Below are 71564 nucleotides of genomic sequence, written 5' to 3'. Positions count from 1 at the left end.
TGAATTTTCTGTAATTATGCTTTTTCAACATTTGAAGCTAATGTTGCATGCTAGATAACGATTTTTCCATGTGCAAAATGTTTAAGTGACTGTTGAGTATCTGAAACTCTTACACTGAGAGATAATTTGCAGAACTCTCTTTGTAATTAGTCCACAGAAGAGAAACTTGCTCTGGCTCAAGAAGAATTAGTTTCCAGCAGAAATCGAATTGCTAGCAATAATCAGCAGATTCAGGAACTGAAGAAGGTAAAGTCTACGCTGGAGCAGGATGCATCAAAGAAGGAGCAGCAGCTGGGCGAGAAGACCAAAATGTTACAGGATCTTCAGAACGACAGGGTAAGTCTCTCTGTCTTTTGAAATCTTCACACATCCATCCTGCACAAGCACCCATTACTACTTTATGTTACATCTCTAAACAAGGGGTATTTTGAGGGCTTTGCACTGTTGTAGTGCATAGTAATGGCAGCTTTGCTGAGTCTGTGGTGCAAAGACTTTTAACAGACAATTGAAATTAATTTGGTTCCAAATAGGCTGTTAATTTGTTCTCAGTGGCTAGACAGGTGTAAAAATGTTATTCGTTTTAAATCTAAAACTGCAAACGTGCTGCTAATTGTTTGCACTGCGAACTGTGGATAGAGATATATGGCAGTTGTTTCCCCTTAATCACAAAGCCTCCAAGTAGGTTTTGGGCCCTGGATGGTTTTTATTTGGTTGGGTTTTTTATTTTGTGAACTTGGAAGAAGTAACTTTTCTAGCACTTTTTATTTCTCTTCAAGATTTTGAAAGAAAAAGACTTGGCTAATGAAAAATGTAAAACAACAGAGCTCCAGGAAATAAGGAGTAGACTTGAAAAAGAAAGTGCCAAGCTGGGTGAAGAGCTTAGAGCCTGCAAGCAAGAATTTGAGAAGGTATATTGAGACAAACTGAGTCTTCATGTAGTTGGTTATCTGATAAGAAATATGTGCCTACTCAGTAGATGTTATCTGTAATGGCTTTGCAAAGATGGTTGCTGTAAGTATCAGTATTACAGGTAAGGGAATCAAAGCACACGTTTCGTTGAGGTTCCTGAGCAAGGCTGACTTGATTGGTGATAATCCTGGAGCACCGGTGCCCAGTGTTCGTGGCCAGGTGGACCACATAACTTAGGTTCAGGATGGGTTGTATGTCCTGGCTTTTCTTCTGTTCCACTGTAGATTCGCTGTGCGTACCCTTGCTTGACTATTCTGAAGCACAGAAAAGATATCTAAAAGTGTCAGAAATGTGAAGTTTCCCAGATATTCTAGGCACATCTGGTACTTCTCAAGGATGTGTGGTAGAGTTGAAACTCCCTTGATGTGCTGTGGTTTCTTAAAATGTCTGAAAAAGTCACAGTCGGGAAGAAGCAATGTCAGGAGCCTCATAAAATACTAACGCTCTTCCAAAATCATAACAATCAAATGAGCTCTCTAAAGAGTAAAAGTTTGGAGGCTTTAATGAAATAATTTTTAGTCTTCAGTAAAACAAACTATTTCTCGCCACATCCTATGTATTTCATTTTTTAGTCTCTGTAGAAACAAACACTCCTAAAAGGCCATAGTTTGTGTTTTCCACATTATGCTATTAGTAGTTATATTTGCATCTGTTAAGCACACAGCATTTAAGTTGCTGCACAAATATAAATGAAGGTACAGTCCCTATATGCTAATAAAAAGAAGTAACGTGATATTTTGAGTTTCAGATGTTCTTTTGTTCTCCAGTGTCTAGAAAATGGTCTCTTATTTTTAGATAGAAGCCTGTACTTTGTTTCTGTCAAGCAATGTATGCCTAGTACTTTCTTGCGTTTTGGGGAAAAGTTATTATAATTCTTGTCGTTCCTGAAATCTCTATTCTAAAGAAGGAACTTTATGAACATGCATACAAAATGCGTGCACACCAATGGCAGCTTAATATTCAACTCTTGATCTCCCTACAAGCAAACAGACTGAACCAGAAATTGTCTCCTAAAGGCCTATACTCTGTTTCCCATCTCCTACTGTGGAATGGGTAGATAGGCATCTACAGGGCATCCCCTCTCCTCCGTATGTGTTCTCTCGCTGTCTTTGGTTTGGTTTTAATTTGTGATGCAAATAGGCAACTAATAGGCAACCCCTATTAGTTCCTGCATGCTTGACTATGTAATTTTAAGGAAAATGGTTACTATAAATTTAACTAACATTTCTACTTCGAGATTTTTTATGTTTTGTTATGAAGAACAAGTAAAACTGATTTTTAGAACCAAATGTATCATCCTACTTGCTTAAAACATAGGGTAATTATTTATACATTTAAGACTAATAGAAATTAACTTTCTTCTGTTGGTGTTGGTTTTTACATTTTCGCTATGACGCTTTTAACCTCAGTATTGTAACCAGAGAAGAGTGTGAAGTAAATTTTAGAACAGACTCTAGAAGATGGTAATGGACCTATCTTTTCAAAGAACTGTAGAAAATAATCCAACAGAACTTACACTACTTTGCTAGAAACATATATTACATTTATTTTAAAAATCAAATGTTGTTCATAATATAGGTATAAGTTTAAAATCTTTGATTATGAAAATCACTGATACTTTGTGCTATAAAGTCATCCTTTCTTCTGGTGATAAAACTAAAAATTATTGCTGTCCTTTCCTTAGAAACAATTACAGTAGTTTTGAATTTAAATCATTTACACTTTCAATGTTGCTACTTTAACTTTGAGCTCTGTATCCTAACAGGAGGTGGCAAATCTCAAGGATGCAAAACAGCTATTGATTCAACAGAAATTAGAGCTGCAGGGCAAAATAGATAAGATAAATTCAGCTCTGGAACAGGAGAAGAAAAACCATCAAGCTGTCAAAGATCAGCTGAAAAAGAGAGAAGAGGAGCTGAAGAAAGAATGTGCTGAAATTGAAGCTAAACTGGTTAGTATGCTAGAGAGTATACTACTGTTATTTTGTGAACATGCCTCTGGATTCTTTCAGAGACAGAGAGGAAGCAGAGTTGACTTCAGTTTCACATTACATTAATTTTTAAATGACAAAGTCAGAAATCTTTGAGGCATTTAATGGTGTAGGAAAATTCAGTGGGATGACAGCCTTGTCTAATATAGTTTGTTGATTAAAAGTGGTGATTCTAGTACAGTAAGATTCTTTGTCTCAATTACATGTAGGGAATAGGGAAAGAATACTTGGAAGGTTGTTTTTCATTGTTGCATTGTTTTCTTAGCACACAGAGAAAAAAGAGAAAGAAGAAGAAAACCGGAAGCACGAGGAGAAGGAGACCAAGCTCAACATGCAGGTCACAGCTCTGAATGAAAACCTGGCTACCATGAAGAAAGAGTGGCAAAGCAGTCAGAGGCGAGTGAGCGAGCTGGAGAAACAGACGGATGATTTACGTGGGGACATTGCCGTCTTGGAAGCAACAGTGCAGAATAATCAGGATGAGAGAAGAGCGTTGCTGGAGAGGTAAGCTGTGGTCATGACAATGTGGAAGTGTAGTTTGGGAAATAGCCTCACACTGAAAACTTGTTTCAGTTGATTCAGGATTCTCTATGCCTGCTTTGTTTAAATCCCTGTTTGTTGATAGTGCCTGGGCTGTGGGTGCAGTTTCCAGAGTGAAACCTTCTGTCATCCCTGCCAAAGCACAGCAAGGGGTGTTGAGAATAAACTGTGCTTTTTTGAGATGGGGGTGACCATTTTGTAGAAAATCAGGCAGGCTTATCAGGATGTCACTTATCACCAAAGCCACAGCTCTGCGCTTGTGCTCAAGGATTTATGCCCATCCATAAAACCATCTTCTAAATCCATTGGGCTTCTGTGAACTTTGAGGTGTGTAGGTTGTAGCTTCTCATGTGTTGTGTGAACGTTGCAAGGCCTGGCAGAGAGGGCTTCTCTTACCTGAGTTAACTATCCTTCTCCATCACTGTGAGGCTCCCCTGCCTTGACTCAAGCAGAGTGGATTCACTACTCTTCCAGAAGCCTGGAAGAGGCTCCTTGGTGCTTCCAATAACGTAGAATTTGCTTAGGGACTTCTGCGTATGCCCACTGTTCGGTGTTAGGAGATTGAATGCGTAATTGGGTTAGATAGGCTAAAGTTCACACAAGAGGCATTTTCTTCCTCCTGAAAACCTACAGTCTTCTTTTCTCCAGTCTCTACAATATATTTAAATCTTATCTAAGCGGAGCGCCTTTTCTTCGGGCAGCAGGAGGCATGCAAGGCAGTGGGAATTACCTGAGCACAGTGATTACAAGGGTAGAAGAAACACCTGTGAGACAGCAAACTTTCTTGGTCCTTATTTCCTGACATGTCTGGTAAAGGCAGAGTGGAAAACGTTTTTCGATATGTCAAGCCTGCTGATTTGGTTTTTGAGCAGTAGACCTTGGCAAAGGATGGTGTCAGTTTAAGAGAGATCCTCTTTCTTTGGCAGTCCCTTGCCAAACTCATCCAATAGCCATTTACAGCTTGGTAGAAAAACACCCTTTCAAATTTGGCTTTCAACAGTTAACTGAATTTCAGCTGATGGGAGGTGGCCTTGCTAAAAGAAAAAGGGTTCTTTTCTGCTCCATTGTGTGACCTGGTCTGCTGCAACTGGTTTATGAGAGTCTCCTGTTGCACAGGGGTACTACTTATCGGGGCTTGCAGTTGATGGATGGCATTCAATACTGTCCCCAGTTTTGCGAGTAGCTCCAGGTGTTAATAAGCTGCAGATATCTGGGGGCAGTGCCAGATAATCTTAAATTGATTGTTACAACAGAAAACTTTTTTCCAGTCAAGTCGTCCAAGAACTCTTCACAGCAAGGATATTTTGGGCTGGATTTTATGAGAGTAACTTCTCAGATATGACAGCCTGCCCAAAGGAGGCAGTCTACGTTGCCTTATATGCTTTGAGATGACTACTTGCCATTTTTTCTCAGGTGTATAAAAAGTGAAGGAGAAATTGAAAAGCTTCAAGCCAAACTTGTAGAAATGAAGAAAAAGCTGGACAACACTACTGCTGCGATGCAGGAACTTGGGCGAGAAAACCAGTCGTTACAGGTACAATTTGATTTGAAGCAATTAAACCTGTCGATTCTCTGTGTGGGAAACTTATTTCAAGTTTGTGTCAGAGTGGTGGTGGGTTGCTACCAATCCAGAGTGATTAAGATGTTATACTTGTGGTGTACGAGGGCCGTATTGCTGTCTGGGGGTTCTTAAATCTGCTCATAGTTTTGAAACTTGGAAGATTTTCTCTCTGAACCAATGTAAGCTCTCAGTATCATGGCAGAATTGGTGCTTTTATACTGCACTGGGTAGCACGTGCAGTGAAAATAGAGGAAATTAGTAGGAATTAGACATGCACTGAAATAAAAACCTGCTTTTTTTGTATCTTCTATATAGATCAAACAAACACAAGCTCTCAACAGGAAATGGGCAGAAGACAATGATGTACAGAATTGTATGGCCTGTGGAAAAGGCTTTTCGGTGACAGTGAGAAGGGTAGGTGTGTTTTACTGTGTGTCTGGGGGGATTTTCTTTTTCTGTTGTTTTCAAACTCTTAGATGGGATACAAACTTCAGAAAATGGCCTTAATAGTGCTATGATACTCAGGACATCTCAGAATACAGTTGTTGCTTGCGGTGCCTTAAATATTAAAAATAAAGTTTATGGAGCTTACTATATTCATGATTCTTTCGCCATTGTAACAGCATCCGTTTCTAAACAGTGTTAAAATAGTTCCATCCCCTAAGCAAGCAAGCAAAATTACACTGTTGTAAGTGTATTTGCAGTAAACTTATTTATAACCAGTCTGAACTGGATTTACAGGTATAAAAGGAATGTAATAGAAATTATGTGAAATATGTGAATGTGAAGTATATGTGAAAATATGAGGCATCACCATGATCTGGTGCTTTGTGACTATATATTTCTAAATACTAACTAAACATGGAACAGAAGAAACAACTGGATGTGTTTTAGGTCTGTAGTCAGACCTTCTTTGTAAAAGCAGCTGTGGTCAGCCAAGACGTTAGCATCCCTCAACTTGGCAGGGTCTGCCCTTCATCCAGAGATTACCGTCCCTCCAACAAGTGACTTGGCAATGAAGTACTTGAGGGATATTCATGAATTTCATTCTGTAGTGCTTCCTGACTTGGTCTTCGGTGTCTCTCCCTGTCCTGCATTATTTCAGTGATGTTCTGTGGGTAGTCTTTGAACAAAGGCTGGTGGATCCTTTGATTCAATGATACTTCTCAATGTGAAAGCAGGTAGTTACATGTAGAAAGAACATGTTTTATAAGACCAGAACAAGTTCAAGCGGAGAAATTCAAAAGGAGGATGAACTTGAACCAGTTCATTTCCAAAACTAGTATAGTCTTCCGATTCAGTGAAGCACTTCTGAGTATTTTACTCCTATATACACCCCTTTAGAAAGGATTTATTGCTATGTCCTTCTGTGTGCTATGTAACCACTAATTAAAAATTCAGACTTCTGAAACATGAGAGTTGGCTTGACATGATAGTGATCTCTGTTAGTGATCGATGCCCTGTCATTGATGTTCAGCATAAATGTTTCTTCTCTTTCACAGCATCACTGTAGACAGTGTGGAAATATCTTTTGTGCCGAGTGCTCAGCAAAGAATGCCTTAACTCCTTCTTCTAAGAAGCCTGTCCGAGTCTGTGATACTTGCTTTAATGACTTGCAAGGATAACTGGCTATCGTGAGTGACAAAGAAATGTTACACTAAAACTTATAATTTGTGTTGATGCACTTCGTTCAGCACTCAGACTACTATTCAGTTTGGACAATGATTGTAACACTTGGCAAAATTTAGTATATTTTAAAATGTTTATTGATACCAAGTAAAACTATTGTATTTTTTGTGAGACATGGGCTCAGATCATCCATAGCTTATTGCCATTTATCCTGGAAAGAGCTTCTATGTCTAGTTTAGAAATACCCAGTTATTTGTAAATAAAGTTTAAACAGAGGAGTAACAATGTATTTTTTTATCTTTTATTTTTTTGTTCAAGAGAAACAGCGTTTATGTGATATTGCAGTTTATTCTTGTTTCCTTCAAAGAAAAAGGAAGATGCAAAAACTTGTGAGGATTTTATGTATCAAAAGTTGCTGTAAAAGCATAACTAATTGTTGCATTTGATTGCATATCTGATGTTCTTTATAACGCCCTGTGATTTTGTTTTCTTTCTGTCTCTCTGGTTCTTGGACTTTTCTCTCTAAATTTCAAACTCCACAGTGAAGGTAATGGCTGGAGTCGACTCCAACTCGGTTCTATTTGCCCACTTAGAGCTTGTTGTAGTATCAGCACCCGAGTCCTTATCCAGCTACAGCACTTGGATACTGGAACATCTTTACACATACTGTATTGCATAGTTTGCGTGTGTGTATGTGTGTCTGAGAGAGAGCATGCGTGAACAAAGGTGAGACAAAGTTTAGCTGGCATTGTAGAAATATGACGTGATACGTTACAATATTCCATCCCATATTGATTTATTTCACTTTTACGTATTTGGTTGATGGATTTTAATATTCCAGAAACCCTTATATGTGGGTTTTAAAAAGCAAACAAACAATAGTGGTCGTAGCCTGTAGCACATCTCTCCACCTGCCCATACTCTGGAAGCCCTGAGAAGTCCTTATGGTTCTAAGGGACATCCAGACCTTCTACACTAGGTGTCCTACTAAGAAAAAGTCTTTTTTTGAGACTGCTGCAGTTTATCTGACCTTTTCTTCTGTCCCTTCCCTCAGCTTTTGGTGGAAGAAGCTAAACTCCTGCTACACCTAAAACCCCTCAGTTTTCCATTGCTCCATCTGACCCTCGTTACTGGAGGGTGTTAAAAGTTACGTTAGTTATATGATTTAGTCTGCTCAGAACGGTGGTGTGAATCTCCTGCTACTGGATTAGTTATAAGCCAAACAGCTCCAAATAAGAGGCCAATACATATGTCTTCAGATATTTATTCATATTTTCTTTTCTGTACTTGCAACAGAGGTTTCTTGTAGAGTTCATGTAGGCTCCAAACTTCTTTTTTGTTGTGATTTTATTTATACCCATTTGTTCTTGGCTGCCTCTCTCTTACCTTTTCTTCCCTTTGTATCTGATGTCTCAAAACTGTTCAGGTTATTTCTTCTGAGTGGGGGTTATGCCTTCTGATATCTAGGGACCCTTTGTCTTAAACACCCTAATAAATTCCCCACACCCCAAGCTCTTCTGCGTCTTACAAAATTTTGCCAGCTGTTCAGAGAAAAGGACTGTGTCCTGAATTCCTCTGCTTCTTGCCCGAGGTAAGGAATCAAATTCTGTCACAACGATGGAAGCTTAGCCATCATTACACAGGTTTGTTTGCTTTTATCTGTTGACAGCTCTATATGTGAATGAAGAAGAGTCTCTTTTATGAAAAATGTCTAGTCCTGATGAACTCTCAAGTGAAAAAACTTCTTAATCCTTCTTCTCCAGAAGCCGTGATCTATATGTTTCATATCCCTTCTTAGCTTACCTGTCTAGTTCTACATTTGCAGCCTCAAGGAGTCTTCCTCAAGGAGTTTCCTTAAAATTAAATTATGTCCCAAAAGCCAGCTGAATTATGGAATTCATTCTCCTCGCTATGAAAGGGTTTGGGATGCAACCGTGCTTTGTGTGAAATACTGACCTGCTTTTCTGGTTCAAACTCAAGAGTTTCTTGCTCAAAAGAAACAATTGCTGCAACAGTTCCATATGAACAGAGCCTCTGGACTCGCTGTTTCTCCTTGTCAGTGTAACTGTTTGGCATAAGAATATTTTGAATAGAAAATACGAACAGAATCTCTGCCTCTGGGAATTATTTTTTTTTTTCCCTACTGATTTATTTATTGAGAGAATCTGAAGAGTTTGCTTTCGAGCCTTTCTTTCTTTGACATGTGGCTTCAGCAATGTGGGAAAGGTAAAGATGTGACAGTCCTGCTCCAGCCTTGATGTGCTCTGCCCTGTTGTGTGACACATGGAGCCTCGTGCTGCTCTTGGGATGAAGGACGACCATGTGGAGAGAGGGAAGAGAGAAGCTTCCTGTGACTGCACAAGGACAAAACGCATGAGGCAGAGGAAGATGGAAATCTCTCAGGGGGAGCTAGGAAAATGGTTAAAAGACTCACTTGTGGTCAGGCGTTTTGCTTTTGAATGGCAACGTGTGGAAGTTGAAGAGAGAGCTCTGCAGTAAAGAAGTGGTAGAATCACACAGAATCACAGAATGGTAGGGGTTGGAAGGGACCTCTGGAGATCATCTAGTCCAACCCCCCTGCCAGAGCAGGGTCACCTTAGAGCAGGTTGCACAGGAATGCGTCCAGGTGGGTTTTGAATGTCTCCGGAGATGGAGACTCCACCACCTCTCTGGGCAGCCTGCTCCAGTGCTCTGCCACCCTCAAAGTAAAGAAGTTCCTCCTCATGTTTAGGTGGAACTTCCTATGCTCAAGTTTGTGCCTGTTACCACTTGTCCTGTCCCCAGGCACCACTGAAAAGAGCCTGGCCCCATGCTCCTGACACCCACCCTTTTAGTATTTATAAGCATTGATAAGATCCACTATCAGCCATCTTTTTTCCAGACTGAAGAGACCCAAATCCCTCAGCCTTTGTTCATGAGAGAGCTATTCCAGTCCCCTAGTCATCTTCGTAGCCCTAGAAGCTCTAGTATGGTTCTTAATTGTTCTTAATTCAGCCTTTTGGGATGCCTTTGTGTAAAGACGAGCAGCGTCGCCTCACTCAGCTGGCTGCTGAAGCAGTGCGGTTGGTTGACTGCAGATCAGACCTTGCTCTGGAGCTCCTCGGCTTCAGGGGCAAAACCAGCTCTATTTCTGAAGACTGCTTTTTGCTGAACAGTTTATATGACCAACTTTTTGAGGGGATGGAAATGCTTTTCAAATGCGCATTTGTAGAAAGAGGGATTTTTAAAATCTGGAGGAACAGTGGTGTGGTAGAAGCTTTCATGCTTGAGCCTTGGGTTTGCAGCAATAGGTCAGGATTTCTACAGCTTTTCACTAAAGTAAATTTATTACTCCATTGCTAAATCTTATGCTCCTTCTTTTGTGCTTATGATTCTTGGTACTGGTCTGTATTTGTTGACGACTTGATGGTATAATAGACCGTATAATGCTCTTGGCCTCACTGCCAGGTTGGAAGTTGTGCTCAAGCTCAGTAAAATGAGCCATGAGACACATAATAAGGGAAACTGAAAGGTGAAAAGCTTTGTATTTCTAAATCTTGCAGAGTCTGACTGTTTTGATGGGCATGTTTCAGTAGGAATGTGGGATTTTTGTTGCACTGCTTTAAAATATAAATAATAGGAAAAACGTAGTAAAAAGCCTGGTAACTTCTACCACACTGAGTTAAAGGATTCCAGACAAAATAGTTTAATGCACTGATTTTTCAGACTGCAAACACAGGAACAGAGGGAAGAAGTAATAAAATGGCAAAAAAGACCAGAGCCTTGGAACCGGAGGACACACGGTGATGTGTTTTAGCAGCCTCTAGCAAGAACCAGATAGCTCTGATTCACTGGGGAGAGGCCATTATAGATCAAGAGGTGGAAATAACAGTAAAACCAGCTCTCGAACCAGTAGGTGTGTGAGATCCTCAAGCTGCCTTTGATTACTGGCCATTACCATGGCATCAGGAATGGGACAATGAACTGTGGGGTTTGTTCCTAAAACTGTCCCCTCTGCAGGATGCTCCATCCACATTCAGAATTGCTTGGGGAGCAGAATATGAGAGACCAGCTGCTAAATGGGTTGAAACAAGCTACGGAGGCAATCGGGGAAAGTGTAAAGGGGATAGTCTTGTTAAGGGTGGGGAGAGCTTCCTGGAGACCACCTCTCTTCCTAGTCAAAGAGCCACAATCCCTTGCGTTGTTGCCTCCAAAATGCCAAATCCTACCGTTCTACTCCAGCCTCATGTCAGCGATAGATACTTCATACTTCGTCCCTGCAAGCCCTCTGGAGGCAGGTAGCGTTGCAGGGGTCAGTGGCAGGCTTTTTTGACCTTAGCTGGCTGTGCTTCGCTGTTATTTCTTCTCCCCATGTATTCCTTCCCTCCAGTTTTCTTCCCCTTTCTGCAAAGGTTGAACAGAGAATAAAATTAATGAGTCACAGTAGGAAAAGCTGCTGTCTGCAGATGAAGAGACAAAAGGAATTTTCTGCTGCAGCTTCCAACAGAGGCAAGAGGTTTAGAGGGATCTCGTTTTTCAGCTGGCTTCATTCTCTGGCGCAAGAGTCCGAGGCTCTAGGGTATAGTGTGGGGTTTTTTTCCTCTGTTTTTGGAAGGTGTCAAGTAACCAAGTTGCCACGGAGTGTGGAGCACGAGGTGCACAAGAACAATGATTAACTATTTTTGTTGGTTTTGGGATGATTATTTGAGAATCCTCGCGGGAAAAGCTTTCTTGGTGAAGCAAGAAGGGATTTGGGAGCAGAAGCATGAAGTAACTAACCTTGCTGTGTTTGTATTACATTAGCAAGAACAATTGAGTCTCTCATGCTAGAAGTTAAGAGAAGTGACATTCCTAAAGAAGGGACCTGGAAAACTCAAGTACTTTTCTGGATTATTAAATGTCAGTTAAATATGAAGTGGTTAACAAATGCTTTTTGCAAAACTTAAAAATTTATGACCAGTACTCAGCGGCAGACAGAAAACTGATGGAGCTTAAGTTCAAACAGAACATCAGCTATGCCAAGAAGAATGATACCATAGTTTGAGTATGTTGAAACTGATAAATCACTCCTCCAAGTACCACCCCTCCCACTCTCATATTCTTGGAGGACTAGGAAACAACACTGTCATTTGCACTATGCACTTTTTGCTGTCTGACTGATATAATCTACAGTAAGTGGAACGGCATCGTTGGCATTGTATGTGTTAGCTGTAATCAATGGACAGAAGGTTTATCTTCAGCTGGACCTTTCACTGTATTACGTTTGGCCCCTTGCTCAGTAAGAACTGCACTCATAATTCCTTTGTACCAAAACGCAGACATTGTCTGAGAACACATGTAACAAGAAAAACCATGTAGTCATGCACGTGATGTCTTTGTAGAGCTTCCTTTTAAGATTATAACATGAGAAAACATGATTTTTATGTATTTTGAAGGATCTTGCCAGTTGTCCAGTTCTTAATTTTTGAAGTCTTGACTTCAGCACCCCTTCTGGGATAAGTTTAAAATTGTTGTGCAACCACAGCCTCTCCAAAAGCACTATGTGGCTTACTTTTCAAAACCAGCAATAACTGGATAGTAAAGTCCCTCCACAGAAACTCAGTTTTGGGGGTATTTTTTTTTCTTTTTAAAGGGGCACTGAATAAAGAGGTTTGCATCTTTAGAGAGAACATTAGGTGCCACTTAAGATCACAATAATGAAGAGGATAGGTACTAGTTAATATAATAAACTCTGCCTTTTGTCTGTAGCTCACCGCATACTATGCACTCACTGTGCAGCAGATACAGGAGTATCTGCTCATTTGAAGATTAGTGAAGCCCTGCTAACCCTTTTGGATCAATGTTACTATGAAAGCAGAAGCCTGGTAGGCGTGTTTTCCAATTTTTCCTTCCCCCTATGACCTAAACTAAAACCAAATTCATCTGTATTTCCTGCCTTTTTTGGGTAAAGAGGGCTGGGAAAGAGTGTTCGTCGTTATATGTCAACAGGCCAGTGCTGGCAGGTCCAGGCTCCTGCTGTTGGCTTTATGGCAAAGTTCTCCATTGTATCACGCTAAAGCTTGATTCCTGGCGCAAAAGGGATGTTTGAAAGAATATCTCGCTGGGTTAGCAAATACCAGAATTTTTTATAGTAATGTGTCCAAAATGCTGCTTGTACAGGATCTGTCACTTTTGTAACAAAAGAAAAAAAAATCACAAAAAAATTAATTGTAAAAGCCCACCATTTGATGCCATTACATAAGATTTCATTTAAACTACCTCTCAGTGTGAAATTCAAATATTAGGTAAATTTAATAAGGTTTGCTCACTGTCATGTTATGTATAAGTTACAGTGAATGCCAAAATTGAGAAAGTTTATCACCAAAAAGGAAAAAGGTTAAGTCTTTTTTTTTTTTTTTAATGTGTTTGAAAGTATCCAATAGTTTCAAGTTATTGTAAACTCTGTTGTATTCTTTTAACTTCTGTAGTTTCAATCTTGAAAGTCTAGCTGCTGGACAGGAAATAAATCAGAACGAGAAGCTTTCATAATCACGGTCTGCTGAGTAAAAACAATTTTGTATGCAGCTTTGTCATTTGGCTACAGATAGCCTCATTCACCAAATGTACCATTAATTCAGTCGTCTTTCTTTTTCTTCAGTACTCGAGATGTGAACTTGATGAATGGTATTCTGTAACGGATGCGTGCCACAAATTACATTGTCTTTGCCTCTTTTCTGAATTTTAATGATGAGTTTATTATTGCAGATGTGAATATTGCTCATACAGCTTAATTTCTGTATAATTGTATAAAATATAAATGGAAAAAGTTTAAAGTTCTTACCCGGTATTTAGAGGTAATGTATTATAATAGCCTTATGTTGCAGTTTTACCTACAGAGTACTGCACTTCTGTTAAACTGGATCATATCATCTTGGTAGGTGTAGATAGATTTTTTGCATGAGTGTGTTTTGTTTTTGTTTCTTTTTAATTGAAGTTCGATTCTCTTAAGTTCTGTTTTCAGTGTTTGTGTTTACTACTTGTGATCACGTAGTTGTGCCTTACATTGTGAATGAATTTAGTCCAGCGTGCACTCTAATTCCTAAACTCTATGATTTGGAAGGCAGCTGTGGATTTGGGTGAGAAGATGACACCATGCATCAACCGGTTCTGTATAAACTATGATGAAATGTTATTGAAATGTCATTTTTGTTTTCTAACCTGCTAAAGGAATGATTAATGACAATAAAAAAAAAATAATTAGACCTTTCTAATAGACCAGTTCTGTCATTCAAAACTACCTTGTCCCATTTCAGACAGCAAAGCTACTTTGAAATGGGGGATATATCTTTTTACAAATGAACCATTGGGAAGCCACACATCTAAGAACAAGCTAAACGCTCCAGTTTCTTAGATTTGTGGGGAGCTGCACCAAAAGCTTTCACATTCCCAAGGAGGCAGTGATAATGACTGTTTTCCAAACCTGTTTTTTCACAGGTTGAATTCAGAATAGTTTTTCCATTCCCAATAACTGCACGAGGCTGCTGGGTCTCCTGCGTTCAATTAAAGTCCTCCTGTCACTGGTTGTGTTCAGGCATTGCATTCAACACAGTCGGACAACTGGCTTAACTGGAGGACTCGGAAGTAGCACTTGTTTTAGTTCTTCAGATTAATGCAGGGCTTGCTTCTCAGATGGAAAACTTTCAGGCTGGAGCTGCATTGCAGAGAGAAGCCAGGTGATTAATGTGTGTGTGATCAGGCCCATGACAAAGCCACCGTTGAATTGTGGGGGCATTCACAAAAGAAGTGCCTAGCTATTGAAGCAGGTCCTCGTAGGGGCTCTGTGTAGACAGTGGAGAAAGATGGAAAGAAGAGGTCTCCTCTGAAAGGCAATTTGAGTTGGGAAGTTAGTTTCTTCCTTGACTGCTTTCTGAGGCATCTTTCTCTCCAGACTGCAGAGAAGAGCTTGTTAAGTGTACGTCTCCATAAAGACAGCCTGCGTGTGAGTACTTCCTTCCCCTGGGGTGTCCTCCTTGGAGATGTGCTGGCCTCCAGGAAGTACTGAATCTCTGGGACTACTTAGTTGTTTTGGCAAAAATGCACAGAGATGCAAAATACCATCTCACTTCTGTCAGCGCACAAAGCGCAGAGCTTAGTCTGTCAGGTGTGACTTCTCTGGGCTTGAAATATCTGTCCTCTCAGCGTTGGTTTCAAGACACTGTGAGGTTCTGGTGAGGCACCAGGGGTGGAAGGGGGAGGGTGTGACATGGTGTGCAGCTGGGCTTGGCGTCGGGGAGATTGAGCTCAGCTGTGTAAGCCAAGTTGTGGGTAAGTGGTTGCAGCTTGCGTGGCGTCCTGGACCAGATCTGCTGTCTCCACTCTGTTCTGCTCTCCTGCCTTACGTGTTCACCACTCGGCATGGAGCCTGAGTGGCTGGTCCTTTCCCAGGAAGCTGTGACAGAAACTTGCCCATCACAGGCAGAGGGGGAAGAGCAGGAATGTGTACCGCAGAGGCCTAGGCTGCATCTGGAGGGTGCTGAACCAGGTAAGTACATAGATACATACAGCCTCCAGACCGAAGCTTGTATGTACAGGTGAACCAGCTCAAGTGGATAAAATGTACCACCACGTCCTCATGGCTGGAGCTGGGGAGCAGCGGGGTTAGGGGCAACGCTTGAACTCATGACTAGTTTGGTTGTGGAGTAGAGGTGAAAGTGAAGTGAATGCTGACTTCCCCACAAATAAAGCAAACAGCCGGAATGGCACTCCTACGTTCTTCAGCATAGTCCTCATCTGTGTGGCTTCTCTGTTCAATGTCCCCTGAAGTAATTCCTGACGCTGAGGGGATACTGTAAGGGCTGAGGGAGACTAGCTGACTGGGGACAGAAAGCGGGAGAAGTGACCGAGTCACTGAGAGTGGCTTTAGGGAAGTCTCCCTTTCTCTCTAGGCTGTGGCTAACCTCAGGGGTGAGGTTGGTGAGAGCACCCTCCCTCCATGGCAAAACCTGCATGAATGTTGTGGCAAGCAGTTTTGGGCTGTTCTGTGGGTCTCTCCTACAAAAAGAGGGGAAAAATGAAGTGATTAACGGGCACGCTTCTGCTATGCTATCCCACGGGTCTGGAGTAGCAGTGAGGTGTAGAATGGTTTGGTGCAAAAGGAACACTCAAGTTTGTGAAGCAACCTTGGACTCTGAAAGCTTTAGTGGGCGTCAAAAAATGCATAATGACAGGTCTGCTGTTAATAAAGTGGTGAAAAACCCCAGGCTAAAAAAAACAACAATAAAGCAGGGTATTATCGTACTTTTGTTCTTTCTTTTTATATATTCTGTAGCATCTCTAGTTTAACTGAACGTTATGTGTAAATATGACCTTTTTCAAAGAAATCGAAATAATCTCATTTTAAAAATTAACGCGCAGTCAACACAATAGATGCTTTTACTGATCTGCCTCCACAAGCTCAATGTTAATGCAAAAAACATCGTGATATTATAGTTTAGTAAGTAGAGAGGCATAACTATCAGGAGCTATGGCTACACATTTTAATTTCATGAAATTTATTAATACAGTTTGAATGATCTTGGAATAACCCTTCTAGACTTTTCTGGTGAATGGGTTCTCCTCACCAACATAGGTTTCTTCCCCTGTCCCGCTTTCTAGGAAATGACAAGCTGTATTAAAGCTTCCCTGGCTGGCAAGAGCCTTCCCCTAGCTGAAGCAAAGGAGCATCCAAGAGTGATACGTTTATTGCGTGGCTCATGTTTCCCCCTCCAGTTTATTCCTACATCCCACGGTCAAAACTCCACACTTCGGTCTAGTCAAGTCAAAAATCTGTTAGCTTCAGAAACTTAAGGCATGCTGGAAGAAACAGTTGTGATATCACCACAGTAGTCTTCCACTGGATCTGTCGGTGCTGTGCTGACATTATTAAATTTCGGAGGATTCAGCTGGGAAGCAGAAAGCGGTGTTTTTCTTGGTTTCATGTTGCGTGGTGTAATTGGAGATTGCCTTTTCTATCTGTGACATCCATGTTTTCTGTAACATGAAAAAGTAATTTGTAAACCAAGACAACCTATGAAGGTTCCAGTAATTCAGACACCTAAACACCCAGAGCCTTTAGTTTTATTTAGCCTTTCTTCAGGCCCATGCTCGTAATTCCTGAAGTGAACATGAATTATCACAGAACCGAGATTCTCCCAGTTGCTCAGGCCACTATGCACTGCTGGAGCCTGTGTCTGGGGCCAGTGATTTCGAGTGAAGGTTTCCTTTTTGGTTGGAAGGTAGGATTTTAAGGCTCTGATTGCTTGTATTGGTAAAGTTTGCTGCAGACTACTTTAACAATTTTTGTGCTGTGTTTATTTATTTTAATGCTGTCCCTGCAGTTTGGGCTCCCTGTTCCTCTGATTAAGATGGCCCCAGTGCTATCAGTATCACAAGTTCTGTCCCCCTCTGAGATCTGTCATGTGCTGCCATGTGAATTTCAGTTTCTAGCATCACGCTGACAGCATCCAAGCCCTGTATCTGCTGGCATCCAGGTGTGAGGGCAGGGGGTGACGACTGGAGACATGGATTTAAAATACATAACTTCCTTCTCTCTGTGCTAGTCCAGATGGTCTGGGTTGCAGAAGCTGAGTTGCCTCTGAGTTGCTATGATTAGACATTACAAATTAGTTGGCAGCAATATGAGCCTAAGGTCTAGCTGTGCTTCTCCCACCCCAGGATTTTTATTTTGCCTGGTCAGGAGCTGCTCTCCCTGCTGTAATGCACGTAGAGGCACCGAGCTTTGATGCAAAGAGTAGAAATGCACGAGAAGGGGCAGCCTGTTCTACTTCATGCTACGCTGGGATTCATCATTTTTCTTATTGACCCATCTGGTTGTTTCTTCTGTGTGTTCACGCTCCGAACGAGTTAAAAACTTTGCTTCAAAAACTAGAAAGCTGGAGAGATAAATTGGATGACCTCCAGGCCTAAGGAATCCCAGCAGGGGATGTGAGAAGAGGCCGCACGTGCCTGGCAGAGCCCAGAGACCGGCTTTGGCATGGGGTGGTTGCGCTGCATCCCCTGGAGCTGCCTGTGGAGGAGGTTCCAATGCAGAGGGTGGTGATGGTTACACAGGGGTTTGCCAGGCAGTCATGGGGCCGTAGTGGCAGGATTAAAGCTGTTGAGCTTTTCAAGGCTCAGGGAGGAGAGCAGGGGATCGAGGGGGGGAAAAGAACAAGAGGACAGGACAGTGGTATGGGTGGGATGAGCAATAGCAGCGTATTTCAGGTCTGTGTTTTCACGTGCCTGCTGAGTTTTGGGTCTCTGAGAGGTGGGAATGGGACAAGGGATTCGCTGCAGTGACGTTCAGTGGATTGCATGCACTCCCCGTGCAGTCAGTAGAACACAGTATGGCAGCGAGAGGCAGGTGGGCAGGATGAGGCTGGATCTCACAAGGGAGCTGGGAGCCGAGACAGGCACGTCACAACCAGGAGGTCTACGAGGCAGCTCGCAATGTAACAGCCCTCTGCTTGGGATGAGTCAAGGGGAATATGACATGTACGGTGTCATTCAGTTTGCTGTCTCCCTTTTGGTATAGCTTAGCTAGCTCAAGGCCCTGCTCTCATCCTCACCAGTATCAATATTGTCCAGATCATCTTCCTTTCTGCCTTGCAGCATCACGTCAGCTAAACCCATGAGCTCATCTTGGCTAGTAAAGTGTCTTTAAAAAATATATGGATCATGCTGAGATTGGGTTTCCTGGGAGCTGAAATAAGGTGGTTGGCTTCATTCAACCGGTGATGGAAAGTCTACCTTTCCTAGGGCCCAGAGTGCCCAAAGTCAACAAAATGCAGTAATGCCACCACATCCAAGTGGAAAGAACCTTTCACTGTGGGGTTTTCTCCTTTGATAAACTGGACTTGGGAGACACTGAGAAGATGGTAGCCACGTGGTGTGAAGACAGCTTTGGAAGGCAAAGGTAATATTTCAAGAACAGGAGAAGGTAACAACTTCTTGAGTAGATACCTATTGTAGATACTTATTCCAAGTACCAACCACTGACTTAGAAATGGGAAGAATTCACTCATTGCTTTTCCCTGAAAAAGTCTATCTCCTGTGATTTACTTTTAAGAATTAGTGGTAGCTAAATGTCTGTGCATTAGGTATTAGAGAATGAAATTCGACTCAGAGGAGGAAAAAAAAAAAAAGAACTTCTGTGAAGTTCCTACCACACTTTCAGATGTTATATACAGTGCTGTTACTAGAAATGTGATGTGGTGTGAAAACGAGGGGTAAATTTATATAACGGTGGAATTATTCATACCATCTGTTCAGTCTGAAATTGCAAGATGCGTGTTGTGCATAGATGAGCATGATACAGGTCTCTGCTCTGAGTACTACTGCGTATCAGTTGGGTGTTTGGCGGGGGCTGCTTTGGTGTTGACTTCTCCAGAGGGGCTGACAGTCTTCATTTCTCTGACACAAGAGATGGCTTTTTTTTTTTTTCTTTTAGCATGATACTCTTTTTCAACAAGAATACAACCTGCTACCAACCCTGGTATAAAATTGGTACATGTTCAACAGCAAATATTCTGTAACGAATGTGTGAGCCAGAGCACTGGGGTGTTATTTTGTTTTGGTTTGGTTTTGGTCAAATGTCACAACTGTAATAGATTCTTAGCATAGCACGGCTGCTTTTGGGCCAAGATCCCCCTTTAGGGAAAGTGTAGTTGTGTAATCAGAGAAGAAAAATAAAGGTGTGCTACTGCCCCTTACCTTGGCAGTCTCTGTCGGAGCTTGTAGCAAGAAGACGGCTATGCACTGACGATATCTATTTTCATGCTGTATTAGGAAAGCATTTCGGAGGCTGAAGCCTGGGGGGGAAAAATATGGAGAAATGATATATTATGCGGGAAGCTTTGTTATTTCAAAAAGTTAATTCTGCTGGCATTTGTTTTATTTTTGATTACTTTATCTTTGTGCAGCTAAGGTGCTTTTGAGTCTAGCTGAGGATCATTAAGAGAAGATTCCATTCAAAGTGGACTAAACCATAACTGAAGTTAGAGGGGAAAAAATATCAAAAATTAAAGAGAAAGGCCCCATCTTTTTTTTCTTTTAACTCAAACAGGTCTGTGTGATGGCTGCTACGTAGGGCTACACTCGGGCTGATAGAATCATAGAATCGCCTAGGTTGGAAGGGACCTTTCAGATCATCTGGTCCAACCATCAACCTAACTGACAAAAACCATCGCTAAACCATAATATGGTGGGTTTGGGCTCTCCCTGGGGCATGTGCATGACCCGGTGCCACCGGATGACTGCTGGCAGCAACATCTCACAGCACCGGGCTCTTCGGTTCCTGCCAAACTTCTGCAAAAGTTAATCGTGTGACAGCAGCATCTCTTGGGTCCTGCAGATGACTTTAGGCATTATGGGGCAGGTTTCCCTGCAAGGGGATGAATCAGCAGCAATGTCACATGTCTGGAGTGAAGGGGTGGCTTAAGTTTGCTACGAAGCAAGGTTGGGGGAAGGGGGAGGAGAAAGCATCTTCAGGTAGCCACAGTCCTGCGGCAGATGGCAGGCATGCTTGGGTGAGCTGGTTGTGGCAGGGAGGAGGGCACAGCAACCTGTTGTAATGCACTGGATTCACGTGTGGTTGGTTTTTTTTAGCTGGAGTTGACGTTGCTGTCAACAAAGCGAGGGTGAGCGAGGCGCAGGATTGCCTCCCTGCGAGCGGTGGCCCTCGGCGGAGCCCTGCTCCTGAGCCCGCGCAGCCCGAGGGGAGCGCGAAGCTTGAGCTGCCAAGGCAAGGCAGCGCTTTTCGGAGCCCACTACAGTTGACATATCTTTTTGATGAACTTATCTAGTTCCCATCGTTTGCTCCGAATCCCTGTACTATGTAGAATATCTTGCTGCTGCGTAATGCTTCTGGTCCAAGCATTTCCAAGCCCTCTACAGTCAGACGTCAATAGGTCTCTGGAAGATAAAGTGTCCTGTAATCCTAGTTTTACAGAAAAGGAAGGTGGAGCACAGACTGGTTAAATCCCTGCAGCAAATCAGTTAGCAGCAGAAATTTGTAGCAGCAGAGGGGGTACGTTTCAGAACTCATGCCTTCTGTCTGTCCGTGGTCAATGGGAAATACAACTTTACGGTTCCAAATATGAATTTTCTGGGCAATGCTCAGCATCAGACTCTCAGTAATGTTTTCTAAAAGAAATTCCGTGGCTGTAGATATTATCAGTCTTTGATATAGCAACGCATCAGTGGGTCTGGCTCCTTCAGTCTTAAGGTAAAGCATTATTAGGGGAGCAATAATAAGTAATTGCAAAGATTAAATCCAGAGCAGAATGTTAAAAGGAAAGCGATTTCCTAATCAGAAAGTATGTTGCTGCTTATGGTCTTCATAGATGGGTTCCTACTATTACAGTTACACGGTAAGTTACATCTCTTGTACAAGGTCCTGGCATTTACAGATAGTTCTGCTTTTAGAGTAGCATATAATAATATAATGTAGACTATATATATATTATATAGCATAATATTGTGTTATGAGCACACCATTATATCTCTTATCCCTTCCCTGATAGGTAGCAGGCTAGAATTATCCTGCTTAATTATCAGCCTCCTGCTTGCTGCCAAAGGAGTATTTCTATGATTTTGCTATTTTTTTTTTCTAGTCCTTGTTTTGTGGTATGTTTCTTTCCAAAGTGAGATCAACTCGCAGCAAATTTATGGATGCAAAAGTACTTGTTAGATCAAAAATCAGGGTTTCTTTTTGATTAATGTGATGGATCACTTGCTGCACTTTCTGAGAACATACTGACTAATCTTTTACTGCCACCAGTGGTAAAATTCTCCTTCAGTCTGCAAATAAATTGGCAGCATTCCCCAAGGTCACACATTTCTGACAATATTTAATCTTCTCTCTTTTTTTTACTCTCTCTCTTTTTTTTTTTTTTTAATTCCCCCCCTGGAAAGGGACATTTTCCATTGACGCTGGAAGTTCTGCATGTTGCTTTACACAAAATGGTGTAAATATGAACTGCAAGCCCCCTGTAGTCATTTTTCTCACTATTTTTATTGTACCCCACTCCAAGGGGTCCTCTATTGGGATGGGGCTTCCAAGGTGTTATGAGACTACAAGTGAGTAATGGAGACTGCCAGAGCTAGAGCTGTGATAAAGCTGGTAGGAAAATATGGGGGAGAAGTCAGGCAATGAGGTCCAAAGTGCAGGGAAGGGCCATAACCAGTGGCCAGAGCCAGGGCTGGGATGCAGCAGGTAACTTTGCCTTTTCCTCTGGTTGCGGCTGGATCACGGATCACAGGGATAGAAGGACCCTGGTTAGAAATCTCTGAATGTAGGAAATGCAGGCTTGGCCAAAACCGCAACAAATCTTATTCCCATCTCTGTGATGGCTTTTGTGCCCGATCTTGTATGGGCAAACCACCCTCTCCAGCCCCCAGAAGCTGTTGACCTTGCATCTAGACTGGGCTTAGGCAGGAACGTGGGGCTGCCCTCCCCCCGACCCTGCGGGCGAGAGGTGTCTGCCTGTTTGGTTGGGAGGGAGACACGTTGGGCAGACAGACAGTGCCTGGAGCAAGTTTAAAAAAAGGTTATTCTTGTCTGTGTTCATCCCCTTATCTTCAGTCATTTGCCTTTTATTGCCTACCTTTAATTCCTGTCAGCATTGATGCTGAACGCTAACTGCTCTGGGTGAATGTATTTCAGAGTTATCATAAAATTTATGGGCTCTAGGTTTATTTCCCATATCTATTGATTTTCTACAGAGCACTCTAGCTTCCTGAGCTTTTCCTCATAGTCTTTAGGATTAGGATGGCCAACAGGCCATTTTTCTTGTATCTCTTTGATATAGGAGGCTCCTGGGTTCTGGGCAGCGTGAGACTGAGGTGTGTGAGGCCCTGAATGAACGTCTCAGACCAAGGGAAGGCCTGATTTTTTCATGCCTGCTCCCTGACCCAAGCTCTGATTTGATGATTCCAGGGACGTTGTTTTGGCAGGGTAAGGCTGGTCACTCTCTGTGGAGGTCAGTCCTCCTCTCCTCCTCCCCTAAGGATGCAGCAGCAGATGTTTTTGGGGCAATTTCCCCTGGCGATGCATTTGTATGTCCGTGAACAAGGAAGCATTGACATATGGGGGTGGTTTCCACCCTCCCAATAGCTGGTGGGGGGGTGAGTAGGAGCAGCAGCAGGAGGTACATCTTCTCTCCATCCTCCTCGGGGATTGCTGCTGCGCAGGTGTGGGGACACCCAGGAGAGGAGTGCGCTGGGCTGCCGGGCAGTGGGACAACTGAAAAAGTGCTGCACAAACTACTACAGAGTTGAAAATGTACCTGGGAAAGAGGCCTGGGGTTTGGCAGAGTGTGTTAGGACGGTTAGGGCAAGGAAATACTTGGTTCGTGAGAAATAAGCCACTGGAGTCTTGATACCTCCTTGGGGGCGAATGGATAATATGACAGTCGCTGCTGTGTACGGGAAAGTCACTGTTAGAGGCAGGGGACATGGAGTGTCATGTCTGGGTTAGCAGGTGATGCCTCGCAGTAAGAGCAGAGCTGTGAAGCCAAACGGTGCCCAGGCACCAGCGCTTCCACTCCAGGCGTCTGGGGGTGGTTTGTGGGCAAACGGCGTCTGTATCCTTACACTGCCACGTACACAGTGCATTGAGGCGGTGTTTATGAAGACGTTGAAATGCACGTGGGCACGTACCTGTAACGTGGATGGGGTCAATGTTTCTCAGTGTCAGCCTGTCTAGCGGGATGGGCTGGTCTACGACTGTGCAGAACCCACCCTCTCTTACGAAGGACTGCAGCTCAGGAGCGAGGGAAGGACAGACAGGGATTAAGCCAGTGTCTGAGCCCCCGTATTTCTGGGAATAGACAATGAAGTTGGTTAGCTGGTTGTCTGCTATCTGCTCATGAAGTATAGGCACTAAACAGCCTAAATTACATGTTTTCTTTTATCAATCAGACAGCATATTTGCCTGAGGAACCTCAGAAAAACTCATTGGTACCTGGAGTTCTCCTGCAAGGTCACACCTTGTACTAAAAAAACACAGTAGAAACACAATACAAGTCCACTGGCAGAAAACATTCAGTTTAAGGTGTTCAAAGGTCTTTTTCCCCCCTCTTTCACCCTGCCCCTCCCCCCTTCTTTTAATAGCAGGACTTTTTCTCTGTTCCTTGGAGGTGCGTTTCCCCATCTCCCCTCACGTACATGCAGAACACAATTGCTGGGCCTCTAGATGAGTTGCAGACCTTCACAGAAAGTTCATCAACTCATGCACATGGGGCAACCCTCAAAGAACCTTGCCTAAGGGCACCAGGTCCCCTTCAATCTCTGCTCCCTTCATCCCCCCCATTGCGAAGGGATGGTGCTGCTGGTCTAGAATCTCTCACTGCATGCCTTCTCTATCTCCTCCAAAAGCAGAACACCTGCTTCTTTAGAAAAAAGCCAATAAGTCTTTAAATCAGACAGGAACTTCTTGATATTTAGCAGAGGTCCACTTAGCCTTAATTTAGATCAGCTTTATAAACTTAATTAGCTAGATGCACTCCTACACTGAAGCTTTAGGAATTTCAGGTCATCTAGTGCCTTTTTTAGGTGGCTAAATACAGAGATTTATCAGCTATAGAACTATCTAGCATCTTTCATCAATAATAACTTTCTTAAGAGAAGTCATAATCTCCAGTTTAAACTAGGAGAAAACAAGACAAAGAGAGGCCACGTGCAACAGGCTGCGTTAGAACTGAGAATGAATCCAGCTTTCCATCTATTTTAGCATTTCCCTGTTTGGCTTTGTTTGTTTGTTTGTTTTGGTGGGGTTTTTTTTCCCCCTTTTTTACTTCTTTCCAACAGTTCTGGTATCTCTGGGATAAAAATTTCTTAGGTTGCTGGACTGAGTCATGAGGGGAGCATTAGAAAACTTCTTACATTCTTGAAACTTTTCTGATGTTTAGGACTCCTGCACATCAAAACAACACCAGGAAAATACTAAGTTAATATAATAACATTAATTCTGCCTGTCCTAGTGTTCTTTTAACATACTGAGCCTACAAACAGGGTTTTGAATCAGTGTTACGGTTTGCTATTAGCATAAGAAAGTACCACCCGTCCTTCATGCTGATTAGTCATGTATTTTTATCGTCAGATCAATCTTCCAAAGTACATTCAAAATATTTACTAAGGTAAAAAACATAATAACCACAACCATGTATATCTCTTATCTATTATTACCTTTTTGTTACGTTTGATTTTGGTAATTAATAAGAAATCATCGAATAGGAAGAGGTAGACGTCAAGGAGTCTTGTGCTTTCTGAGGAGGAAAACAAAAAAGTCAACTGGGTGTGATTATTTTAAGGAATTGCTGCCTCTAAGATGAGGCACATCTATGAATCACTGCATCTCACAAAATGCTTTTAACAAAGAAGCATCGTTTCCAACATTTTACAGAATTACTCATCCCCTAGCCTGCACTTTCAAATGCAGCACTTAAAAAATTGTATGTCTCTTGATGATTTTGCCTACTAATACTAGGACTTTGTAGCAGCTGCCTCATTATGAAAAAACAACTGCTTGCCTGCCAGGAGAGGTCACCTGGATCACCTATGAAGACAACAATCAGCTAGCTATAAATTAGAAAATCCTACCTGGTAAAAGTGAACCTGCTGAAAATGGCGGAGATAAAGAAATAGGGAGGTGCCACCTTTTCCTGGGGTGGCATGAGACTTTTAATAGTCTGCTGCCCTCTTCACAGGCTTTTGCAGTGATGAAATGTCAATTGATAGCATCACAAAAACCTTCCAAAAACTATGCAGAACAGTGTTGGCTTATCTTTTCTTCCTAGCTCAGAGGTCATGAGGATGTGAAGAATGTAACAACAAATGTCTGTGAGAGTGCTTCAAAGTCTTTCACGTTGATCTCCAAGCCATGTTGAAAACTCAGGTATTATTATAATAAATAATAGGAAGAAATTTAACAAAAGCAAGAGTAATTTTTTAAGCAACTTACTGCAGGAAAACTGGACTCTCTCCTGGATTTGCAGAGCTTGCTCCTTTGACCTCTTCCTTGTTTATGGCACTTTCTATCCCTTTCTGTGAATCTTTCTTTCATTTCCCTTTTTTTGGTCCCAATTTGCGCTTCCAGAATCACTTCCTTTCTCTGCTGCAGGCTTTATCCCATATAATCTGTCCTCTGGCTACTCTACCAATAGGGCATCTCTGGGCATGAAAAGTAGGCATGAAATGCCGAGCTACTCTTCACAGCAACAGGGGCTGGTCAGAGCTGTTGCTTCCAGGCAGTCTTGCGGGATCCTAAAATACTTTCTTGGGTGTTTAGTTCTGCAAGGTTTGGCTTGAAAGCTTTTCATTTAATTAACGTTGCACAAAGCAACATGAGTAACTACTGAAAATTAAAATTCTAACTAGGTCATGGATCAGCGAGCTGCATGGCGAATAAAGAAACTACCATGGGGACCATTTTATGTGTCAGTGGAGATTCAGAAGACTACAAACAAGCAAGTTAACATGTATTAGACATCTTTATAAAAACTACCCTTCTGCAAGTTTCTATGAAGTCAAAAACTTGCTAGAGGGTTCTCCACAGCATCTCTTGTACAGCAGTAGGCTTTTGTGGGCGCTATACAGGAAAGAATTATTTGTTGTAAACTGTGTCTACTGCTGTGGACAAACTTTTCTTTTTCTTTGATTTACGCTGCGTTCACAGCCTCATTGAATGGCATCAGTTGGAAGGAACCCCTGGAGGTCTCTGGTCCAACCCACGGCTCCAAGCAGGCCAAGCCAGAGCAGGTTGTTCAGTCAAGTTTCGAGTATGTCTGAGAAAGGAGACTCTGCATCCTCCCTGGTCCCTTGAACCAATATTTGACCACCCTAATTGTTAACAAGTTTTTCCAAATCTAATGGGGGAATACCCCATGCTGCAACTTGCATTATTATGTCTCATCCGTTAGCTCCATCTGCCTTAAACCAGCCATTAGGCAGTTGAAGACAACAATAATGTCTTCTCCCCTTCCTCTTCCTACATCTGAACACACTTCGCTCAGCTGCTCCTATTCTCATTTACAGGATTATCAAAAAAACATGCAATTGTGGTCTCTGTGACCTCAGTGTCATTCAAACAAGAACAGTTCACCTTAACACCAAACTTGTGAGAGTCTGGTCAGAGTTGTGACTTTAGGACATACTTCTTTCTGTTGTGCAGTGTTATATTTGACTTGTGATTTCATTTTTGTCTTGAAAGATATTTCATGCAGACAAGTGGCCAAATGCCAGGCACTTTTGTGTTGCAGATTGCAGGCTGTCGTGCTGGGTAAGAGTTATGCTCATACCTCCTTCTCCGTTTTCTAATTATGTATTGCAGAAACAAATGTGGCCGCCCGATGGCCACCCTTACACTCCTCATTTGGGGCTGACGTCTCATCAAGAGAGCAATGAATGCAGAGGGAAGCAGTGGCAGGAGAGGACTCAGTGGCTTGCTTTCTTCTCTGCCCGCCACCCCCTAAACATCAGGAGCAACCTTTTCTTCTGCTCACCCTGGTGTTGTGCCGCCTCCTCTGCTACTATAATTGTCCTCTGCTGCTATAATTCTCTTCATGTGGGAAGAAAAGCGAAAAAACTTGAAAAATGGATGATGTCCCTTTTGCTGCTCCCTTTATAACAGTAACAGTGGTGGTGGGAGACAGAAAGTGTTAGGTCCTTACTCTCTTCGCCTCTGCTCCTGAGGAGGCGGTGAAGAAAATGGAAGGCAGGAACTGTGTTCATTTCTGCCAAGCTGCTGCTACAGCCTTGCAGCCACCGTGGCAGGCAGCTTCCAGCATCCTTTCAGATGCTGGTCTTCTCCAGGCACAGAAAGCGATCAAACGGCACAGAAAGCGATCAAACCGCCCAGACTCTGCTTCCTCCTCGGGCAAGGAGGGAATCCTCCTCTCCTGCACAGGCAGAGATTCGGCGGCAGCATCTCCCCAGCGAGCAACCTGTGCCCTGCTACGAAATGGTGCCCGTGTGTCTGGAGACGTGAGTCCCTGCTCTGCCCAGGTGACAGGCAGCTGCGAGCAGCGCTGTGGAAATCAACGTGCTCGCGTGGGACCACTGGGCTAACCGTGGAGTTAGTGGCATGTGGTGCGAGGGCTCTGTTTGTAAAAGGGAAGCCGCCCAGCAGGGGAACACCTTCCTATTCCGAGACATCCATCAGAACAGTGGTCTTAGCGGAGATGAAGTATGAAATTAAAAAGAGGAAAAACCTCTGGACTTTTCAGTAGTTTTCAATGAACCACGTAGCTGACATAGTGCCAGGGAGGTGAGGTAGGTTGACATAATTCCCCTGGGCATGTGGGGCACCTTGTGTGGGACAGCCTAAACTTCCTGTTTTCCTATCGCCAATTTCTTGAACGTGACAGTAAAATGCTCCCTTTGAGTGGCAGGTGTTGGCCAGACAAGCTGATTTCTTCAGCGCCTGGCAGGCTGCATATCCAGATGTGACAAGGAACAATCTTGCAGATTACTCATCCTTTTTGCCACTCTGGCTGTTTTCTCAGTCTCGCTCTGACAAACTGTACATTTGCTTTTTCTTTCCCGCACCTGCCCAAATACTGTTGCAGAGGTTCATTCCGGACCTGCCGTAACGAAACATGATTCTGTTAGCTACCTCCTGTTGCCAGGACATTTAGGGACGTTACCTGCGAGCGTTAGCCTCCCTTCATGAAGGAGAAGTCTGTTCGCTGAAGACAAAATGTTTTCACTGCTGTTTTCTCTTAAGCTTTGCTTCAAATACTTGACCCAAAAAAGAGAGAGAGAGAGAGAGAAAGAATGGGGAATTTTGCACATCTGATGATGAACTGGGAGGCAACCAGCAGTTAAAGAAACTGAGCACACGTGTGCTCTTAACTCAGGCTAAATAAATCACGCAGCTAATAACCGAGCATGGCTGTGTTTCTTCAGCGCTGCTGTTGCTTAAATGCGTTTACGCTTTTGAAATGTTAAGCTGGGTTTTTCTTTTCCGGAGTGAGTTTAATGGTTTTTGCAGCTCTGCCTGTGAACAGACATAATCCTCGAGGTGAGACCCACTTGATGATATTAGCATAAAGCTGCTTAAAGTCTGTCTGTCTGGGTAAGGGGGTAACCACAGCAGAAAGGTGCCCATGTTCCCAGGTATGCTGCGTAATTTTTTGTAGTGCTATTTAAATGTAAATAGAAATTTATTCGGGTCAGCTTGAGGAGAGAGGGGCAAGTAATTTCTACTTTGTACCTTATAAAAAGGTAGCAATACTTACATCTATCCCATTTCATTCTGCCCCCTAAAAGCAAACACTGGGGAGTCCTCCTGGATCATACGATCGTGCCTCCTGGATCATACGATCGTGCTCTCTTGGATGCTGGCTGAGAGCAGCCCATGCTGCCATCCAAGGCGTCGTGCACAGCCTGCGTGTTCAGCTACAGTGTCTGCAGTGCTCGAGCTGCAGCAGCTCCTCCTAGAGCAGAGCCCCCCCCAGTAACTAGAACATAGACAGCCAGCCAACTTCAGACCACGCTATAAAGATGGATAGGAAACTAAACCTTCCTCAAGGGAAAATGCCCTTTAAAAAGCCGCTTACCTCTGGGACAAAGAATCTCTTGTCACGATCCCAGACCTGAGGCCAAATTATGACCTCTTGCAGCTGTCTGAACTTCTGAAAGTTGTCCAACCACTTGACTTTACCTTCCAGATCCCCTAAAATATGTGAAACATCAGTTACTGCCAAGGCTGGCAAAAACAGTCCTGTTTCTAGATGATGAATAGTGATTTTCTCCAGTGGAAGCCAAAGCGCTTCACATGTGAAGCCCCGGATGAAATCTTGGCTTCATTGTAAATAATGCCTACGCTCTTCTTAGATCAGCAGAGCCAGAATTTCAAACCATGCATTCAAACATACTTAAATTCACTGCTAAATGAAAAGGCTGTGTTTCCTAATCTGACTGGGGAACAGGGGGAATCATATAAAACTCAATTAAACTGCAATCTTAAACATTTCTTTTAAAAAAATCCTGCCTTTTAAAATTGTCTAGTCTAGTGAAAAAGAAACAATTCTCATTATATACAGCCTGATCAAAAGTCTGTTGAAATTAATGAGAAGTAATTTTGGGGAAGTGGTGCCAGAAGTGACTGAAGTGTTTATGTGGGATGGGGGAGCCTCAGAATGTGACAAATGGGATCTAAGTCTTTGCTGATTCAGGGCCATTATGGGGAAAACTTTAATGGACCTGCAACTCAGATTCCAAGTTTTTATCTTGAGTGATATTGCAAATAATGGTTTCGGACACACACACGCATATACACCAGAAGGAGAATGCTGGGACTGCATGTGTTCCTTATGTCACTGGTTCACTGACCAAAAAATGAAGGCAGATCTTTGTCAGGTGTCTGTGAATAAAGAGGGGTCACGGCTCTATCTTTGGTTTCCTTGGCTCAGAGGTATCTAAAGTCTGGAAGGACCAGTAATATCCCCTGTATATCCCATTGTCTTTTGGGGCCATACCTAAAACTGCTGCCCTCCCAGCAGAAGTCCCCATACTAGCGACAAAACCATCTTATTTTCCCATGGGACCCCTTCTGTGCCGAAAAGTGTGTTCCTTGCATGGCCATTAGGCTAGACTCCTCATAAGACTTGGCAAGAAGAGAAAGAACCCGAGTCTCTCTTTTAAGTGGTAATTCCATCATTGGAGTATTTACCCAGGAAGAAGGAGCCTTAGGTTTATCTGTCTCTAGAAGGCATTAACTGTCTCTCTGTCTCGTCTCCCAAGAAGATGTTTGAGCTCTCAGCCTCCAGGAGAGGGAGAAGGATGGTGGCAGAGAGGAAGCCACCACGCTGGGTGGCTCAGGGCCCTGGTGTGCTGCTGGTGAAGATGAAGTGCTGGCTAACACCTCTCCCTGCCAAGATTGGCAGAATAAGTGTTTTGCTGATGCTCTGTCTTGTCTTTGATTTCAGAGAGGGCTGCGTGAGGCCTTTGGGGAATAAAACTATCTGCTGCTGTACTAGATGACCATAAGACACTTAGAGATGCATTTATAGGTTCCTGAACAAGACTGAAATAATAAATAATTTAGAATTAATAAATCATTTACTTAAAACAAAATACAGGGGAAAAGAAAATTCCTGGACCAACCTCTTTTTTTTTTTCCACAATAGCTAGAGAAAATCTGTAGCTGAGATAACTCTTCAGCTGCTTTACATGCTAGGACCCTGTCATTTAGTAAAAGGTCACTGACATAATATTCCCCTTGTGAGTGCAATTTTATCCTATTAAGGATTAGCCCCAACAAATCCTCCCTAGACACAAATCCAACTCAAAGACTTCTTTGTTTGAAGATATTTCTTGATTTGTTCCAATTTGTGATCTGCTCTTAATTGTTTGCATGTCACTGCAGAGGATTCTGAGCAAATACAAGTGACTCACTGATTTGGGAGTCCCGTGACCTTGCTCAGAGAGGCTTTGACAGCACCAGGGTGGCACCAATCATTTCCTACAGAATGAGGAAGGGCTGAGGATTGTAAGAGAGGCATGCACATCCTCATTGCATCTCTGCAGGGAGACCGGACCCATTCACGCTCAAAGGACATGCACAAAACGGCCGCATAACTTGCTAATTGCTAATCGCACACTTGACTTTTAACCTTAGCTACTTACGTATGGACTTTTCCACCTTCTCTTTAAGTGACCAGATAAAGCCTTTCTCTGTTTCATCAGTGCTCCGCTTCCAGATGTTGTTAAGGAGGAGAGGATAACGTGTCAGTCGATGCAAAGGAGCCACCAGCAGCTCCGGCAGATGCAGCCTCTTGCAGCGTTCGTTTTGTTCACACCACTGCTGAGGACAAGGACAAACTGCTTTAGGCCTCGGCTTCCTCTCTGCAAACCTCCCAGGCAAACAGTTTTCTGCATCGTCAAATGACTGTAGTTAAAGATGGGACTAATTGAAGGTGAACTTCTCACACGGTGAGAGCAAGGCCAGTGTAAAGGCTCTCTACAGGTGAAATCGCATCACTCCTCCGGATTCACTTTCTGCATTGCTGCTTCCCATTTTGGACACTGTGGCCGTGCTAGCAGATCAAGGAGTGCTCTTATTTACCTGCCATTTTATTTTCATCAGGAAAACCTCAGTTATGTTTGAGGGCCACCTTACGTTTTAGGGTCACCTGCTACTTCCCTCTGGGGACCTTTTTCCCAGTCATGAGCGCTATGAAATCCTTGTCAGGGAACAAGCGACGTCAAACTCCCAGGCCCTAAAAGCTGCAAAGTTTGGCTGCTACAAAGAGGTGTCCTCCCAGTTTTGGGCTCCCTGTGGTAAAAAAGCCCGCTTCTTCAGGTTTCTCTTTCTAAGCCTGTACTGTTGAAGGCCAGTCTTAAGTATTTGCAGGACACTCTGGTCTGCTAACGATAAGTCAGAAAGAGCAGAGCCCTCTTCCCGGGCTGCTCCGGCTGGAGTTGTCGCTTCAGGCAGTTATGGTGTTGGCAAAGATGGAGCCTGTCCTAGTGCTGTAGCTTTTCAAAGACATCATTGATTGATAGCTCTTTCCAGCCTTAGAGGGAGGTAAACACTCACTTACTGGTAGTGTTTAGATACCTGTCAGAGGAGCTGAAACGCTGCCATTGCAGAGGGGTTGCTTGCTGCTCTACCCAGGACGTTGCTTCCTCCCTGCGGGCACATGGGTCAGCAAATACCCGTGAGGAGGAAGGCAGCCCGGCTTTCTCGCCAGGGCTCAGCTAAAATCCACCCCGCTCTCTCATCGCGGGCTCCCAAGACACGTGAAAGCGGTGACATCCTCCTGGATTTTATTCCCCTTGTTTTGGCTTGTATCACATGTCCCTTTCCTTAAGCAGAAGGAAGCCATCGTACGCTTCTCCAGTTTCGAGGTTTACGTACGTCGCAGCTGATGTGGCACAGCACGAGGGCTGGGGGCTGTTTCGTCCCCAGGGAATGTGCGCCCTGTCATCTGCTAAAGCATACAATACCCTACGTACTGTGGTCCCACCCAACATCTAAACCAAGCTGATAAGCAGGACATGTATCCAATTAAAATACTTGAGAGAGATTTTACAATGTGGCTTGATTTTTGTTTCTTTTTTTTTTTTTCTTTCTGTAACCACTTCACTTTGTTAAAGTGGAGATCACCAAATGAAGGGATTATGTGCGAAACATCTGGATGATAGAGGCTGGCAGTCCATGTTTTCCGCCTACAAAAATGCAGCCAGTTGTTCCCTTTTGACTTCCCCCTCTTGCCTGTTCTAAATTACAAGTAGGGACTTCCACACGTACACTCAGAAGGGTGACTTCGTATCTATGGTACCCTCTGCAGTTCAAAAAAATCTGTGTAAATGCTATCTACAGAGTTTTGCTTCCAATGAATTTTCCTAGTCTGCTGTTAAAATCCTGTCATAAGGCTGGAAGGCTGAAGACAACGACAACATCAACAACAACAAAGCCATCACTTTACTTTCAGGTAGATGCCAAAATCTTCTCTCTGTCTCAGGTTTTCCAAGTAGAAGACAGCGGAGGTATAATTAAGGCAATAAATCTGATGTGTCTGGCAGAGGTCACCCTGGAAAAACTGCAGAAAAGACTTAGAAACTTATCCAGAAATTAAAAAATGTCATGACAAAGGGAGGGACATCGGCTTTGTTTTTTTAATGTGCATTTTACCTGAGATTTCCTCAGACCTTGGAAAACAGAGGAAGAGGGAAAGGGGGAGTTTAAAAAGTAAAGAGCAAGTTAAAAAGTAGTAAAAGTGGTAAAGTCATAAAAAAAACGGGACAGCACTCAAGCAATGCAGGGGAGCACAATTCTAACGGCTCTGCAGAGGTGTGAAGCATTCTTAGACTTTGGTCTCATTAGACATAAAGTACGTGAAGTTCACGTAGAAACTGAAGGAAACCACTGTCTATGCAACAGCTTTACATGGCCTCGTATAGCACGTCACTTTATATGCGAGTGTGTTAGGTCGCTCTTAGAAATGTTGAATGCCATCTGTGACAAAACTCAGTTTTGTCTGAGATTTTGTCTGTTTCTCACAAACATTATCGATAAGAACACCTTAAGTCAGAGGTAATGGGGGGGAGAAGCCCAGCTCTAGCCTCACTTTCCCTTTTTGAAATCCTAACCCCATTTTAGTGTTTTCCCAGAAGTTTTCTAATGGCCTCTGCTAGGGATAGTTCTGGTTCATGAATTGATTTTCTGTCTGTATTAATGATTCCGACTTTTCAGTCGTTGGGAAGTTATGCAGGAAATACTATATATGTGGGAAAGCCCCTGGACAATGTCGTTTGGAGAACTGCCTTGTTTACCACGCAGACCGCCCCAAAGGGTTGCGGGGCAGCGCTCGGCAGCGGCAGGATAGCTGTGCCTGTGCCTCTTGGTTGCTTAGCAGACACAGGCTGAACCTGCAAGAGGTATTTAAGTCCCACTGAGCTCTTAATTAGGCACTTAAATATACTTGTGGATCTGGTCCATGGAGTAAAGGAAAGATCTATGCGATAATTAGGGGACTGGAACATCTCTCTTATGAAGAAAGGCTGAGGGACTTGGGTCTTTTCAGTCTGGAAAAAAGATGGCTGAGGGGGGATCTTGTCAACGCTTATAAATACTTAAAGGGTGGGTGTCAGGAGGATGGGGCCAGGCTCTTTTCAGTGGTGCCCAGTGACAGGACAAGAGGGAATGGGCACAAACTTGAGCATAGGAAGTTCCATCTAAACATGAGGAGGAACTTCTTTACTTTGAGGGTGGCAGAGCACTGGAACAGGCTGCCCAGGGAGGTGGTGGAGTCTCCATCTCTGGAGACATTCAAAACCCGCCTGGATGCGTTTCTGTGCAACGTGCTCTAGGTGACCCTGCTCTGGCAGGGGGGTTGGACTAGATGATCTCCAGAGGTCCCTTCCAACCCCTACACTTCTGTGATTCTGTGAGTGGAAGGAGGCAGGGAACATCCAGCAGTGGGGCTGGGGTCTGATCTCAGGGAAACATCTTCCATAGAGCGAGAAGCTCACCTCTCCTGGTGGCAAAGTCTCCTTGAGGTCTGGGCTACGGCTCCCCAGGAAGGGAAAGTCTTTCCACACTTTGTTCCACCTGCAGAGCACCTTTCCACAACTACCTCACACGTGCCAATGAATAAAAAGTAAAAACATCCTACTGACAGGAGGTGCTTGAGGCTGAGACCACGCCTGTGACGGGTGGTGTCTCTTTGACTGACTTGATTGCTCTGAAGCACCCGCATGCTATGATAAATGGTCTGCTGCAAGGATTTGCTGATATTAAGCAAGAATACTTCTAATTATGTAATTATGTTACCTTTCTGAGTATGGAGCTGAAGTCCATAGGACAGTCTGACTTGCTGACATGCTCCTTCACAGTTTCAAAAAAACTTTTCAGAAAACTGAGACTTATCTAAGTAAGGGGAAAAAAAGAAAGAAACTAACATCAGTGATCTTCTGAAGTTAAGTTTAAAACAACTTTATTTCCCATCCCTGGTCTCTTCAAAGTCTACAAGCCTAATGGGATGCCTATACTTGTCTTCCCGCATTGCCAAAATTAGCTTCAGAATTACGCCCAGAATGCTTTAACTAGTCGGAACCTAAAACAAATCTATACAAATACCCACCTACGTTGTGAAAATGCCATATGACAAAAACTTTGACACAAGGTTAGTTATTCCATTTAAACGTATTTTAGGGTAGCAGCTGTTTTTGATATGAATTGACATGAAAAATTACAATGGATGTATGATATCGACTGGAAAACACTGATTGTGTATGGCAGAGCTGTGACAATTAAGGAAGTCTTCGTGGTCACTTGCAGAAGATACCATCTTTCACAGTTTGAATTTCTTGTTTCATGCTATTGAAGATGAGGGAAATTTATATAAAATGCTATTAAAAGTCACGTATTGCCTATAAGTTAACTTCTTGTGTTTGCACAGGAGTCAAGGGTGCCCACGGTGTCAGTCAGATGTGGGTGAAAGCCTGCTCCTAATCCCACACTTGCCTCCTAAAGGCATTATTTCAACACAGATTCATGACCAGGCTCAGCTTTAGGCCAAATTTTAGGCCAGAAAGGAACATCATCTTCTGTGATACTGCTACAAACTGCTGTTGTAGCTGCACACCCTGCTTTGTTTGGTGTACTTTTAGGGGCAGGGTTACTTTTAGAATGATGCTTAGTCTTTCATTTTGACAAGGGTGCATTTTACACCTTTTACGGTGTGCATTTTTCAAAGATTCATCCTGCTGTCAAGAAGAAATGCGTGCTGTAAAATGCATGAAAAAAGTCATAAAAGGCATTGAGAGCAGCTATTTTCTCCTACATTTTGTCAGTATACAAGTGATATGCCTATACAAGTAGGCATAATAGGTGATAATTTATCATTCTCGTTAATAAGGACAACACAATTAGAAAACAAAATAGAAAATGTGTTAAAGATAATTGTCTCAAGACATGACCAGGCTCCAGCCAAGCTCCAAGCTTTTGCAATTGCTAAATGGCACACAGCAATATACCCACTCCTTTCTTTGAACAAGAACGAAGGAATCAGCAGCCACACATCAACTGAACTCTAGCAGCTGGCTGCATGTAGGGTCTCAGCCCACAACAAGCACAAGGTGAAACACATCAGCTAAAAAAATCTCTTTCCTTGTATCTCCAAACCTGCTCAGGTGGTCCCTCACAGCAGCTCACCTGGTGGGTGGTCAGTCACTGAGCAGAGGTGACTTGCTTGTGTGTTTGAGCTCTGGCCAATTGTCCCTACTCTGAAGAGTTTTCCTGCTTTTATTGTTTTGGCTAAGAAGAGAGATGTTAACTGTTAAGGCAAGGGAATTACAACAAGGGAAAGAACTTGAAGTAAGCAACTTCAGAAGTTCAGCGTACGCAGCTGAAGAGCCCCTTCCAAAATTCACTTTGCTATTAAGGATGAGGTGTCCTGTAAAAGAGCTCTCAAGCTAAGAGAAACTTCTGGTTTGCTTCTAAAGTTGTGTAAAAGCTATTTTGGGAACCTCAGCTGGAGAGGGGTGATCATAATTTTATTTCAACTTGCTCTACTGGACTGGCGTAATAGATAGCAAAGTCTTCATGCCCATCTGTTCGATAAAGAAAACTTGTTATTGTTATTGCAGTTATTTTGCCATTCTTACTGTTTTGCTGTCAGGATTCTGCAATCAGAATTTATCTTCACAAATCCTTTTAAAAGGATGCTGCTTACAAGAATTAGTCTCAAACCTGTGCTTACTTTAGAAACAACTGCCAAACGAGCTTTCCTCTGTGTTCAAATGCCTGTTTATCTTTTGCTGGATGCACATGAGAATAATTTGCACTTGTGAAATTTGACCCCCACTGATACACCAACTAGAAATGAAGGAAAGACTAATTATTTGAACTAAGTTGCAAATGTAATCATTGAATCTGAATAGATGCTTTATGGATGGTTTCTTGTCTCCTTTTATAGGGCTGTTTGGTTTCTGATCTCAGTTAAGACTTTTATTTTTTTTTTACTCACCTTGTTTAACTCCTCCAAGTTTGCGAAAAGTCTCCACAAATCCACATCCAGGAGAAATTCATTACTTTGGAGGTATTTTAGAGTGTTCATAAATATCTTTAAAAACAGAACAAATCCATGTTATTTACTATTTGTGCCAATTCAAAATATATCTTCTTTTCTTCTTCTTCCTGAAAGTAGCATGTTTGCATTGTAATTCTCATGAAATGATAATTTGATTTGGGGAGGGCAGAAGACAACACTCGGAGAAATTTTTCCTGACCTGCCTGAAGGCTAAATATTGGGCTTTGTGTGAGGAGGAGGGTATGAGTGATGTCTCTGGGGTGTCTCTGCAGCTGCCACAGAAGCAGCTATGTCCCTGCTGTGGTCTCTAGCTGAACACGGGCAACTGAGCCCCATGCAGACCCATGTGAAGGAAATAATAACATCAGAGTCATAGTTACAGATTTCTATGACCTTTCTAAATGCTTTCCTTCTTACCCCATGCATCTGCTGCTATATAAGTTGTTTCAAGTTACTATGGGAAAAAAAATGCTGGAATAGCATAAGTAGAGGGCTCATGAAGGCTTTTCATCTCTTTGGATTGTTTTATTAACTTGTATTGAGTGAAAACTGCATGTGTATTTATTGGCTGTTTAAGTTTTTGTATTATTTAAGCCCTGACAGTGATGTTGGAGCTGTGTCGAATCTGACCTAAATCTGAAAAAGGCTTAAAAAATGTAGATAACCCAGTAGAATTTCTTACATATGTGTGAAAAGCATTAATGAAAAAACCCCTCACCCAGGTGCCAAGACTGAAGAGCTAGTGAGAGTGTTTGCTTAGCCTTGCGTAATTCTGCAGTTGCCACGAACAGTTGACCTGAGAGCTTAAAGGGGATTTACAGTGGTCTTGAAGTTCCCTGTGGAGATTCATTTAAATCAGTGGAATGTTTCTATACTGGGAAGTACTTACAGTAGCAGGTATCTGTAAAACTGGCTATCCAAATTCAATGGGTTCTTTCTTTGGCAGGAGAGTTTGGGAAGCTGGCACGGGCTGAATAGTTTATCATTCGTGGGTCACGCGGGGCTGGCTCAGGCTTGTCTGTGTGTTCCTACAACAGACTCACCAAGGGGCCTGCATGTCTCCTGTTACCTCATCTGCTCAAGCGTTCACCTGTTTTAACTCTCAGATCTCAAAACAAAGCGTATAGAAGGAAGGATGCTTCCATCCTGGCTTGGACCAAGGGTCCTGTCATCCCCTTTTCTCTCCCTTTCTGTTCTGCCGCACTGCGGAGGAGTTCAGCCCACTCCTCTATTTATTCCCTTTATTTTGCAGTAATACTTCTTGTATTGCCTGGGCTAACTTTTCAGCAACATGGAAAAAACTTCACTGATCTTTTTCTTTTGACTAATAAGAAAACAGAAATCGTCTGTGCAGAATAAGAGAAAAACGATAAGACATTTAGGGAAGCTTCCATCCTTTTAGAGGGATACACTAACTTTTGAGCTGTGATGAACGTAAATAGTGCAGCTATTCTTGTAACTGTGTAATATTCCTGTCCATATTTCAAAGCTCTTAAAATTCACCATGATGGGGGCAATTTGGAGTTTTTGGGAGAGGAGTTGTCTCTTAGTTTGCTTGATTTCTTGTGGTATTAGAACTACAGGTCTGCTGAATTTTGAGGTTTTTGTGCTCTAGTCGGAGTAGCCTAAACAGCTCTATATGAAGTTAAACGAAGAGCATAACGTTACAGGCTAGCGGTAGAGAAATATCCTGTATAGTCAATTGGAGAGTGGCTTCAGTTCAGTGTTAGCGAGGGGAATAGAGAGAGAATAATTCAGCTGAAATTGCTGGAAGGATCTGCAATTAGATGGTGTTTGCAAAGCACTAGAAAGTGATGTCCAGAAGAAGAGATGCCATCAAGAAGATAAAAACCAAAGGGAACTGTGGAAACAGGATGAGCGGGCAAGGTGGGAGAAAAACCAAGTGCTTAAGTCATTCCCCCGTAGACACCCAATGCGAGGTTACAGGTGGCTTTATGTCTGCCATGCTGACAGCAGGGCAAATAATGTTTCATTATTTTTGGGAAATGAAATCTGAAGTTACCGTCTTGAGAACCAGCAAATGATCCAGAAAGTAAGTGCATTCACTTGTGAAAAGTTCCCACACTGCTGCTTCTTTTTTCACTTCTAACTGGCTGTCGACATCTTTCTGCTCACTCTGTTGCGTCTTTATAAATTCATGCCAAGATTTACTCTATTGATTGAAGAAGAAAGAAAACCACTGACTGTTGCATCAACTGCTTCAGACCTTATGAAAAGAATCTATGATCTCTTTGCCCATGTAAAGAGCCCGACTGCCAGTGTCAGTGATTCTTCTGAAAGCTTAAAGACTCCTTGAAAAAGATTAAAAAACCCGACATTTTCCTCCAAAATATTTATAATATAAACACATTGAATTTGCAGGTAACACAGTATGATAGTCTGTTTGTAGGATGCTGCATCAAAAAATAGTGGGCAGCTTGCAAATGCTAAGGAATTTAGTCTGTTGTGCTGCTGCTGGAAAGCAGGGATGGATGATAGCTTCCTCTTTTCCAGATGGTAAAATCAAGGTACCAAAGGACTAGGTCTTCGTAGGTACTTGGATATTGTTTTGTTTAGTCCTAAGGTGGCCATTATTACCTTACTGACCTGCTCCAAAGTCAGATGTTCACATATAAGTTAGGCACTGATGGGAGTTCTCAACAGAGTCTATGGGGAACTGCACATAACAACCAGCGGTGAGATGCAAAAGGTTCGCTTTGGAGAGCAGATGGTGTCAGGTGTGGGTTAGCTGAATATCACCCCAGTAGCCCAAACTTGGTATTTCTACGGCTAGGGGGCCCCGGAGGCCAGGAGCCTTGTTTATCTGGCAGACAGTCTTTGGTGGGATTTCTTCAGCTGAACCTCGGTGTTGGCACTGACCTCTCTGTGGCCGCCTCTGAATACACCCTGAAGGCAGCAGGGGGGGCGACCCTGCCATGTTTGGCATCTCTGTGATGCTGCAATTTCTTTCCCCAGATCTGCAGGTGCTGCTGGGAGGGTTGTCTTGATGCTTTTTTTTTTTTTTTTTTTTTTGAAGATGGTACCTCCCTGATCTAGGGCAGTCTGGAAGCCTGGCAAAATCCAGGGTTTTACGAGGGCCGTTGCTAACCCTCTACAACACTCACAGTTTCCCCCTCACCCCTCCATTTCAAACAACAAAAATACACCTTATGCTTTATGTGTGAATTTTGCAGCGGTGCCTCATATCCAGATTAATGTAGAGAAAAATGGTAAATTGAAATGAACGCAAAACTTTTATCCCCATCTTTGAGTGTCCTTCGTGCAGTATACTGTTTTGATACCTTAAAGCAGAAAAATTCATATGTGCTGCAGTCTATGATCTTAACGGTTGAAAGACAGTTTTCCAGATCAGATGCTTGCTTCTGTTTGTCTTTACCCTGTTGAATGACAAAAAAGCGCCCCTGATTCACACAATGCTTTAAAGACCATTAAGAAGTTTACCCAGCTCAGTAACCTTGCTCTCATCTGTAAGGAATTTGCCCTTAACTGAGTGATTTCCTTGTATTTCCAGGCTCTCCTACACAGAGATGAGGCAGTGATGGCAGGTTTATTTGTAGCTATGGGTGGGGTGTGTAGGTGGCTTAGGTGTGGATGTGTAAGATCTTATTTATGTAACGCAGAAGTCTTTGGCAGGGCAAATCATTGGTATGGCAACAGACAATGGGCTGTCCTCGGAAGACAGAACAAATAAAATATTTTGCTTCCTTCATCACTGTAAAAAGTAGGGGACGACAAACTCAGAGTTGAAATCGTCCTCCTGCCATAGGTATACAAAGCTTGAGTGTTTGTTTGTTTATTTGTTTATTAATTTTTTTTATTTGAGATACGTATTGAAAAACCTCCTTTGGTCAGCTGCAGAGTAGAGTCTATAAAATGAGGTTTTAGAAAGCTTGAAGAGCAGGAGGAGTTTGTCTATGTGAGGGATCATGAAATAAAAACAATTGCTTTTGGTTTGACTTTGTTTTTCAGGCCGACAGTGCCATGTAAAAAGTATAACCAGTATTTATGAACTCTAATTTAGTGCTCTGAGCATAGACTTATAAGGTGTTTGCCTAAGTTTTGTCCGCTCTCTGGAACAGTATACTCGTACTTCATGGATTTCTATTGTCTGAAATTTAGGCACTGATCTCAAGCCAGTTTTTAAATATGTGTTTGATTATAATATTAGAAGTCCAGAGTTTAAGCTCAACTCCTAATTTTGAAAGATAGCTTGAAATGGAGCAGAAACAATAATGTAATTATATATGCCCCCACACTTAACCAGTGCACCAGCAAATGAATCTTCATAGATTAAATTTTATGGTATTTAATAGTCTCAGAAATCATTTTTTGCTAGATATCAAATACATTTTATTGCAAATTTCAAATATTTTGCTGAATTTAAAATTTTTCAGTTTTAGGCTGTGCTCCTTCAGATGCTATAGAAATGCTATCAAATGAAGTGGGAACTCCTGTACACGAGTAATTGCATTGGATTCACTTGCACAAACTCTTCTTTGATAGTTGAGATTTAGAAGATAAAATGCAAAAAATATTAGGAAGGGACTGTTCACAATTACATGTTTAGGGGTGCGAAGTTATCAAGACACTTGTAAATGATTTTTTTGAATGATGAACAGTGCTCAGGAAGGAAATTTGGATACCATAGTAAGAGAAAATTTTCATAACTAGAAAAGACAAGGAAATATGTTAGACAAGGAAATTAACTGAAGTGTGTTGGTGTGTGTGCTTTTACTGGCAAGTGTGAGGGTGCCCGAGAGGACAGGAAAGGCCTCAGAAAGCATCTAAAAAGCTACTTTGATAGGTAAAGCCTAGATTCCTCTGTGTGAGTGGGAGTTAGGCAGATGCTCTAGAGCCCTAAGGCACTAAGGGCTAGGTTGGCAGGCAGAAAATGCAGGATACACTGTGGTCAAGGCAATGATGTGACTGACTTACCCACCTCATGCTCTCTTAGCCCGGGGAGCTGCATTCGACGTGCTACCACCACTGAGGCCTTGAAGGAGAGCTCCTGCATTGCCCGCCCCACTCTGCCCTCCTGGTGCCGAGGGCACCTCTCCTCTCACCACCCATGGGGACGGGGAGTGGTGGCGCTGGCTGTGTTTTCATGTGCATCACGTGCAGCGGCACTGGTGGCTGCACTGGAGCCACCCTGCCTTCGTTGCAGATTAATGTCCAAGCAGTCCCAGGGTGGGCTGAGAGTTCAACCTCCGAGTTCAGCTCACCCTGCTGGCTGCCTTTCTCCAAGGGCAGTAAAGCAAAGAAACTCTTTTTACCCAGGTTAGTTGTGGGAGAAGGCAAGGTCAGTACAAGGGAAAAAAACACGGTGAAATACTCACAACTCCTCTTTTGGCAAATGGCCACCTTGGCTTTTTGGACTCTAATGGGTAAAACAAATGTATTATCAGTAAAGAAACATATAGCTAAAAATAAAACTGTTATTTATCTATTTTTTAATTTTTTTTTATTAATTTTTTTAATACGAAGGCTGATATACTATACTTGGCTCAGACATAATACTTGTGTTTAGGCAGTTTGTGCACCAGACTTAAAACACATTAAGCCTGTTGGGTTCCTCCCAGCAAGAATTATGTCTATCTGTGATGGGATCTTGGATGATGCTAAACACTCCCACTTGCTGCAGATGATCAGTATGTGATTGCCAATACCTTACATGGGAAAACACATCATACCTCAAGCCAATTCTTGAAGATAATCATTGTTTTGAAGCAAGAATTAGGGTATGTCTGCTCATTAGTAATATCTTGGAGCTATGCAGATATTTAAAACTCCTGTGAATAAACAATCCTACAAACCCTAAGCCCCAGAGCTGTCATGGGGCTGGCGCAGTGGTGCAAGCTGTAACTCATGATCCTTAGTGAGGCACAGGGAAAGCTGGGGATCCAGATGTAGGAATGCACTGGTGAGAGGTGAGGAATGCCTGTGTTTGTTCAGCAAGAAATTGTAAAGAGTTTTCTACATGTGGCACCTGTGTGGAATCACAGTTGAAACTTTCTCCTTTCAGATTTTGAAGGCCTTAGTCATTCTTTCTGGGGATGGCTGGCTTGTTTGTTTTCATGAAACTGCTGGTTGTGACCTTGACTCACTTATTTTTTGAGAAAATTTTGGTCTCTGGTCACCAGCATCTTCTGGTCTCTGGCAATCACACTACACACTATATTATTCTAGCGGGAGGTGTTCCTGCCCAGGACAGGGGGGTTAGGACTAGAGGATCTTTAAGGTTCCTTCCAACCCGAACCATTCTATGATTATATTCCACAATAGATACTTGTGGAAATTACTAGCAGGTCTACGTTTCAGCATTGGAAGGTCTTGTGAGCCACCTCTAGCCATGAGTTGGGTCTGCTACCCTTGTGATTAGAGCACTACTGGAAAAGGTGGCATGGGCCACTCTCTTCCCTGTGCTTAAAGCTGTGCAGGTAGGAATTTGTAACTCAGCTGTTTGCAGATGGAGACCCTGACCTGGGCCCTGGTTGCTCCTGGCCTGGGCTCTGGTTGCCTGTGGAGGAGGGAGGTGATCCGTGTCCAGCCCGCCTCATCTACCTCTTACATTTTGCATTCAGCAGTATAATGCAGGCAAAAATATAAAAACCAAACAAACAAAACCCAACCAAAAACGAGGGGATTTTTAAAATTAGTGATGCAGTTGCTTTGGTGTGGGGTAACAGGATCCCCCATGGAGGCTGTGCTGCCTCGCCTGTTGTCATCGCACCGATCCTCCCTCCCCATCCCACACACGTACATGCATGTTTTAGTCATGGCTTTTGCTGGGCTCAGCCGAGCAAACCCCACCCTGTGTCTGACCTGCGCTTAGCAGGAGGGCCGCGTGGGCCAGGTAGTCCATGGCACTGTCTGACACCAGGAGGTCTCCAGGGAACACCTCGAGTCCCGGCAGACTCACTACCAGGGAGCTACGCCTGCGCTCGGCCGATCTGTGAGATGCAACAACAACACATGTCATCTCTCTCCGCCCATGGATGCAGAGGAAACTTCTGAAGTGCTCCTTGCTGAGACAGGAGGAAATGAGCTAAAAAACCAAATCACAGCGGCTGTGACATGATGTGTTAAAGGAACAATGAGCAGAAAATTTCAGTGATAGACAGCAAACTTAGAATTATCTTTCCAACTGCACATTGTTGCTGAGATCATGACCATGGCTTACTTCAGATAATAGGTACTTAAAGAATTTAAATATTGGAAATTCCTGGTTCTTCTGAGATTAGGTGAAAAGCGGAGATTTCAGAACCTATGTTTTGGCACTGGAGTCCAAAGGAGCACTTAAATATCATGTCCTTAGCTGATATGCGGGTTGTCATTACTTTGTTACTACTCCGTAGTAACTTGACAATGCTAGGTTAACAGTCGGACTTGATGGCCTTAAAGGTCTCTTCCAACCATAACGATTCTGTGATTCTGTACTTTCAACCTTCGTATAACTCAGTTGATTTCAAGAAAAGACAGCATACTAGTGAAACACTTAAAATGTTGTGGTTTTTTTTTTTTTTTTAAATATTTAACTTTTTGGCTAGTTTGAGCTATTTTCTTTCTAAATGTTTTTGGTGTTTTTCCTGCTAATTCAAATATTTTGTATTTTGGATATAATATGATTTAGTGGCCCTGCTGGTTGAAAACAAATGGCTCTTTCCAACTATTGTTGTTACTAACAGAGGGCATTGTCCAGGATGTAGATCCATCAAGTGAAGTGACACAGGCGTTCTGTATCCAACAGCATGTTTGTGCCAGCAGCTGCTTGCATTCAAATACAGAAACTACTGGTGCACATCAAAAACCTTTTTGGATTTTGCTAATAACTCACACCGATACCAATTAATTGTGTTAGTATGCCGTTGCAAAGTGACTGGTGTCTACATCTGCTGTTGTGCTGTCTTTGATTGACTGATGCATCAAAACGGCATTAGAGTTCAAAGGGTCAGTAATTAAGTAGCTGAGGGAGGAGACGTGAAATGTGTGTACATATATAAAAATTCTCTTTCTCAGTCACCATTTACTGTGTATGGTATTTTTTGTCGGTTAAGTGTAATTCTTACTGGTTTGGGTTTTCTTTTTGCCTAGGCAGATACCTTATGGTGAATATCTAGCCATTTGCCAACACCCGGCAGGTATATTTTTTCCCTATAAGTGCGTGAACTCAACAATTTATCAACTGGCAGATGAGCTCTGAGGTAAAGAACTGGGATTTGATATGTATAACAGGACATGCAGATTATGCTTTTTGTTATGATCTGACAGTGGCATTGTTTGCAATTGCCTTAGCTAAACCAATCGAATTATATAGATGGAAGGAAAAACTTAACCTACAGCCCACACTATTATTAGGAGATCAGGAGAGCCAGGTCTGGGACTTTAACACTTTGAATATGGACATATGAGGGCTTGAAAATCACGTGTTGAGGAGTTTACAATGTGCAATGTACAAGTTCTCCAAAAGCTTTTCTTCTTCTGTTAGCCCTAACTGAATGGGGAACGTAGGATCTGTTTATTTAACTTTAGGGATTTACAATGAAACTCTGAGGTTTCTCATGAAACTGAACCTAACACATGGCTTGAGAGCTTTTATGGATGGGGTCTGTTTCTTGGTTGTCTGCAAGCCCATACCAGCGCAGGGAGACCGCTTGCTGATGAGGTGCGCTGAGTGCTACCCAGTGCAAATTTTCAGCGTTGGTAACAATTGCATTAAGATGCTTCTGAAACCTCCAGTGATTCCACGATGCAATCTCTTGGGCATCCGGGTTATTATACAAGCCAGATGCTGCAATATAATACAAGGCAAATTCTTAAAGTTGTCACTCCTGCACTAGGAAATCCATGAGATTTATTTCAGGTTGGATTCACAGCAATATTTTGCCAATGTATTATTGATTTTTGAAGTATCTGGCCTACTTCAATTTTAGAATATATTTTGAAGTTGGAGGCCAGGGGCTTCTGAAGATTAGTAATGGGAAGCATAGTTTCATTGTAACTGAGTTAAATGGTGTTATTTCCCTAGATCAAAAAGGCTTTGAACTTTAGACACACACATGCCTAAACAAGCTCTTCACATAGGTCTGCAGCCCTGCGGTGTGTGGGAGCATGCCAAGGTCACGTGGATGCGTATCTACAATATACCTTTGCAATCTGACGTGCCTGGGCTGATTAATGACTTACATGCCTAAATTATGTACTCATGCTTCACAGATGAAGGGACAGGTATCTGTGATCACCTGGCCTGATGCCTGTAGATTTATTAGGTACATTAGATGTTTTAGTCGGTTTTACTGGAGGAATTAAACTACCAAAGTGCTGTGTAATGCAGTTTACCAGTTATGAGTCTGTATGCAATATTTTAGTGTCTTTCCATACCTAAAGACTCTGTAGCTTTGCCTTTTTCTTTATTTTTTTTTGTTTTGGTTTTTTTTTTTTTTTTACTAGGGGCAGAGGACTGAAGTGTTTGAGTGAAAGAAATGCTTGTACTTTAGGGATGAACTCAAGTACCTGAGGAGATATCATCTGCAAAAATTCCTTCTTTAAATCTTCTTGCTTTGTGAAACGAGATAATATCACAAGTTTGCTTTACAAAGTTACGGAAAATTATTAAAGACACTGAAGCATGTAATTTATTTTTCCGTGGTCTGGAAAAATAAATATCCTGTCTATATATTTTTTTCTAGGACATGGAGAGTTTCAGCTGATTGCTTTTTAGAGGTCTGTATCTTTATATGTCCATAATCTTAGCCTAACTAGCTGTCCCAGGGAACAGCCATCTATATAAATCACCTTACTTCAATAACAGATACGTTATTTAAAGGAATACCCACAAGATGAGAATAAAAGCAACTGAAGAGGTTACAAATGCCAGCATTATAGGGTGGTCACAGTGCTGAGATTGCTGCCAGGTGGTGACACTGTTACCCAGGCCACTCAGGGAGGGTATTTGGACTCCCTGATTCAAAGAGTTAGCATGACAATTTACAGGCATATGAGACATTAAAAGAGGAAGAGGAGCACTTCAAGACAGATGAGCCCAGCTCCCTTGAGTCATTGAAAATGGGCTGCCATGGCCGTTACTGAGAAGACTCTTCATTAGTGGTTGTCTTTAGGAAATAGCGTAATCCAGTTTTCCACCCAATCTCTGATACGCTGAAAGGTGCAAGGAGAAAATGAACTCAGAGTAAACTAAAGGTTTTGTTTTATCAATGTTTTCTTCCACTTCAGTGTTGGCTTTAGCATCTCACCTTGTCTCCACCACACGCACCTCTCTCTGTGCTGCCCCTCTTATCCTTTTTGTTTATTTATTTTGGCTGATTATTTTTAATCAGTATCAGTTCAGCATGTTGCCATGCCGACAGGGGATGGACTGGCATTCCTGACTGAGGGCTGTGTGTGGGAAGGCTGTTTAAGATGAGCATTGCTGCTTTAAGAAAGACTTTTGAAAGTAAAGCCTGGGAGTGGGGAGAAGAGATGTTCATTAAAACTGAAGGATGGAGGTATGTGTTTACCCTGGACGATGTATGTCAGTCTTGGAGGAGGTTTGCCAACTGTTCCAATGTGCTTCTAGATGGAGAGAATAATCTGACATTTCAGCAGTTTTCTCTGGCTGTGATAAGAAGGGATTAGCTGTTAAGGAGTTAGACTAATGATTTGGATAAAGGAGGAGATGAATACAGCCCTTGCCTAGACCTTGGACCAAACTCAACTTGACAAAAAGTGTTTAAAGCAGAAACTGGTGATTCGTGTATTATATTTCTGCCCATTCTAATATTGGTCAAGACAAAAAGTGGAAATCATAATATGTCATCCAAATATCCTTTTGTCAATCTTTCCTGCTGATGGCTATGGAACAAATCTCACGTTGTTTCTTGTATGATTTTAAAATGTGTCTGGATAGAAGTACAGAGCCAGTATCCTAGCTGGCATATAGTGGTTTTCTTCTGAAGCTGCCAGGTGCGTGGCACCAAGAGAAGGTGTTTACGTTAAACGTTCAGTGTTCTCCTGTTTAGCCATTTGCATTCAGTATTCTTCAAAGTCTCCCCTGAAGTTTGCTACAGATCACATAAATCTTCACCCTGTCAGTGAGATACGCTTATGTATTTCGGTTTTGAGTTGGATCAGATCAGACTCTTGCCATAATAGGTACAGATCACATGTTTTCACAACGAGACACAAAGATCTCTCCCTCCCCTCCACTCTCCGCTGTAAATTCAAAATGCCAAAGAGTGGGTTGAAAATCGCAACAGTTCAGAAAATCTAGGAAGCCTCTTCTACAGTGCACATGTGACTTCAGATGCACACACACATCTGTTCAGACGTGTCTGGGGAATTGCATTGTGTAAAGACTCCCAGACTGTATCAACCTGCTCCAACCCACCCAGTCCCAAACATAAATGTACTTGAAACACAGACCTGTTTGTAAGCCGCAGGTTATAACAGAGCTTTTTACCTGAAAAATGAGTAAATATTGGGAAGAAGAGGAGATACAGGTCAACCAATGGTGTCTGCTGCCTTGATAAGTGAAACACGTTATGGCAGTCGCAGAAGCAGTGTATTGCTGTTTGTTGTGAGGCTACTTCTGTCTTTGCCAAGACTCGCTCACTAGTGTTGGTGCTTTTAATATACCTCACTCACCTGCATGCCCCACCTGAAATCTTCAAGGGGATCATGCAGTAAAGCGAGCACTGCCCCATCGGTGAGAGAGGGATGGTCATTAAGGGAGGTACTAGCTCCCACTTCCTTGTTGTCTGGGGAGAAAACAAACTTCAGTTCCCTTCTGTAAACATTTGAACATCTTCAGGAAACAAAAATGGCTGAACCAAACTCATTCCTAATCAAGCTTTTGCTTTCTGATAATCGCTTGTAAGAGCTTGATGCAATTCACTGCACAGATCTACGGTACGCAGCACCTTATTTTGCCTGCGCTAATTTACAAAATCCAAGTATTTGTCTCAGTTTGTAGGATTAGCAATCCCCCCACCCAGTAGCAGCCTAGGTCTGCTTTGCTCATGTAGGAGAACAATATTGAGCTGTTCTCCTAGCTTCTTTGCTCCCTTCTCCCTCCCACAAAGTTTTGAAGAATGTCGCTCAAGATTATGAGATGTTTCGCATTCTTCAAGCTGAAATTCGATGCCGCTAATCCAAACAGCCAGACCTTTTGGCAGTTAGTTCCTAGGGCAGAGCTCTCCTATGGTCCAGCTGAAATATTGCGTGAAATATAGCTAAACGTGTTGGGGAGAGGGCCGCCTTTGAAAGAAAATCTCATTGAATAAGTTTAGTTTAACAAGCTGGTGACAGGCATTTCACAAAGCAAATCTACAAATTGAAGTTGAGTTACACATACGTGCCTTGTTCTTCGATTTTGTCTTAGAGTGAAGAGGATTCATTAAAATCGTAGAGAAGTAAAACTTAGAATAACATAAAATAGATACATGCATACCTTTGTATAGGAAATCCAATGTTCTGAAAGAAAGTGAGATATTCTTGTTACTTGGTCAGAAAGCAAGCAAGCAATCTGATTTTGTGAAAAAAGTACTCATTTGTTAACAGAAATGTCCTACATAGATTTAGGCATTGGCTAATTATTTTCACTGTTATGGAGAAAGGAGGAGAGCTCATTTGATATCCAGAATGTTTCCTATATTTGAAGTGTGTGTGGGGAGAATAGCTTTTGGTCTGTGGCACAAAACTAACTGGTTAGTAAAGAGCTATACACCTATTTAACGCCTTCCATGTTCAGTGACAGTGTAGGTCCTTTGAGTAAGGACAGAGCCAAGCATGTGCCTGAATTTAACTTCTTGTGCAAGAAATGCAAGGTCTTTGAGAGTAGATGTAGTAGCAGACCTGGGGTGAAGTTACTGGGGAGAGCTGCCAGGGAAGAACCCTGCTAAAGGACCCTGGAAAGAAAATAATCTTCTAAAACCCAAACCAGGACTGGATAAATTACTTAGTCTTGTTCTTTCATAGCCCCGCAAACAGGTATACTGGACCACCAGGGTGAAAGGACAGAGGTGGGAAAGAGTGGCCATGTGCGGAAGCGGACTAGACCAAGCTGGTCACCAAGAGACAAGGCTGGAACCGTTGCCTTTTGCTGATATGGAAGGAAAAATCGCCCTTCCTGATGAGCGTAGAAGTTGGTCTGTTGTATCAGAGGAATGTGGGCCAGGTTGTAGTTCAGGTTAAGAACTGTAGTTTTGTTTATGCACTGGGCCGTGACAGATTAACACTGAATATGCAAGACTGAAAAGGAGGTTGCATCATCCTATTCCTCTTACCTGGACACCCTCCTGTGGTGTAGGACTGGGGCGTGGGAGTCTCCTAGGTAGAGTAGCAGAGTTGGCTCTCCAAGACTTTTGGAGTGTCTCATTGGGACCGCCAGGATCTTTTTGGCTCAGCAGCTTTGATCTGGGGCCAGCAGACTCGGGATCTGCTATAGCTGTCTCAGACTTGGCTTTGGAAGACAGTAGTTTCGCATGGACACAAGAAGGCAATGACAACGAGGAAGTTGTAGTGCACCGAGGTGGACTCTTACAAACGTGGTGGAGACAGCTGGTGTATTCCTTTTGATTCCCCAGCTGAGCTGTGTCAGAGCAGTCCTGAAATGACAGTGCTTGTGAGGCGGAGGCCATCCTTAGACGCCTTAAAGTTGGAGAAGTGGAAATTCTGGCCAGAGCATGCCGGTCAAACTGGAAAGGTGCGTGGTGGCTCCCGATGCACTCCTCTGTGGGAAGCTTCAGAAGTGAAGACTCTGTATAACCTCGTCTTCGAATGTAGTCCCCTGGAGGCATGGTGGTGTCCATACAAACTGATACTGCCTGCTTTTCACAGGAACTGAAGACATCTTCTGGACTGCTGCTGCCAGACAAAGCAACATTTTCTTTATAAAGATCAGCTTCCCTGTTCTGTAGTTCCACACTGACGCAGGTTTCTTTGACCAGGTCTGAAGAATAATCAGAGTTCGGTTGTTGCATTCTTTATTTGCAGCATGAAGATTTATAGGTCTGTGTAGCTAGGAAACATGATCAGAAAAGGTTCTTAAAAAATCACCATATGTATTTTTATACAGGAAAACATGCAAATATAAAAATAATCTCAACAAAATAATGTAGATATGTGCACTAGTACAGAAACAATTCCCTGCGTTTTGAGTCCTGCTTTAAAGCACGTTGCAACAGTTTCAGGACCCAACTTCAGCATGTGGTTTAAGCAGCTGCTAATTTTGAGTGTGCAAGCAGTCTCAGCATCAGTCAGTAGAACTAATTAGGTGGTAAAGGATCTCTGCTCATCTGGTACTGCCGCCGCCTAATTTCCTGTTGCCACTCCCCCATCAATAAGTGAGATTGTGGCGCTGCTGTACATGGGATAAAAATGAAGTCACTAGCTCTCAGGACTCCTTGTTGCAAAATCGCTTATGTACAAATACTAATTACTCGCTGAATGCTTAAGCAAATACTATTTAACATTTATTTAAGGTGAGTCTAATCACTCTTGCTTTTCTTTTCAGCAGGAGAATTATTTTGTAGTAAACATCATGTATGCATTGTAATCAAATAATGAAGACAACGATTTATCAAAGTAACTTATCTGTTGATTTATCAGTAAATAATCTTATGCTCTGTGATTTATGAAGCTCTATTTTAAGGTCTTTTGATGACTAATCTCTCTAAAACCGGACTGACATTTCAGGTTATAACTGAAGATTACTAATTCCATCTCTTCAACCTCTTCTTTAATTCACCTTCTTTGTTTGCTAAGAGGAATCTTGAATCTGTTCATGATTGCTGGCTTCTTTTGGACACTTTTATTTATGAGAATGAGTTTATTCCAACATATGTTGACTTTTTTCTTGAGCTATTTAGTATCACACATTGAATATGATTTTTGTCTAATTATATAGTTGCATCAGATTGATTTATAAAGTGATTAGAAACAAATGACTAGTTCAAAGTATTGTTTTTTACAAACTCTTCAGCCATTAGGACAGTCATTCAGATGCTTACAGGAAGAAAAAGCATATCTTTATGATGGAAATGTCTTCTTTCACAAATGTAGTGAATAGCCACAAATATATTAGCATCTATTCATTCCTCCTTAATAGATAAGGGCTAATTAACACATATTCTTATTAAAATGGACAAACATTAAAAATCAAATTTGAGATATATCATGAATGACAGTAATGACAAATTATTACTATTTTCCACCTCAGAGCAAAGATGTGATTGCATACCATTGCTCCGAGATTTGCTGTTATTGCTTTTCAATCTTTTAAGACTTTTATTTTGTGAAGTGCAATCACATCTAACTGATCATCGTTTGGCCAGGAATTCTCTTTGCTTTTTTATTTTTTAATTTTTTGTAATAATCACCTCTTCTCCATGCAGAATTTTGCAACTCGGCATGGAGCTTCCAGATATCCATGTGAACAGTGTTCTGTTGTAGAAGTAGAAAAGTTTAAAGGCATTTTTTCATGGAAATCTTATATTAAAAATATGATTTATTATTTTTTGCTTTTAAGATTACCATGCCTTTCCTTTAACAAGTTGAAACTTACGAGTTTCTTTATGGGTACTTCTGGGTTACTTTTATGAATAGAATCTGTCAGCAGCAAAATATTTGTAAAGAAAAATACATTGTTAAAAAAAAAGTGCAGAAACATGTCACGCACATGCAGAAAAATTAGTATATATGATTAAACTTACCAAGGTAGCCAGATGAAGGTCTACCAGCTTCCAGTATGTCACGTCCTTTTCATGTGCAATTAAGTCAAATTTTCAACAAGTGCTTGATTAACTGACACTAGGCTTAGCAGCAGCGTTTTCTCTTTTAAAGCCTCCTTACTGAATGCTGGTATAGGGAACTAGTGTTTCTTCTTGTAGGTTTGTTTCTAGGGGATTTGTTTATCAGGTCAGACGGAAGTGGCTTCAGGATCAATGCCCGTTTACAAAAGGTAACATGATACACACATTTTCTTAAACTTCATTCCTTCTATAATATTTTTTTTGTACTTTCCACATCGATAAAGTTTGGCAAGAGTGATCTGTCAAGTACATAATAAGTTGCAAGAGCAGACGAAATGCCTTCACCGCTCCAACAAACCGTTTTTTTTTTTTTTTTCATGCCGCTTGTCTTGATTCATTCGGCTGGATCTAACTATGCGTTGTTCATCCTTCATGGAAGAATAGTAGTGATATATCCCTAGGTTACATTATTTACAATTAGATTTTAATTTTAGCAAGCGTGCTAACTATCTGAGTAATTCTGAACAGACAGATTTTTAGTATAGGACTATTTGAGAATTCATCCAAACATCGATAATACACTATTTTGTTGTGTTGCAGAACTGATTGGAAACCACCAAAATTGGTTTAGACATTCTTTGGTTGGGTGAATTGAAAGTGAAACTTCAGAAAAGATGGTTTATTTGGTAGATAACTGGTGAGGAAGCACTAACCTTCGCAAATGTTGAAATCTATTGTGCAATTAACAGAGGGCTGAGCAAACACTGTAATGCAGAAATTTGCGCTATAACACTTTCATTTTCTGCAAAGTGTTTTTTTTTGTTTTGTCTTTTTTTTGTTGTTGTTGTGTGTTGTTTTGTGGTTTTTTTTTTTCCAAAACTCGTCTACAAACCAAAATATGATACCCCAAAACTGGTATGAGTAAGTGCCTTTGATTTTGCTTAGCATTGGATGTGACTGTGGATTGAGGGAGGATTCTTTCAAGAGAATGACAGAAGAAAACAAACTCAAAAACTTTATTTGCAAGACTGTGACATTATTGTTTTCAGTAATCATTGGGTTTGGTTTCTAAGAGAAAGGGATAAGTTTAAAAAAAAAGTGATCACCCTGTCTGATAGCTGACAGTACAAGTGTATTTGCTTTAAGTAGGGGTTTTAGGAATGTACGAGTTTTTGGTGTTTTTTTTTGACTCTTTATGCTGCTCTCAAGGTGATATTAGGATCAGATGAAGTGGAACAGACCTTTCTGCCTGATAAAATATGCAAAAGTCTGGAGATTTTAGAGTGTTCAAAGCTATCCATCCTTTCCAAGTGCACAGTAGATACCTAGGTGCACTGCAGCTGGGCAAGTTGTGTTGGTGAGGCTCTCCGGGAAGAAGTAAAGAGGTGCATTCTTCTGTGGGAAGGGGACAGACAGTCAGCAAGTGAAGCCATAGCTTTCCTTGGGGTGGGTGGGGGGGAACCACCTCTGTGGCGGGGAGAGCTGAGAGCTGTGCCCTCTGCTCCTGGCACTCTACATTTTTATGTAGTGCATAAGCAGGCTCTTCTGCTTAATTGAAATCTTCTGGATGTGCTTTAAACCTGCTACTATGATTTTACCTCCACAACTTCTTATATGAAAGTATCAAGGTGCCTCTTTGCAAGCACCAGTCCCCAGATTAGTACGGGGTCGACCAGACCAGACCTTACTGCTGCTTTTCAGCTAGTGGATGCCTCATCCTAAATCTAAATCTACCCCCAACTTTTGAATGTCTGAACATTCAAATACTGCTATTCTGTTTGCCTACGTGCCATTCAGAGGGTGACAGAGATGGCTGGGCTAGAAAGAAGGCTGTTGTACATCTCTTGGATACCAATACCCATACTTGGGCCTTGATAGCGGCCATGTGGGATCATTTTTGAAAGAGAAAGTTGGGTAAATATTAGTAAAAGAAAGAAGTTGAAGTGCTAGCCTGAGATCAGGGCTGCTGAGAACTGCCCTCTGACATGTCATGCTGGGACTGGTTTAGGTGGCTTTGGGCACAGCTAGACAGAAACTTTGTTTTAAGGCCATTTTGATCAATTGGTTCTGACTGAGACTTTTTTTTGGTTCATTTGATTGGTTTTTTTCTGTGTTTTGTGTGTTGTTTTTTTTTTTTTAATTCTAGCTGAGACTTATCCTTAGTGTGATCAGTATATTTACGTTAACCCAGTAGCAATTATATAAAAAGTTATTTTATTTTCTTCCCATTTGCTGGTGCCATAAATTGAAAACTACCTCTGATTTCCTTTGCCCAGAATTAAAAGCATTCTTAAAAGTTTAAGCATTTCTCTGGCTTAACTTGGGGGGCTATTTTTGAATGAAGGTGAAATCATAGTTGCCCTCATTTTGCCCAGAATTCGCTTGCACTGCCTGACTTGTCTTTTACTCCTAATTGTAATAAAGCAAGTACCCCTCTCAGCTGGGACTATGTATGTGTACTTAACTGGATCCTATCACCACCTCTTCCCAAGTTACATAAAACACTACATTTCCAAACGAGTATCATCCTAGCTCCAGCTATAAACTGAATCCTAGACAAACCTTTGCCAAGCATTAATCCATGAACGGTAACTTTCATCCTCAGAAGCAAACGTAGCCAAGTCATTTAACGGACTAAGCTCCAGTTACCTTGCATGTGCTTTCTAAAAAAAAATAATTGCATTAGATGAATGGCCTCTTCTGGTCTAAATCCTAACATTCGTGCTGAAATCTCAGCTTTCTCTCAGCTAACTTTAAAATACACCTCTGATCTGAAGCTAAAGTTAATCATTTATCTTTTATGCATCTTTTCCTGGTAGTCTCCTTTAAACGTAGCCAGTGACACAGCTCATTGGCCTTTGCTGACATGGGCTGTAATGCTGCCATCAGCCTTAGCCACGGTCTTTTAAAGAGCTGCTGGGTTTGCCAAGTGACCCCTCCCAGGGTTAATGCCAAGTGAGACCTGTGCCCCCTTATGGATCAAGACGATACTTCAGGTCAATGATCTCCTAACTTTGAATGTTACCATGTCTATCCTAAGCGTTTTCTCCAGCCCTGGTTGTTCCAGAAATACACACAGCCAGGTGTTCCTCACCGGCCTCTTCAGTCACCTTCTGAACTCGCATATTAATCATGCTACTAAGCCTCTGTATGCTGAACCTTACACTTCATGTTGCCTCAGCAATGTAGACCAATGGCTGCTCCAGCCAGCCCTCTCCCCTTTTCACCCAGCAAGTCACTTCTTAATGTAGGAGATCCACAAATTCTGACTGTACAACTCCTTATCCTCTCATTTAGTTTAGCTTTAGCATTAGGGTAGCCTCATTTGTTTGCCAGAGGACTAACTATAGCCAGGTGAACCAAACCCGTTTTCAGCTTTGCTGCCTTGCCTCTTAAGAGCTAAGCAATTCTTATAGCTTATAGTTTTCTACCTTACCTAACCCAAAACTCAGGCTGAGCTGTAGCCTTGAGGTTCGCCTTTCTAAAGAGGTCTCTAGAGCCCAAGTGAAGCTTAGCCTTAGGGCAGAGAAATGAATGAGTGCAGCATTGTCTAGAAGTGCCTCACAGCTCTGTCATGGGTCCCCTTCTAGCTGTAACACACCTAGCTGGCCTTTTGGCTACTGACAGTCTCTTTAAGGTGGAAGGTACAGAAATAAAATCATGTGGCCCAGGATTATGTACCTCCAGCGATGTCCCTGCAGGCCCTTCGGAAATATGTAGGTTATCAGAGCTGACTGGAAAAGTCCTCAGCTTTCTTTCTGTGTTTTCAAGCATCATTTGTGTTGAATTTGTTCTTTTTTATGTTTCCCTGAGGTGTCTCTCTTGTTCTGTATCAGATCATGTGTCAGATGCAGCTTGTCTCCTGCTGCTGACAAGTGTAGAAGGTCTCTCACAATATTGGCAAAGACAAACAACATCTCATTTGTACCTGGCTGGCTAGGGGCCTGGATTGCATCCAGGTCATGGGATAGGCTCATACATGGATCTGTGTTCTGTTTTCCATGTACCAGAAAATGTCAGGTTGCTGATTATCTGTTACCTCTTGAAAGGTCTCTGTGCGTCAGCCAAAGGGGTCTTATATTACAATCATAGAATGGTTTGGGTTGGAAGGGACCTTAAAGATCATCTAGTTCCAAACCCCCTGCCATGGGCAGGGACACCTCCCACTAGACCAAAGCTCAAAGGCCCATCCAGCCTGGCCTTGAACACTTTTAGGGAAGTTTGCCCTCAAAATCTTGCATGTTCTTTACATTGAGGTAAAAAGCTTTCTCTGCTCCACTCTTCTTCCTCCAGTCCTCCATTGATAGAACTGTTTGGAAATGGGCTTTACTGTGTCCTGTTTCAAATAACCTCCAGAATTTTGTGCATCCTGAACATACTCATCTAGGTATTATGCTCTCTGAGCACTCCTCCCAGGTTAGTCCCTCAAATAGGTGCTTGCTTCTGAGTTCATATGACATGTTTACAGCTGCTTGACAGCCCTTCCAAAATAAGAGAAGCAAATGGCATGTCTTCATAGTCCTGATAATAGCCCTGTGGGATCTGTGGCAGCTTTGCAGTATGACCTGGCCTTGAAAAATCAGGCTGTGTGTCCTACCTCATCTGCTGCACTCTTCTAGGAACAAACCAAGCGCAGTGGGTTACCATACTGGGGTGTGGTGTGAGATTATGGGTTTTCAGCTGGAATGCAAGTCAGTGCCGAGAGCTGCAGGGCAAGCCAGGTAAGAGTTGGTCCTAAGGTCAGATAGTCTGCTCCGTGTGTACGTGGGGGCATCCTAATGAGGCCTTAAAGCTTCAGAACACGCTTGGAGTCTTATCTCTTGCTCTACCAGTGAGACTACTCTAGGAGCATTTCTGTGGTGAGAAAGTTGGCAGGTGTGGTCTCAGCATGGATGCTTTTCACAAGACAGGGTAGAGGTAGCCACACCAATTAAAAGAAACTTGGCAAAAAGAACTCATTCCTGCCGTCCAAATCAAAACATCTGAGATCCTGCTTTCCACATACTTTGCTCTGAACAGCTCTTAACAGGCCCAGAGCACAGACGCGATTGACATCAGCTGCAGCTGTAAGTGTTCAGCTCCCTTGGTAATCAGACCTCAGGTCTCAAGTCAAGTACCCAGAGAATAAAGAGCGTGCACTTAGTGTCCTTTGTGTAAAGTTCCGTTTAAATGGCTTGGGCAGCACCGCAAAAGAACTATGCAGTAGACGAAGAGATAAAATCTATTTTTCTGGGGAAATATTCACATGAGAATGCCCGTTTCTTTTCCTGTGAATGCCAGCCTCAGTCACCTTGTGCTTCTCAGCTTTTGAACAAATGAAGAGCAGTGGTCCAAAGACAGCAGTCTCCTACATGGCTTAGTGCTGATTCATTCCCAAAGCTAGGACGTCCTGTGCCCTGAGGAAGGGTCTCATCCAACGCACAGCATGAATGTGTGATTAGGACCCACCATAATGCCAGAACTGGATGGAATGGGGCAGGGGGCTGTGCAGGTTCTGCAACCATTGCTCCATCATCTGAACCTTCCCCAGAGAGATCAAAAAAGGCATCAAAGGGGATTTATGTTCTGGTACTTTCTCATTTCTGAGTGTGTAGCTTTGGAACCAAAATATCAGTCTTCTAAAAGCCTACAGCCTCCTTCTTCCATCCCTAATTAAAAAAAAAAAAGAAAGGAAGCTTCCTGTTTTCAGTTAGAGAGGAAAGTCTTGGCTTGTCCCAGAGCTGCAGCCACAGAGCATGCAAGTTCAGCCGATCCTTTCAGTAAGTGTGGACAGAAACCTTATGAAATTTAGTCAGGCAGACATTGTCTGCCATTTTTCCAGGGCTTTACCTTAGACAAATTTTGGCAGATTTCACAGGACCAACATAAATTACACAAACCCCATTTTTCTATTTGCCAGCAATATTTCAAATGACTAATCCAAAACTAGACTTAACAAAACGGGAATTTCCTCTTTTATATTATGGCACAAAGAGTACATTTTTATCCTCTAGATTTGCCCTCAAAAATACAGAACGTTTTGCCTGGGAAGTTTCAAAAAGTTCAGTTAATGGCAGACACCTATTGTATGAAATCTCTGCCAAATGTTTAAAATCTGGCAAAGCAAAGGGTAATTTAGTAATAATGAGAGCAAGTATTGGATGATTTTAACATGCACTGCTAGTTCTGCCTTTAATAATCAGATTGTGGTGTTTTTTTAACATCAGTAGACAGTAATAGTTTTACAGAAGTTAGCAAGTGATGCAGCATGCATTCCCACTTTTACCCAATTGTTTTACACAATTTATAAAGCATTTACTTTTGAACTTCCTCTGGAGCAAATGAAAATATGTTTTATAGAAGAAAAACAAAACAAATCCCAAAAATAAAAACCCAAACACAATTAACAGAAAAACTGTCTAAAATTCTGTGAAAAATAGAGACCTTTTCTGTTCTTCAAAACCAACTTCTATGAAACTTCAATGGTTGTTTTTCTGTGTATCCCAAACTGTATGGAGAAAAGCCTCTTTCCATTCAGAAATCAGTGACATCCATAATATAACTTATATCCAAAGGGGTTAAAAGGCAGAGGAGGAACAGAGTTGTTATTTCTCAAATGTTTATCAATTTTTGTATGAAACTGTCTACTTGTTTTGCAATAATCTGTAGGTATTTGTATTGGGGTAATGATATATAAAATAATAATGAAGAAGCTGCTTTGTTTTGGACTGAAATAAGACAGAAATGACATGACTGTCTTGGCAAAACTTCCTTCTATCTAATTTTGCTCTGGGTCTCGTGAAGCGTGGTTTTGGGTAGGTAATACTTTTAACGTTAAAAACAGGTCACTTCATGAGTTAAAACCTTTCAATTTGAAGAGTTAATTTCAAAAATATATTTAGAAGAAAGCATTTTTTGAGTGTTATTACACATAATGTGAGTTACTTCCAAACTGCATAGTTCAAGAAATTTGCTCTTTTTAAGAAGACTTTATTCATCTTTATTTATACTCCCTTTCATGGTTCCTCTTCTCTTCTTAGAGTTTCTTTATGAATTCCTTGGGTGTCAGCTTGAACTTTAGCATCTCGGTTCACAACATTGATAGCTCTTAGCAATCTAGGGGATTGACTTTCCTGTCAGACGCTGCGCCTGGTTTTCATCTCTCAGCACCTAATCTAAAAACGCGTGGCGTCATGCAAAACAGAATGCTGAGACAGAGTTAGGAGACAACAGCCAAGGGATCAGGTCTGAATCTCACCTGGCAGATCAGAGAGCTGCTGGCCTGCTTTCTCCAATTTCACTTCAAGTTATCTGGGAGAGAGATTCGTCTCATCCACGTTCAGACAGGCATGCATCTAAAGGAGGCATTCTCCAGTCCTTCTATAGTCGGTGATAAAGCCTATTATGCATGCAGGGTGCTTCAGGGCATAATTCATCTGATCTATATTAGGCACCCATTTTAGGATCCCCGGTCGATGTTACTGTTTCTCCTTAGTGGCTTTAAGTGTGACTATTCCAGATTTGTCCGTCCGTTTTACATGAATCCTTCCCATGGTTTTCAAGCAGTCTGGCCCCCCGCTGCTAATGATCATGTTTACTGGCCTGAGTATTAAGGATGATGCTGTCGGACACGTGAAGTTTGCATAGAGGTTGCCTGACCTTGTGCGTTCAGTAAGGAGTGATAAACTTGTGCCTTATCTTGATTTTATGTTCTAATCCATGGGCGTGACTGATGGAGCCTCGTCCCTCTACTGCTGCCCTGATGTCAGAAAACTCTGCAGTATGTGAGGGCTCTTGTCAGCAAAGAGAAGACCTACAAGAACTTGCCCTGGTTGAAAGTGGCACCAGGTAGGACAAGGGTATGCTGTGCTACATAGGTCAGCTGTAACATGGTACACACAACCATTAATGTCCCCAAGGAGGGGGTAAGAGGTTACAGAGCTTGTTGGTGCACTTGGAGCACGTAACATGGTGAACATCCTTCATTTCTCAGAGCATTTCATGGGTCTTGCAAATTATATTACCTCATTGCACAAGTGACAAACTGAGAGAAAAAGAAAATAAATAAACCAGCAACAATTCAATGAGACTTTGTCAGGCATTTTCAATCCTGGATTCCAGACCTCAAAACCCGTGCCTTCTGTGCAGCTGCACGTGGTGTCAGATAGTGATATTCTCCTCTCTGCAAGTTAATTATTACAGGAATAGAGGTGTAATGAAGGAAAGAACTGTAGTTTTCCAGCTGAAAGCAAAGCAACTTTGAAATGGAGACAGGAATCGGCTGGCAAATCATCAGTCAGGACTACAGAGCTGAAATCCACGTGCTTGAGAGTTGACAAATGAGACCGATTCTTTTACTTTAATGTGGTTCCCAGGACAGCTGTCATTAAATTGAAAGTTGCAGAGGTTTTCTCCCAGGGACCCTCGTAACTATCTTTTTCACAGTTCGATGTAAGAACTGTAGGCAGAAGAGTAACACTGAATCAGAAGAACCTGGTATCCTTGTCACCACGAGCACTATGCAAGGCTGTTATGGTGACAGATACTGGTTGGCCTGCTGTGGGACAAATCACAAGATAAAGTTCTAGGTGAAAGAAATCATAGTTTTACATTAACTTTCTACTAACTAGCATCTATTCTCGCCTTAAGGATGTTTATTTTTTCCTGGCTGGCTCCGTATGGCATACCACCAGGTAACATGTAACATCGGGAAGAAAAAGTTTTGAATCCCGCCCAGTGCTGTTATACTTTGGCACTAGTTTATCCAGACAGCTGGATTTAGTGGATACAGTAGTCCGGCCAAGACAAGACATGTTGTAAAGAATGACATGTGTACCTGTTTGCTCATCAGTGGCTTCCCATGTGATAATCATAGTAATGAAAATGACAGGATTTCCATCAAATATCTGCAGACACTTTTCCATTCTGCGTACGCTTTTTAGGGCCTAATGTGCTGTGAGAGGAGGTTACTTTAGAACAAAAACCCCCAGTATTTTGGAAATTTATGAACTCATATCTAGTGTCATCAAGTTCATTCCAATTTATTATCTAAATTCAATAAATTACATTTATTTTCCAACTGCAGAACATATCAGGACAATAGAAGGGCAAGTTCAAGGGAATTTTTGCTGCACACACTTACCTGGTTGCCAGATGTTGGTGTTAATATTAGCTGGGCAAAGAGCTTTTTGATTTTGGTAGCATATATCAGTTCACTGTTTGGATATGCAGACAATGCATTTTTTTTTTTTTTTTTTTTTTAATAGTGACATTTGAAGCCTTGAGAGGTGATGTTTGGATGTTAGCGAACAAATGCATGTGACATGCTATCTTATGATGGAAATAGGTATGAAGCTCACCATAAAGCCAGCACTGCTTCTTGTACCCCTCTAAGACTACGTGTTCAAGTGATCAGTTCAGCAAAATCACTTGAATTATGCTGAGTTGTCCTGGCTGAGAATTTGTCCTGTTTACCTGTCTGACTCAACCGTATATAGTGTTAGATCTAAGTATGATGTGACTGACCATCCCCGAACTGGGAAACACTGCTTTAGTTTTTAAATGAATTTAAATTGTTATTAACAACATTTTTTCAATGAAGGAAGCACAGATCACTTCTTCTTATGGATGTTCACGGGGATGACAGGAAATTTATCTCTACTGTGAACTGATTAGAGAATTCATCTACCATGAATTACCATGACTACACCCACTCCTATGGTCCGTTTCTTTTAGTGTTAGCTTAAGGAGAAAAGATAATGAAAGAAAATAAGGATGGTATTCCGTATAATGAAAATAGAGGTAAACACAAAATGGTTGTGGTAGTTTGTCTTTCTGCTACATGGTAATTTTCTTACCATCCTCTTTGTAGCCACTTAAAAACGCCTGGGAAGTTATTAGAATACAACTGACTTCGGAGGTTGTTTTGGTGTTGACAGTCAGTAGGCAGCAATTAGACTATTAGTTCCTTAATGATTGCAACGTAATACCAAGGCAAGCAAAAGAAGGCAGCTTCTTTGTTGCATTCATCCTCAGCAGAAAGCAGAGCACCCTTTGACTAAGTCATTAAAAAAGGTGCTTCATTGACAACACGAACCGTGTGTGAACACCTCTAAAAATCTCTGGCCTGCATCCATGTGTCCTGGAGAGCAAATCCAGAGGTGCTGCTGACTGGGTAAGAGCATCACAAAACCAGGCAGCAATTTCCCTAGGGCTGGAAGCAGCTTTCTTGTTTGTCTGCAGTGCTGTGCCTTTGATATTTAACAAATAGTTAATGATTGTCCACTACAGTGGAAAAATCCACAGATTCATCATCTCAACAGGATATTCATACATATTTCTATATTTTAGATCTTTTGACATCACGCTATGCTAACATACAGTTATGGCCACAAACTACTATGAATAGCAGGCTCTGTGGACTTGGTGTCAGCTATTTTGGTAATCAGCATATCCAAGTGATTTATACAACCCTCTTAGGAATAAGGCTTGGAATTTTATCTGTGTTGCTTAGACCAGAATTGCACCCACCCCTGCAGACCCACGTTAATCTATAAGAAAGATTAATAGAGTCACAATATAAAGATTAGTGTAGACTCATGCTGAGAAAAAAACACTTGGTGAAAATGTCCAAAGAGATCAGCAGAAAACGAATACAGATACAGATAGATGGGTGTGCTCCCTGATGGAAGGTATCAGACAGTACTGAGGACAGTACTTTCAATAAGCAAGTTTACAAGGAATTATTGAAATGGCAAACAGAACTCAATTGATAAGATATCCGTACTTACAAAGTGTTTATCTTTAATATTGAATTACTATTTTTCAGAAGAATAATACCTCAAGAGAACAATTGTGATACTAAGAAAGAAATGTTACCTTCATTTCCAGTTGGAATTTTGTATATCTGCTCAGCGAAAAAACAGAACTCAGAATAAAGTGAAAAGTGGCAAGCTGCTGTATGTACATCTTTGTTAAAAAGAAGGATAAGAATTTTCCTCTTGTTCTTAAATTTGAAATATTCTGATAAATTAATCTGATAGTTACTGAGTTTTTCCTTTTTTATATTCATTAGCTACCAATTGTCTCATGGGCTGTTTTCACATCCCGCGTAATGACAAAACTGATTGATTCATTTCCACTGTGCAAAAGGGCTGCAGTCCTTGTTTCAGTGATGGTGGCAGTGGTTCTGTTATTAAAATCAGTGACCTCTGAGATTTTGGGTTCACGATTTGGGCTCACGCCTTACCGGTGTAACATAACTCTTATATATTCCCTCCCACTATCCGCTAAATAAGACCTCTTTTGGGAACCCATCAGTCATTGCCTCCAAAAGGCACCTTGCTTTGTGCCAAGGCTGGAACACTGAATTTGGGGCAAATGAGAGACTACTGACTGCTCATTTCTGTGATTTTTCTGCTCTTCCTCAGATGTGGCACCACACATTGGCTGTGTTTGTAGGATCCAAAAGAGTGTAGACCTTGTGCTTCATTTCTGCAGGAGAACGATCCCAGCTCTGCAGAGCTGCCAGGCTGGAGGCTCCCTAGCCCAGCTTATTGCTAATGTGCTGCTCACTAGAATTTCTTGTGACAGTGTCTGCAGATCATTTCATCCTTTGTCTTTCACATTTATTATACGTCACATTTATTTCATACTTTGCTCTTTCAGTATGTTAACTTTTGACATGTAAGGTGAACCAATAAAAATTTTGGCCGAAGGAAATGATTTTTCATGTTAAGACTGAAATTTGGAATTCTGATTAATGTCTTTAAGTGGCTAAAGTTTTCAGAGGCTAGAGCGATTTATTAAAAAGTCATGGAATATGTGAGTATTATTTTCACGGAATATTTCTGCATTGCTTAACAGTATGTTTTGTTAAACAGTTCTTCTTATATACTTCTCTATTTCTGTATTATAAGGAACATTTCAATATAGAAAACTGATGGATAAATCTCATGAGTGGGTCATTTCTGGAGAAATCAGTCTCTAAAAAGTTATGAAAAGCAACAAAATTCTTGTGCAATTTTCCTTCCAAAGAAAACCTTTCTTCTGCAGAAACTGTGAAGTTGAAGGTGTCAACACAACAGAGCCTTTAGTAACTTAATCCATGTCATATTTCTATCTTCTTTAATAGAAATATTTTTTGAAGTTGCCTTTTTACTTTCTTTAAATATTGCCTAAATGGTACTTGAAATTACCTCCATAAAATAGACTCAATAATTATCTAACAGTGTCTGAAAGTAGTTTGAAACACTGTTCAGTTCTAGCTCATCTCATGAATAAATTTTTCAGTCGGCAGATGATGCCATCTGCAGCATGCCAGCACCATTTTCATCCCTGTAAAAGAAAAACAAATCTATTTAAACTGCCAAAACAATCAGTTAATCTCATAATGGAAAGGATAATAAATAATATGGCATAATATTAAAATGCCTGTCTACTAGTGTACATACATATTACACTATCTTGTTTAGACAATCTGCTGCATTAAAACCATTGCATTTATTTAAAAGTGGTGAAATGGCATTGTGCTTGAAAGTTGGATGGAATCCTCGAAATCCACTGAATTAAAGGAAAAGCTGCTTTTAACCTAAACGGGGGCATAATATTAAGTTCCATTTATTTAGAGTTAAGTCCAGAGGAACACAAGCAGCCTTCTGGACCTTTGCAGGTGTGCCAAGCCAGAAGACACATATCTCATACTGTAAAGAGAGGCTCATATTCAGGAAAGATCACATATGAAAGTAGCTCACAAATGGGAGAAAACATCACACTTCCAGGGGTCCCCAGGGTACCCATGGTGGTACCTGAAGTACAGCACGGCCTCAGGATGAGGTGTCAGTGTCAGCCTCACATGCTTTTGCTGCTTTGCTTGCACTCACACATGGATATTTGGGTTATGGTTGTTGTGGGACATAGCCTCTATGTGGAAACAGCACTGGAACATCTGAGAAGTCAGTTCTGCTCTATTCTGTTTCAAAGCATTTATCAGAGCAGCAGTGGGACTTGCAAGATGTGGTGTAGTCAGTGGTTTGGATTGGAAATTGCTCGGTCAGAGTTTGCTTGAGTCTGTGCTGAATTTTCTTTGCGGTTTGGATGAGTCACTTGATCTGTACATCTCTCTAAAACAGACATCAATCCTCTCTTCATTTGTGCTGTATCGTACTTTTTCCATTTAAAAAACAAAAAGGCCATCTACCTGCTTTGAGGAGTTTGCAGGAAGCTATCACTAACAGAGTAGCCTATTGTATAAAAGGATGGATTTTCTTGTACAACAAGCTGCTATTCTATGTGAAGAACGACGAAAGGATTTGTCCTGGAACATTTTACGTTTCTAGAAGAATAATTGAGGATGAAAGACACACTTGGAAGTCATCTGGTCGAAACCCTTGCTAAATGTTAAAATAAACGAATATTAACTTAGATCAGGGAGTATTACATATCCCATGCTTATTCTGCCTTGTGATATGGACAATTCAGTTCTTCACATTATACCCAGTAAAGGTCATGACCCCCTCAAAGTGTCTGTGCAGAGACTATGCATGCATTGCTAAGTATAGGAGAAATATATACGTTAATAAAAAAAACTTCATGGAATAACCACTCAAGGGTAGAAATAATGGGGTAAGTGCTGGGGGGGAGAGAGAGCAAAAGAACAAACAATTCCTTCTTTTCTAACAGAGAAAACAGAGGGGAAAAAACTCCTTTTGAGAGAAAGGAGTGGCTAAAACACACAATCACAATAACTGCACTTTAAAATAAAAGAAGTTATGGAGTAATATGTAGACATGCTCTTTGAAACCTTCTTTTTAAAAAAAGGTATAGTGCAATCCAGTCTATTGAAACTGGTAGCTTTGACTACAGTGGACGAGGATTTTCCCTTTTTAGTTAAAATCCTTGTTCCCTTTTATTCTCTTGTATTTATTTGCCCCAAAGCTCTTTCTCCATTTCCTATCATTTGGCTAGATAGGTAATTTTAGCGGTGGGCTTATAAAACAAGCAGGTGTGTTGACCTAAAAGCCAAATGGTCACAAGAGGTTCCAGTCTGCAGGATGCACCTATTTCATATATGCGTGACAGTGGAAATTTTGTGAGTGTTCCAGAGGCAAAACCCAGGTTAGCAATATCCATGTATACATCCACAGTTTTCTCCGTGTATGTATTTGTGTGTATCTATGGATATGTACTGTGAGGACTAGGGACATCTTATGGCTGGAAATGTATTGTTATCATTATAATAAGAGAGTAATTTTCAGTAATCAAACTGTATTCAGTGGTCCTAATTAGCTCCGTAACTGAGTATCCTTTCCAAGTTATGGGTCACCATTTCCAATGATTTTATGGTTAAGATTCAGCAACAATGTCTTGTAAAACGTAGTATTATGGAATATAAATAATGAAGGAGCTGGTTGTAGCTCCACAGTTAAAGAAGAGTTGAAGTTTTTATTTAAAGTAATGTTGGGGTTTTTTCCCCTAGTCCGTCGCACAAACTTACTCTTTATGTCGTAGCTATGTGCCTTGGAGATGTTTCTTTCTGCAGTCCTTATAGAGAGATTAAAGTTTGTTTGGGGGATCATCCCTACAAACCTGCCCCACAATAAAAAGACTTTTCTGAGTCATGTAGCTGTTCAGATTGTAGACAATACTTTAATATTGTTAACTTGGCTTTCATACAGTGTTTACTGTTTTATAATATCTTTTCTCTTTGATGCATTTCTCCTAAAGAAATAATACTGTGCTTTGAGCTAAATTCTGTAGTTGGTCACTGACTGACTCAGTTTTTATTGCCAGGGAACAAGACAGTTGTCATGCTTTGGCTTAAACTGAGGCTTCTTAGCATCACAGTGAATTTTAGGATCTTCATTCCTAGCCTGAATGGAGAGGGACGTGAATTCTTGCCTGTGAAAACTGATGGCTAGAGATCATTCACTGGCCAGGAAGGAGGCCTAAACTTCTTTAGCCCCCAGACTATCAAAATAGTAAAAAAGAAAAAAATACACACTACTGCAGAACCCAAGCTGCAGCCTGGTTGAGACTGAACAGATCCTGAGTAAACTGTTCCAGGGCTTTAATGACTATACTACGTGACTGCTCTTCTTGGGATAGTGAAGTCAGTCTTTTTTCCCCATTCCCATGCATCTCTCATGTGTCTGGGAGAGGTTCCCAAGTCCCATTTATCTCACCATCATACTCATTGCACAGTTTATAGAGCAGGAAAACAACACATAGGAAAAGGAGGGCTATTTGCCTCGAGCCTTAAATTCTGAGACAGTAGACAGAAGCAACATTCCATATGTTGTAAATCATCCACATGTAACGAAAGCTAGGGCCGTGCTTTTACCTTGGTTCACTGGTGAATCTGTCCCTGAGACATTTAGGTATGTGCAAGATAAAACCCAGTATTAGTCTGGCAGGCAGCAATAGAAAAAGTAATACAAACCAACACACGAATTATACACTTATAGGCTTCTATTTTTTTTTTTTTTTAATCAAGACCCCTCTTGCTCTTGCTTTTAGAGACCTCAGCATAGAGATAATAATTTTACCACCTAATCCCCGCCCTGGAGTTTTCTATGAAAAGGCAATTGCCTTTGAAAGGTTTCAGAAACATTAATTCAGCTAGTGATACTGGATGGAGTGAAAACCACCGCATATTTACAATGGAAAAGGTACTTTATTTTTAAGCATAACAAAAGCTAAAAATTAAGTACTGGAACTGATATGGAAATAGCCTTCCCTGGACTGCAAGGCACTGTATTTTTGCAAAGCAAATCAGGTTTTAATTGATTAAAACATGAGCATTTTGAAAGCATGTCACTAAAAAAAAAAAAAGTTGCTATTTTGAAAGAAGTAGTTTATGCTTGCATAGTATAAGCCAAGCTCCCTGAGCTCCAAAACAATTACAAACTAGATAGTACATAATTTAAAAAAAAAATAAAGCGAGTCCAGGGAGTAATGAGAGATGGTATTCACAATTCACTTATATATTACACTGAAGGCAGTTTGGTTACAGGGAAATAGAAGAAAATGACAGGGTTGGACTAGTGTTGAGCCAGACACCAATAACTTTTGCATCGTTGCTGTGTAATTATTGTCTAAGCAGCATAGCTTCGAAGCAGTAGGGATTAGCCTTTTGAAATGTTATCCTCAAAGGAAAATTGCAAACAAACAACAAATCCAAGGGGAATCAAATACAAAAGTTGACATTAACTCAAGAATACATACATTTACACAGTTAACCACTAAACGTCAGGAAATGCCACAGTTCAGTCCGGCTGTGTAATTGTGTTGCTGCTCTTTCATGTGCGTTATCTCACAGGCTGATTACACGGACGTCTGAAGTCCCTCAGGCAGAATCTAACAGATAAAATCGCCCCGCACAGATATAAACCTACGCATGTGTTCAGTATTCCTTAAAGATGTGTCAGTAGCCAGTGACAAACTTGTGGATATGAGGTGGGGAGAGGACTCAAACTCCAGTAAAATAAAAGTCAAGGCTCTGTCATCTCCAGTGCCATAAAGAGCTCTTTAAGGGGACACCCAGATGAAATCTGGAATATAACCTGAATATTCCTGTGAAGGAGTATAAAAAAATATCTCTGGAGACTGCAAGTTAATGCATTGCTTTTCCTAGAAAATTGAAGTCAGAAACGAATGTGAGATGCAACTATGAGATCCTGCCTCAAACAGAGACCAGTAGTTGAGGTTTCAGAGGTGTCCTCCACCTTGAGACCACGCGTGAGATTTACAGATAATGCTAACCTGTGACACAGGTCTGTGTCTTGCAGCCATCATCACCACCTTCTGCTATGCCTGTTTATTGCTCTCACATTTGATTTTGGCTGGCTGCAGAACATCTACTGAGTGGAATCTCTCATCTTTCCTTTTTCTCTGATAAGCCCTCCTAAAACCTGAGCTACAAGACTCAGATGACAAACTGTAGCAGAAACATTTTGCGTGTGTATGTGCACGTGTATGGAAAAATCCAAAAGAAAAAGAGAAAATGCCAGGAAAGGACAGCCCTTCTAGGAGAACACGGGATTATCTCAGGGATGTGGAAGGGGGAATGGAAAATGAAATTGGTAAACTTCCCAAGTCAAAAGGGACCAATGTCTTCTTCCCGTGACTTTACAGGTAGAGTGACAGATATGCCCTCATTTCTAAAATAAGTTTTGGAGCTAAACACACAGTTGTTCTTTGTTTGTTGCCTTGTACTGTTGCCTGACTAAAGAACAAAGCAAAATGGCTGCTGTGTTTTAATCAAACCTTATAGTGTCATGGTATGTGATGTAATTTCTAGCTATGCTTCCTATCTATACAGTCTAAATTCTTTTTGGATACTAGAAACGGTTCATAGCACCATCCCTGTTGTGCTGTTTTCGTTTCTTCTCATTCTGCTCAAGTCAAAGTGGAAGGAGTTTTCAGGGATTGGCAGGTGGTTTGTGGGGTGTTGTGAGCCCTGGAACTGGGAAGGAGCTCCCCTAGTGTGTAGTGGTGCAAGTCACAGAATCACAGAATTGTTCGGGTTGGAAGGGACCTTAAAGATCATCTAGTTCCAACCCCCCTGCCATGGGCAGGGACACCTTCCACTAGACCAGGTTGCTCAAAGCCCCATCCAGCCTGGCCTTGAACACTTCCAGGGATGGGGCATCCACAGCTTCCCCGGGGGAACCTGTTCCAGTGCCTCACCACCCTCACAGTCAAGAATTTCTTCCTGATATCCAATCTAAATCTACCCTTGTTCAGATTGAAGCCGTTACCCCATGTCCTATCATAACACTCCCTGATAAAGAGTCCCTCCCCGTCCTTCCTGTAGGCCCCCTTTAGGTACTGGAAAGCTGCTATAAGGTCTCCTTGGAGCCTTCTCTTCTCCAGGCTGAACAACCTCAATCACAAGCTTTCTGTTCTCCTCAGCCTTGTTTCTCATAGCTGGGTCTGTAGTGAAGAGTGCCTGGGGAGCAGGGACAGCTGAGATGTATGTGCAATAGCACCTGGGCGGTGGTGGAGGGAGGTAGCTGAGACATTTTGTAATTGTAGTGAGAAGGCAAGGAGATAATAGCAATAAATAGACTGGGAACCAGGAGAAACAGGAACCAGTAGGAGCAGTAGCTGTGGTAATCATCCACGCTCTGGAGCAAGTGGTTGCAGAAAAATCCATCCTTCAGCCATGTACTCCTTCTTTTCTGTATTTCCTTATTGTCAGAGTGTCTTTGATAGAGAGAGGATTCGGTGGATATAGCAGCAGGCTTACAGGGCTGTGTAGAGAAATACTATCACCTTTCTCTTCCTCTGATGGTCCTCTTCCTCTGGAGTTCTGTGCAAACAGCAAAAAATTGCATAGCTTCATCCAGCACCCTGTGACTTCTCACCAGACACCTTGTCAAACTTAACATATTGTTTACCATCACTCTCTGTATATGGTACCACAGCCAGATTTTTCATTTGTGTGACTGATTTCAGTGTAAGCTAACGTGGATGAACAGCTGAACAAGACTTCCCAAAGCAGTGTAGAAGTACCTTACTGAAATCTGGATGGAAACTTTCCCTGTTCTTTCTGGCAGAATTCTTTCTGGCTTCCGGCTGCTGGCAGT

The 71564-nt window shown here is 41.9% G+C and overlaps 2 protein-coding genes across 3 annotated transcripts in view; one reads left to right on the top strand and one right to left on the bottom strand.

Annotated features, from left to right (window-relative positions):
• EEA1 (early endosome antigen 1) overlaps positions 1-7179 on the top strand; it is a 70612-nt gene extending 63433 nt beyond the window's left edge. For both annotated transcript variants that reach the window (XM_074574903.1, XM_074574913.1), the window contains exons 23-29: positions 151-336; positions 777-908; positions 2735-2920; positions 3225-3463; positions 4913-5033; positions 5376-5474; positions 6563-7179. In XM_074574903.1, coding sequence (XP_074431004.1) covers positions 151-336; positions 777-908; positions 2735-2920; positions 3225-3463; positions 4913-5033; positions 5376-5474; positions 6563-6685 — 1086 coding nt within the window. In that variant the 3' untranslated portion in view covers positions 6686-7179. The remainder of the gene's footprint in view (positions 1-150; positions 337-776; positions 909-2734; positions 2921-3224; positions 3464-4912; positions 5034-5375; positions 5475-6562) is intronic.
• Positions 7180-16568: 9389 nt separating this feature from the next.
• On the bottom strand, positions 16569-51225 carry PLEKHG7 (pleckstrin homology and RhoGEF domain containing G7). Its single transcript, XM_074572657.1, has 16 exons — positions 50530-51225; positions 49695-49717; positions 44072-44199; positions 42586-42626; positions 40531-40626; positions 39252-39401; positions 37166-37261; positions 34969-35064; positions 33122-33235; positions 31317-31491; positions 29246-29361; positions 28331-28424; positions 24873-24952; positions 23346-23505; positions 19398-19495; positions 16569-16676 (listed from the first exon to the last, which is right to left on the bottom strand). Exons 1-16 carry the CDS (start codon positions 51223-51225, stop codon positions 16569-16571), a joined length of 2271 nt encoding a protein of 756 aa, XP_074428758.1.
• Positions 51226-71564: the final 20339 nt, after the last annotated feature.

Source organism: Larus michahellis, chromosome 1, assembly GCF_964199755.1.
Source record: "Larus michahellis chromosome 1, bLarMic1.1, whole genome shotgun sequence".
In the NCBI taxonomy this organism is placed as follows: Eukaryota; Metazoa; Chordata; class Aves; order Charadriiformes; family Laridae; genus Larus; species Larus michahellis.
Note: the sequence above shows the minus strand (reverse complement) of the source record. Positions and strands in the feature narration are given on the sequence as shown.

Coding starts and splice junctions, on each gene's coding strand:
- PLEKHG7 (XM_074572657.1), bottom strand. CDS start 51,225: ATGCAACAACCGAACTCTGATTATTCTTCAGACCTGGTCAAAGAAACC. Junction 42,627..44,071: donor GGCCCTCCTGCTAAGCGCAG/GTCAGACACAGG, acceptor TTTACCCATTAG/AGTCCAAAAAGCCAAGGTGG. Junction 23,506..24,872: donor AAATCAAACGTAACAAAAAG/GTAATAATAGAT, acceptor GTCTATTCCCAG/AAATACGGGGGCTCAGACAC.